The following is a 71334-nucleotide window of genomic DNA, read 5'->3' as shown; positions in this document are numbered from 1 at the left end:
GCACAGAGATAACTCTATGTTGCAATGCTTTGATCATGCCTGGGCATCTTTGCAGCGGCGGCACCGGCTTCTGCTGCCCTGGCATGAGTCCAGGTGAGGAGACAGGGCGCCCGGGGAAGGAGAGGACCTCCGGCACCCAAAAGGCACCCCTCTTGCTTAAAGTGAGTCTTTGGTGGGTGTGAGTCCTCCTGCATAGCTGCTTGGTGATGACTGGCCCTGGGTGCACAACGGGGATCTGGAGTGAGGCTCTGCTTCGGTGGATGGAGGAGAGGCTGGTCCCAGCTGGAGTATCCCCAACCCAAGGCTGCACCATCCTCGTTCCCTGATCCTTCCCAACAACTTATCCGTGCACGATTCCCATCGGCTGTTTCTACTCTCAAACACACGTCCTATCTCCTCCTCCTGCTTCTGCCCGCAACATGTGAATTTTGGGGGTGACACCCTTGGGAAAGGGGTTCAGGATGTGTAGCAATGTTATCCATAACTAAACGATGCCAGCTGGGTGGAGAGCGCTCATTTTTTTACACAGGGTTGGAAAGTGTGGTTAGCTGAAGGGATAATTTCTTTGACCATGAAGAAGGTGAGCTGTGCATGCCCAAGGGGACATGGGACCCATGGGACCACGGGCACAGCTCATACCCTGATGTAGGACCAGGTGATGTGGCTGTAACGGGGAGAAGGAAGAGGGAGGACAGCAGTGAGAAGATCATGTGTTCGTGGTGAGATGATAGGATCCCACAAGACAGATTTAGGGACCTGGGTGGCTGATGCTGCAGGTGTGGTAAACACAGTCCTGCGGTTGGGTTGGTGGCATAAACACTGTCCTTCAGACAACCATCAGCAGGATTAGACCATGGCACTTGGGCTGTTTGGGCAGGGGGCTTTACTGGGGAGAAAAGGAACATGTAGAGGAAGGAGAAGAGTGAGCAAACTGTTGTGTGAAAAGAAATGGATGGGGACAAATTCAATGTGACCTGAAGAAGTCACCAGAAACTTTGGCCGAGGGAGGCTTGTGGTGGGGGGAAGGGGCCGGGAACCCATCACTGTTTGGGGGAGCACTCCAGAGGAGCTGGTGGCCTTGGGGGAAGCAGGACTTTAGCATGCTTCTCTGAAAAAATAAATTGCACCAAGTCCTTACCCTCACTGGCTGTGCTGAGACTCCTGGTGTCCAGACAGCTGCCTGGGTCAAAAAACCAAGTGAGGTCCACGGTCTTCGCTCTTTCCTGCTGCTCCTCGTGCTTGCAACAGAGGTGGGAAACAGCCCCAGTTTCCAGCCCCAGTGTTAATTCATCAGCCCCCAGCGGTTAATTCATTCATCAGCCCTCGAGGCTTTTCCCCTGCTCGACTCCACCTCGACGGCAGCAAGCAGAGCTCAGCTCCCTGTCACCTCCTCCGGCTTCGCCTGTTCCAACCCAATCTGTTTTGCATTGTGCAAGAAAAAAGCTGCACAAAGTTGTTTAAAAACAGGCCCCTCCGGTTATTTCCAGCTACTCCGAAGCTGTTTGAAACCGTACACCAAGACCTCCCGGTGCTGCTTTTTCCCTGTACTCCTATTTTTTTTGTCCTTGCCTCCACCTCGGTGGCCTATTTCTCCAGCCCACCGGTCGGATGAACCGCAGCTGTGCTGCACCCCGGCCATGCACCCGGAGCTGCTGGGAGGAGGCAGCACCCATTGCAGCCCCCAGCTTCCCACCCAGCACCTCCTCAGCCAGGCTGCAGCACAAAAAGCCAAGCCCTGTAGCAACAGTGGCAGCAGGGTGGCAACAGCAGCTGCTGCGTTCAAGAAAAATTAAGAAATTCTCTGCTGAGACAGAGAATTTCCTCCCCTCGCTTGAACGCTTCGGTCAGCTATAATAATAATTATATATTATTAATAATTATTAATATTACATTATTATTGTAAGTCTAAGAATAATGTCACTTTGCCATTGCACCACTACCTGTCACCTCACAGCATCTCGGTCTTGCGGGCATCTCTCATCCCTCTCTCGTGGACCACCTTTGCTGCAGCTGATGGATCCCCGGGAGCTGGTTTTGGGGTGTCTAAGCTAAGAGCTGGCGGTTCCATGAGTGGGGCTCGCTGTGCACTGACTTGCTGCGGTGCCTCAGGGACAGGCTGCTGTCTTCAGGGTCCCCATGGACCTGCGTGTGTGGGCTGGGGTTTAAGATGCTCCACGGACCGCAGCAGGAGCGAGGCATCCAGATGAAAGCTTCACTGTTGGCTTTTTCTTTGCCTTTGAATGGTGGTAGCAGGGTTTTCACCTCCCGCCCTGCCATTTCGTCTGAAAACTCAGCAAAAAAGCCCTAGCCTAGCTGCTTGCTAGCGGCTTGCGGCTCAGTGCTTGGCAAATCTGGGCGCCGGTCCAGCAGTGCCAGGGGACCTGTTTGTCTCTCGAGCAGTCCCAGCATCTCCGAGTGGGGAAATGCTGCGTAATGCGATGTACTGAGGGGTCTCCTTCTTTCACTAAGAAGTAGGAAAGCACTTATAAAAACCATATGTCTGATGTCTTTCCTATAGGCATAAATTCTCCAGATGCTCTGTTTGCTCTCTCTTTCTCATGTCCTTTTATTCTGGAGGTTAAGAAATACTATATTTTTATGTTCTTTGCCATCTATTCCCCCTTCTTCTTGGCCCAGTGCCTAATATCGGTAGCCTGCTCTAATAAATAATGTAGCATCTGTCTGGGCAGTTGTTTGTGGTCTGATCCTACGTGATGGATTGTGTTATTGGAAGGGTTGAGCCTAACCTGCTTTGCTCTCTTTCATGTAGAAGAGCTATGCCGGTGTCCTCTGTGAGAGATGCTCCATTCAGGTATTGATCCCATATCAGAGGTAAAAGCTGGTTGCAGCAACATTTTCCCACTCAATGCATGAGCATCCCGGCTCAGCACGTGGAGAAAGCGTACGGGGCTTAAGGGAATAAAACCTCAGGGATTTAAGTATACGCCTAAGGTTTAACAAGTGCTTAAGTGCATTCCTGAACTGGGGCCTGAGGGAATGACGTTATTATATTACTGGGCCTCTACTGGATTGCCATGGTCCAGTGGGAGCAGCCAGGCAGCCGCGGAGGTTTCCTGGGGCACCGGGCACGTGGCTCTCGTGAATTTCCTTCAGCATTAATTGGGTTGGTTTTGCCTCTCGGGACAAGGAAAGCACAAGGAAACCTGCGCTGCAGATGCTTTCGTGGCTATATCCGTATTGCACACATTGAAATCTTGCTTTATTTCCCAATGTTCCCTCTTTGGTCTGGGGGAAAGGGGACTCCCGCCTGCATCAGAGCAACAAAAAGCATCTTTTTGGGGTTATATATGAGGAGATGCAAAAGCGACCCTATGGCAAACGTGTATTTTCATATAGGTGGGACTCCTTAAATAGGCAGCTTTACGTAGGGGCTGGACCCCACTGAGTGCTGAGACCCCCTCCACTCCCTGCCAAAAGGACCCTGGGGCCAGGTCATAGGATTTAATCCTAAATTTCAGAAACCCTTTCTGCAAATAAATCTTTCTGCTCACTCCAAGAAAGCAGCAAAGTGCCGTACCATGTACGCACGAGCGCACGCCCGTGCACGCACTGGTGCTCGGTGGGGGGAGGAAGACCAGGCTTGGTGGGCTGCAGGAGCAGGGGAAACCCCCCACCGAGCGGGCGCTCACTGCACAGGGCTCCCCAAAAACTCCTTATGCCTCCCCCCTGACATTTGTGCCGCACAGGCACAGCAGTTGCTGTATTAGAGGCTAGCTGAAATGAAAGTTTCAGGAAAAAATAAAGTCAAGATGAAACTCAGTATTCAAGAAATAAAATTGCGTGCAGAACAGGGCCACAGCCAGCAAATAGTTTCCGTGCAAAGGGCGAGAAATCCCCAAATGACCAAAGTGTGTCATTGTGCCTTCTTTTTCATGCTACATGGCTTATATTGATATTTTTCCATAATAAATCAATTTTTAAAAGAACACATTATTAAAATTAAAACTTCTCTTCAAAAATGCTTTAAAATATCTTTGCTTTTGAAATTATCTTTGCTTTCAAAAATTACTTCCATCCTAATTGAAAATGGGGGAAAAGTTGGTTTTCAGAGGTCAAATTACTTGGAAACAGGGTGAAACAACTTTGCTTCAAATTATACCCAAGTGCCTGAGTTGAAACAAAAAAATGGGGTTTTTTTGCATCAAAATGGGTTTTTTTTCACATTAAACCAAGCCCGAGATGGGGGTTGTGGGTTCTTTTCCTGCAGCACCAGAGGAAGAGGAGGAAGAAGAGGCTCAGAGCATCCCAAGAGTTTTTCTGCAGTCGGGGAGTTTTCACCCAGCCACACATGGCTGCTTTCCAGCTCAACAAACTCCAGCAGCTGCAATCTCAACTCAACTCCGACCGCTTTTTAGGTATTTTATCTGCTGTCCTGACACGCATCTTTTATTGCCAGAGCTTTCGTAAAAATGTTTTGAAGCCTGTCCTGCTGAGTGGGTCCCCAGTTGAGCAGTTCAGGGGTTGTGCTCTTTGGCAAAGGGGGACACATGCTCACGCGCCTGCTGAAATCCATGAGGAATGGCAGCCTGTCTTCTGGAAATGCTCCTTCGAAATGGTTTCAGAGTCTTCAGCAAAGGCAGGAGGAGTGGGAGAGTTGCCTTTGAACACATGGACATCCCATGGCAGGTCTATCAAGATCTAAGAGCAAGTGCAAAGCGCATCTTGATTCCCTCCCTCCGTAAGGGAAAGGATGAAAATCAATCATGCCCCCTCCATGGTGAAATGATGGATAGTGTCGAGGAGGCTGTGAGTGACAACTTTTCTTGTGAAAGTTATCTGGCGCATCTCTCCTGCTATTGCAGCTGAGATCAGCCCAACAGCTTGAGCTTTATGTTCGGTGTTGGACCAGCAGCGAGGTCCCCTCAGGACCCACCAGTCTGCGCAGGGACCATCTGCCTTGGGGTCACAGACAATTTTTTAAGTCTCATTTGTTATTACAGGGCTCTTCAATCCTCCCTCAGCAGCCGAGTTTGCTTCAGAATACTTAAGCTTTCCTCTTCCCACCTGGTGAATTATTTTGGTGTTCATAGCCCTATTACTTTCTAGCTTTTGGTGGCCTCTGAGTAAATAGCCACCACCACTGCTTTGCAAGCCCTTTCATGCTCTTGCACATATCATGCTTTCTTCTGCATGCAATATTACCGGGCCTGCCTGGTCTCCAGGTATTTGTGTGCACCAATGCGTATGAAGAGGTCTCCTTGCTTCGAGAAGAAAGTGCAGCAAGAAATACCTGTTTTGGCAACCTCCGAGTCCTTCCCCCAGAGCGCTCCCGAGCTATTTGAAGGGATGCCACATGAGGCGGCACCGGTCTCTTCCCCTGGTTATTGTTGGGACTCGCTGTGGCTTTGTCAAGCAGGAAATATTTCAGAGGCGTATGAAAATCGTTCCTGAACTTCAGTACATGCTTGAAGCTTGCGAATTTTCCTACCGACTACTTTCCTCAGCCACCTCCTCTTGAAATGCCAGCTAATCCTGTCTTCAGGCAAAGCAACCCCCTCCCGCTGCCTTTTGCAATGGGAAGCAGATCCCCGCCTGCCCTCAGACTTCCCTCTACTACCATAACTCCTTTTCTCCCCATTAGAGCTGTTTTCTTTAAATACAGTGAAAAAAGCACTTTATTTTTTGCTCACCCATCCCTAATGCTCAGCTTTCCCCAAATGCCCATTCCTGGGCAGCAAGAGCCTCCTCTGTGCAGGGCACGGTGGCCGGGGGCAAGGGATGGGCTGTATCCTGCCACAGTGCACCAGGTGGTCCTCAAGGCTTGTCTGAGGGCGGTCGATGGCTTTCCTCAGCCGTGTCGTGGGGGAGACTTTCAGAAACTGCCCAAAGACCCCATTTTGTTGAAACGGGTGAGTTCAGAGACAAGGTGCCGGTGGCATCAGGCAGGAGCACACCCGAATGCTCTGCCTGCAAGGTTTTGTAGGTGTCGCTGAGATGAGGACGTGCAATTTGTTGAGCAATTCACATATGGAGGAATTCATCCCTGGGTATTCATATGGAGTAACCCTGCCACGAGATGTGTTTGTGTATGTGACGTGTTTCCGGCTTCTGTAAACCATTTTCAGAGCCATAGAAGAAATGATTTTGGGATGCTTTGCGCGGAAGGCTACTTCTCCATGGTGATAATTTTACGTTCCTGCTGTGCTCGGTGATCCCGGCTTCGAAGTAATTCTGGTTTTGAGATACAGGCCCCCTGTGTTTGTACCTGCGATAGGGTGGGTTGAGTGTCTCCTGATGGTGCCGTCACCAGACGTACAAATCTGGAAGCTGTGTTGCACACCCGGTTGCGGTGCTAACCGAACGCTGCCCTTTGGAGAAGGGCTTAGCTCACACTTAGCCCAGAGGGATTAAGGGAATTAGCTGTTGTGTTGCTTTGTTCGCTGAGAACAGCGTGTTCAGCATTACGCACAGTTCAGAAGAAGATGCAGACCAAGCCTCGAGGAGTTTCCACCCTGCAGCCCTAACTTTGCTTGGTACCAATGACTGCCTGCCGTAATTTGGCTGGCTTGCCCTTCTGGAAGAACACCAGCTTTTTGTGAACAGACCAAGTCTCCAGGTCCCTCAACCTCCTAACCCAAGCAGATCTGGACCAGAGACATCTCTGGATTAGCAAGACAATTCCTCACCTTTGAAGCTCAGTGGTGACTTAAGCACCACATGTCCCAACCCCAACACTTCTGCTCTTGGAGAGCCGGCAGCTGAGGAGCCACCAAAGGTCGGTGTCCTCGGGTCACACTGACGGAGGCTCAGATGTCAAGCCCCTCGGATGGCGTGTTGGCTGTGGTCCAGGCTGGAGGACAGGCTCCAGAAAGAAGCGGTGCGTGGACGGATCCAGCTCCCGTCCCCTTCCAGCTTCTTGGCATTGCTCCAACACCCCTCTGCTTACAAAGAAGGGCCATGTCGTGACTCCACAAGCATCTGCACTGACATCTGCCAAACAAGGTGTTAACTAGCATGACTAAAGGAATCCAGAGCTGGCCCTGGAATTGCCAAATCTCTGTGTTTGACTAGAAACACGTAGTGTTTTTCACTAACGTCATGTGCCCGTGGAAAATATCACCCAAGATTCGATACTTCAATCCCTTCTTGTCCCTCGCTCACCTGCTGTGAGGATTACAGGAGGTCTGGGGCTCAAAAGCAGCCGGTGAAACACCAACAGCATGACCTAAAGTGCAGGTTGTGGGATGCCGGGGCTAAGCTTGCAGACGCAGCACCCTGAGGAGGGGGGAGAAGAAACCAGATGGCCCAAAGTGCAAAGCAGACCCACTGCTGATGTGGTCAGCTGTGCACGGCTGGCTGCCGCGCAACCTCTGCTCATGCTGTGTGTAAATGGACGGGTCTCCTGCGTCCATGCAAGAGCACCCAATTCACTTATGCGTGAGCGCTCAGTGAGTTTGTGCTTTCGCATCCAAAATAATTTATGCCTGAGTGCTCAATTAATTTACACATGAGCACTTGAACAACTTACGCACGAGCGTAAAGAGGTGCTAACAAGTGCAAAAGGGAGGACCTTGGTGGGCAGCAAGCAGCTCCTAGCGCTGAGCTGGGGAGCTGGAGCAGGAGAAATGAAGTTGGTGACTTGGGAGAGCTCTGGGCACACAAAGGGAAAAAGTGTCGCATTTGTAACGGGCATATATTCGAACTGCCGTAATGACCTCGGTTTTGTCTTGCAGGGACAAGGCCTGACGTTTGTAGTAAGTGCAAGGGGTGGGATTTGCAATGGATGTATGTTCAGACCGCTGTGGCTTTCCTGGCTAAGTGTCTTGCAGGACCAACGTCTGAAGTTTGCAATAAGTATTGCATTCAGGTTTTTACAGTATTAACCCCTCCAGCCTGGTCCGTGGGGACAAGGGGTGAAGTCATGAAAAGTACATATATTTGGACTTTGATAATGTTGACCCTGATAATCTAGTCCATGGTGCAAGGGGTGGAGCTCGTAACAGATAAAAGTTCAGGTTGTGATGCTGATAACCCCCGGACTCTGGTTCCCGGGGGCAAGGAGTGAAATTTTAGTGAGAGTATGCACACGTTGTTTCAGTATTAATCCCTCTGTCTGGTCCGCAGGGAGGAAGAGTGAAGCTTGTAATTGATGTATATTAAGATTAGGATGATGTTGAAAGTAAAGTTGATAATGGATTTGTGTTCGAACAGCTTTTAAGGATGAGCTTCAAGGAGAGGAACGAGTTGGGCATGAACTGCAGGGATTACTGCATTCGCCCATGGGCACTAATTAGTTCACACAGGAGCACCCAATAAGTTCATGCATAAGCAACCGATTAGTGCATGCATGAGCACCCTATTAATTCATGCGTGAGCACCCAGTTAGTGCCTGCACAAGCACCCAGATAATCCGTGCCTGGGCAACCAATTAATGCACGCATGAGTGCCTGATTAATTTACGCATGAGTATCCTTTCAGTCCATGCATGAGTACCTAAATGACTCATGTTTGAGCACCTGATTATCTCACACATGGGCATCCAATTAATTCATGCATGTGCACCAAATTAATTTATGCATGAGCACCCAACCGGTTCACGCTTGAGCACCCAAACAGTTCTGTACCCAAAAGGGTGATGAGAAGTTTGTGTTAACTGGCAGTAAAACAAATAAAGTCAAAACTCCCTGGGTCAAGACTGTTTTACTTGCAACGCTACTGAGCCCTGCTCACGCGGCAGCAGTGCAGCATCACGTAGGACCTGTCGCTGGGCCATAGAAGCGGGCTAGAAAGAAGGAGGCAGGGGAAGGTTTTGTCCTGATGGTGACGCTGGGATCATTGCCTGGCTTGCTGTGTAAGGGGGCTCCCGCAGCGCAACGACTGGGGACGGGACCTTCGGGAACATCCCCTTCTTCATGCGTTTTTTTCCCCCTCTAAGCAGCTCCCAAGATGAGTCTGGTAGCACATCCCATGGTCTGAAAGGCTTTACAAGACTGCTCAGCCCAGACTTCTGGGGGAGTATGAACTCCAGCTGCAAGCAAATATTTTCTTTAGACAACAAGCTCTGGGGGTTTTTTGGCTGCCAACTTTTAATTGCTTTGTGGTAGGCACATCAATAAGAGATAACTTGTCATTACCGGCCGCTCAGAAACTGGCTGTTAGGCCAAGATCTGTGTTTTGGCTACTATATTTTTTAACTCGTGGAGACCAGAGCATCTCGACCACGACTGCCTCTGCCCCATGAACATCGTATGGGGGTCGGCTAGTTCACCTCGGGGCTTTCTGCATGGCACGACATGGCACAGGATGCTCCACCAAGGTAGACGTTGGGTCGGATGGCCACTTTCTCGTTCTCCGCAGACACGTGGAGGGTGAAACTGCTGGCTCAGGCAAACAGCAACCCACAGCTAACCATCAACACTGGCCTCTATTTACCTCTTTGGGTGTTACTGCAGATGCTACTTATTTGGTTGTGGGTTTTGTTCTGTATTGCATGACCTAGCAAACGTAAATAATTGACCGAGGCAGGGATGAAATGACAAATAATAACCAGGTAAGCGCAGGCATATTTGCACAAGAAAGAGGCAAAGTAGGTGGTGCCAATATTGGAGGCATTAAATTGAGTTAGGAGCAAACTCTGCGCAAAGCCCCGTTTGTTTCCTTTGCTTCAGTGTAGACCTGATTCCCATTGATCTCGGGTAACTCAGGGAAACCCAGCTGAAGCTTAGCAAAGCGCTTACAGAGCTTTACAGGACCAATTTCAAAGCTCACGCGTGCGAAAACAGGCAGCGCTCAATGCAGACATGGACCCTGGAGGCCGAATCCTGCTTCAGGCTTTGCTGCGTATGCTCCCGGACAGGGAAAACCAGTTTGGTGTGGTTGAACCTGTGAATGTCTCCCTTTGCTGGAGTATCCAGCTCAACACAGCAAAGCAATGGGGCTCAGACAGCGTTCAGGAGGGTGAGGATGTGTGCTTAGGTGCTCCGATGGGTGCTGAGCCACCCCGAGGTGTCCCCTGCCATCTATCCTTGCATGGCCACGGATGGAGCTCCCTTATCCTGGCATAGTTGTTTTGGGGCTGGTGCTCCAGGGGAAGGTCCACTTGTGCCCTCGACCCACCTTGCAGATGATGGCTGTGACGTTGAGGGGTGCAAGGAGGAGGGAGTGAAAGCTGCGCTGCTCATCCGGCTCAAATGATACATCTCGTCTCACGTTCAGGAAAGGATGTGGTATTCCTCTCTCTCACATCTGCTGCCCACTTGGGATGTTGGAAAAAAACACCCTTTTTCTCTCCCCTTTTATAATCTTTGTTGTAGGAGAAAGATTGCAACTTCAAAGCAAAAAGGGATGGGGAAGCCTAACTTTAGGAAATCTTAAAAAATAAATTAAAAAAGCTTTTTCTCTTCCCGAAGCTTAAACTAAAATGTTTTGTTGTGCTTTCTTTTTTGAAGTTAGGCCACTGCTTTGCTGTCCCAGATAGATAGGAGCTGGCCACAAGGACTGAACAATCCTTTGCAGTGACTGCCAGGCTCCGGGATGGAGTGTGGGGAGGCAGCGGGCAGGCGGTTCTGCTTGCAGAGCAAGATTTGCACGAGTGCCCTGGTATCTGCTAAACACCCCTCCTATAGCTGAGGTCAGGGAGAGCTAGAGCAAAAACATTTTCTCTTCTCCAAGCCAGATTTGCAATCGGGTTTGCAACGCTCTGCTCCGGGTTTGCCAAGCACCGTGGCAGTGAGAGCTGGCGAGCCTTTCTCAAAACGAAAGCTCCATGGGGCCGGATGAAGCTGAGAAGGGTCCTAAATTAATAAACGTAATAGTAAAAGAAACCCACACCAGGGCAGTGACTTTAATGGAAATAAGCTGCTCGACTTTGCCCTTGAAAGTTTATGGCGTTTAAAACAATTGTAAACATGTCAGTGTACATGGATACGGTTTCTATAGCAGCACAGCAACAGTTAAGGGCTTGCTCCCAAACATACCCCAAAGGAAACTAAAAATAGTGTGTCTGTTGTATCAAAATCTGTATACATATTCAGGAAGACATACAGAAACTAGGAGTTTGTGAGCCGCCTTTTTTTTTTTTCTTTTCCCCTTTTTTCCACTTTTCTGAAGGGGGACTGGGAGGAGGGTGATGGATTAAGCAGCAGCGTGTGGGGAGGGATGAGCCCGATGCTGGCGGTCCCCTCCCCGGTCCTTCCCAGCCAGGGCCAAGCCGGGAGGATGCCGTGTCCTCTCCTCTCCACCCTGGCATAAACGGACCCGCCAGCCAGGGGTCGAAGAGAAATCCAATTTTCTCCTCTCTGCTCTGTCCTCATCGGCACCAGGTTGCGAGCGATTCCTGCGTGTGCCCGCTGCTCTGCCACCTGCCTCTGCCGCAGTCTGGAAACCAGTATAACTGCTGGTTTTTACTGGCAGCGCCGAAGGGCTCGGGTACACAGTGTGCATCACGTATATCACATACCCCTTCCTTTCCCGCGGCGTGGCAGGGTGCAAAGCGGGGTGCCGTCCTGCCCATCGCTGCAGCGGGGTGGGAAGGGCCATGGCAACGGGGTGCAGGCTCATACGTGTTTGGGAATTGAGGGAGTGTTCGCTTGCTTTGAAACAGCATTTAAACAAGCTGGGGAAGCTGGTTACTCTGCGAAGCAGGACTCTGCTGGGGGCAGAAGTGCCTCCTCGCTTGGCCAGCCTGGCCCAGGGTCCCACGTCCCTTTCTAGGGTGGCTTTTGCCCACCAGCGCGGTCACCAGCAGCATATGCTCCGGCAATTCGAGGGCGCCTTTGAAGCGGAGGGAATTGTGTTCGTGTGGTTTCGCAGCAGGAAAAAGGCAGTGAATGGTCTTTCTGCAAAGGAGAGCGTGTGCTCCCCAAGAGGAGCCTTCAGAAACACTCCTGTGGCTACACGGGAAGGTTTTGCAGTGACAACATCCTTCTTGATAAGAGTGCAAAAGTCCATTGCGTTCCTAAGAGACCGCGTGTTGCGTGTCACAGCAAAAACCAAGGCGCGCAACAGAGAAGCCAGCCAAAATATACAGCAGATACAGCATGTCAGAGCCAGCACTGAGAAATTTAACTTGATGCAAAGCAAGGATTCTCAAGGTAGAGATAAGCACTCAGGACCCCATGGACCACCTCTTTCCCAAAGAACACAGTCTTAACGTTACCTTTTTTCCACGCGCTTTCACGGTCAGGAAAATGCCAATTATAAAGGTTGAATGAAAGGCAGGAATACTGAAGTCCCATCCTTCATAGTGAAACCATCTCACTTCTTCCTTAATTTCTTTTTTTTAAAGCATCAGTCATCTCATGGCAAAGTACAAAAGATACAATGAGAGTTAGGCGTCCAAGTACCCTACGGCAGCGGTGCCATACCCAGTGCATCGTTCATAAACGCAGCATCCCACCAGGCATTCAGGAGAGCCGCAGGCACAGAGAGCGTTATTCATGCCCGATATCTTGACCAGCTCTACTCATGCTAAAATGATGCCGCTTTTACAACGTAAAAGCCTTATGCTTTTTATTTATTCTTAATTATAAACAGGTGCCTTTCTATGTTTTAAACGAGCGTCGCATGCCATAGCAGTTAATGATTGACTGGTTCCTGCTAATAAAATCTGCATGAGTGGATTTATTGTGGGCATTAGTTTGCAAAATAATACCTTCATAAAGAAACATTGCAGAAAAAGGCTTTTGGACTGTGGTCAGTATTGGGGGAAATTGCTTGCTAGCAGGCTGAAATCATCCTCCTCCTCAGCTTTTTGGGGATTATAACTGGGATCCCTCAGATAAGAGTGACAAACGACACTTAGCATTGCTGCAGCATCTTTAACTATAAAGCAACAGCATCTCACCTCTCTATCTGCTTTTATTTTGCAGAGCTCAAATTCCTCTGCTTCGACAAATGGCATCACTGAAAGTTTTGTTCCTGTGTTCCCCGAGCAGCGTACCCGGTAAAATGGGAATCACAAGCCGTAAACAGCACATTAAACCCTAAGGAAGGAAAAACGAAGCAGCTGCATGACAGCACCTAATTGCCTTTGCGATCTGCCTAGGATTTTGTGATTTTTCTACATTTCACCCTGGTTTAAGGCAAGCAAAGAGCGTTGCCAGGAAGGGCAGCTTTTTGCTTTGCCCTTCCAGCTGTCACGCACCCTGCTTTTAGGATGAGACCACCCCCAGTATGACCTGAATTTCTGTTTGTTTGGGGAAAACGGGTGCTGGGGCAAAAATACCCTTTGGCTGGAGCCTGGTTATGGCATCAGCTATGTGTTTATGCAACAGGAGGTGTAGCAATGACACCATTCCCAAGCCAACTGGGAAGACGGTGCCATGGACTGAACTTCTTGACTTTACTTGGTCCTCCTAGCACGTCATTCCCTCTCCCCACTTCCACTCAGTCATTACCCTCAGTGTCAAAGAGAAAAAGCTCTCTCCCCCGCAAGACATCCAGAAAAAGGTCATGCCCATGCTCAGCCAGGGTTAAACTGCAGTTTTGGCTTTGGTCTTGCATTCCCAGCCACCTCTGTGCAGGCTATGCCAGAAGAGAGCCCAGACACGCTGTCTCCCAGATGATTTTACTCATGGGTTATTTAAAGCAGACATTGATAGCTCTGAAGTCGAGGCAGCTGAGCGTGGCCGCCAGTGGCTAATGAAGGTGAATGTCAGGAGTCATCATCAAAGTGATTAGTGTAATTAAACCAAACTGTGAAATGCCAGTGCGAGCAGCAGAAAAGTCTCTCTGATGGGAGGTTTGCTTCACTGGATTGAAAACTAGGTGCTTCTTTTGAATCTCCTGATTTACTACCTATGGGTGTGCTGGTTTTCCTTTGGTTTTCCTTTGCATCAGCCCTCTCGTCCTGACGCAGTCGCTGAGCGCTGCCCGCATCTTGGCAGCTGCTCTTGCTGTGACCATGGACAAGCTGCTTCTTTTTTTTTGGTCTCGCTTCCCCAAGCTGTAAAGCACGGATGAAAATATTTAGCTGCCTACCTGACAAGGCTGATGTGCAGATTAATTAATATTTCTCAAGTGCCTTGAAAATTGCCAAGTATTATTGCTACATAACAACTGTTGCTACGTAGGGAAAATTCCTGCCGCCGGATCCAGGCGCGGACACCGCACCTACATTTCCTGGCCTCGCAGAGGTCAAAGCCCGGCTTTACTAAGAGCACGCAGCCAGAAAAATCCTCCTTTTGGCCTCTCCGACGCTTTGCTCGTGTTGCTTCTGCAGCCTTTGTTATTCCCTTTGGTACGTTGGGCGGTGCAAGACAACACCATCGGATGCATCTGTGTGCCCCATCCCAAAGCAACACAAGTGATGGTTTCTGCCAGCACCAGAGCCCGGGCAGCAGCTGGTCTTGGCATGGCCGGACTGCGTCAGAGCACGGCTTGCTCCTGTCGGGATTTGCCGGGCTGCCGATGCCGGGCGGCCCCAGAGCAAGCCCATCTTCCCTGGGTGATCGGCCGTACCCAGAAACAGTGTCAACGCCCAGCCCTGAAAAACTGCTTGGCTCCCGCCGCGGAGGCAGCGAAGCAAGGGTGGACCTGCCGAGCTCTGCAGGCTGTGATACCACACCTTAGTATCCGAGTGACTCACGAGGCGCTCCGCGAGCAGATGGTTTAATTTCTCTTCCCCTTTTCGCATAACCGGGGTATGAGTTTTTTAAAAATAGCATGTTTCCCCCTTCATTTCCTAGTTTTCCTGCTGGGAAAACCTTGTTTCCCATGGATGTGAACCTTGGCTTGGTGGGCATCACGTTGGTCGCTCCCGCCGAGGAGCATCAGTGTTGCCGGCCTGGAGGAAGCAGGTTGAGCTTGGGTTATGCCAGTGGCTCTCAGATCACCATCGAGCCTCAAAGACAACAGATATATTAATAAGTTGTGTCCCGGGTGGTTTCCTGGTCCTGAGGCCAGCTGGCATGTACTACTGCTGTCAAAGTCTCCTGCAGCCCCAGACAAGGTGGCCCCATCCAAACTGCCTCCTCCGAGTGGTCCCCAGCTCACGCGATTTCCTAACCATGCCTGGGCAACGCTTGGGCTCGTTGGCCGGGTCCAAAACGATGCTGAGGCCCTGGCATGGGTTATTTTATTGTTGCAGATACAGCCAACATGTTTTAGGGGCTGTTTATCACCAAGCCATTAGAGGTCTTTTGGTGATGGGGTCCTGACAAAGACCACCAGCGATGGGTGGAACAATGTCTTATCTTCCTCAGGATCCGATGGAGCCACCAGAGCCTGGGCTGGTGGGCAGGCAGGGCTGAGCGTTTGCTAGGAAGGTGGGATGCTGGCTCCTGTTAGTGAGTCTGTGCTTTCACAGCTCTGATTCATTCTGGGTTGCAGCAAGCTGCCATAACCCAAGCCTGCAGACACCAGTCTGGGATGCGGTGTTCTTCACCTTCTGGATAATGTTCAGAGCAAGGCTTTTTCCTCACCGATATTACAGTGACTCACTTGAGGCGAGCCCATGTAAAACTGAGGGGCTGCAGAAGAGGAGTTTTCCCAGGTGAAAGGACAAGATCACGTCAAAGGAAGTTCAGTGACGGTAAATGCAAATTAAAGTGCAACGGCAGGAAACATTTTGATCTTTTAGATGAAAGCAATGGGATTTGGTATTGGCTACATCAGTTCAGGAATGAAACATGGCTATGAACGGCCAAGTGTTGACTCCAAAATCCAGCAGTGCCCCTAAAAGCAAAAAGAAACCCCAAACTAGTGGTAGGATCCAGAAGCAGACCCCAAGGAAGAAGCAAACACAACAGGTACTGGCTGGTCTACAGAAGAAAGAACAAGAGCTGCTGCTGGCCCTGTCCCACAGGACTCTTCAGTCAAGCGGAGAAAATGAGGGATTTGAAATGTTTGGTATAAAATCCCTGGAGCTCATTGCCCAATGCCTCTACAATCAGTAGGAGCCTTTCAATTCCTCCCCCAAACACATTACCCACACCATCAGTGGTGTTTGGGTAGCGCTGGAGATACCCAGAGGAGACCTGGTGGGTCCGGTCCCAGCCAGGCCACTGTGGGTATTGATGTAGGCATCTCACCAGCCTCAAAATGGGTGGAAGGGTGAAGGTGGCCGTGTCAGGCTGGCCCCAGGGGGGCTTTTAATCAGGTCCTGGCTGCAAATCCCCCTTCAGCAATGAAAAAACAAACCTTGTTTTGACAGACCCTGTGGTGACCTCCTTCTCTTCAACTTTTTCCTTGGACTGCAAGCCTTCAACCAGCCAGAAGACACCATGTTAATCATATTTTTTGAGTGGGAAAGCCGAAGGAAAGAGTATTACTCTGTTACCACGCAGCCAGCTCATGTGGCTTAAATCATAGCTACAAGGGGCCTTCTGGCGTATGAGTTCCCGGTCAGAAAGCACAGGATTTTTTCCATAACATGTGGAGGGGGAAAAAAAAAAAGAAAAAAAAAAAAAAAGAGCTTTGGCTGCCTATATTGAATGCAAACAAAAATATATAGACATCTGTGGTTTTGTGTGTTTTCATGGGATTCAAGGACTCAAAAGCTGCTTTGTTTCTTCAACTAACCTGCGGTTAGACAGCATGGACTTGGACATGGCGTGGCCCAGTCTCTAAGCGGTAAATCAGCAAGGGGAATGGTGGCCCAGTGATGTGCATCTGCCAAAGATCTCTCCCCACGGTGCCACGGATCTGCTGTGTGCTGTGGGTGCTGCTCCTCTCAAAGGAGGGTACGAGAGGGGAGGCTGAACCACCTGGGTGGGAGATAGGTGCTATGGGTGTCCCCACAGCTTGCCAGTCCTTTTAAAATACGGGTAAGATAACATCTCAGAGCAGCCATCATTCATGCTCCTGTGCTGGCTGATAACGTTCTGGGTCAAGCCACTTCATTTTTCTCTGCCACAGTTTCCTCATGTGTAAAAGGGGCTGTGGAGGTCACCGATGAAGTGCACCCATCCTGTGGGCACCAGGAGCATTCGCAAGCTGATGTTTATGTACTGATTTTCTTATTGCATCAACCTCCAGACTGATACACCAGCTCTAATGAGCGACGCGTGGTGTTTTCATTTCGCCTAATTATGCATTTAAATATGCCTTGCTAAAGTAACACCTGCCTCCTCCATTTTGCTGGTTGTGTCGTGGGTTGGGTGAGGGGGAGATGCTACCACGTCCTCCTCTCTAAGAAAATGCGCGGGGCTGATGTCCTTCCAGCCGACAGCTTCGTAGATCTTGCTTTAGAGAAGAACAAAAGAAAAAGAAAGAAAAAAAAAAAAAAAGATTTCAGTTTTGGGAGTGGGTGTCTGGAAAATCTGAGATGCGTGTTTGCATGGTCCACGGGAGGACCGCTGTGAGGTTGAGCAGCAGCCAGCACCTTCTCCCATCTGAGCCACCCGCGAGATGCTCCTGGTGCTGCTGGTGGAGGGCTGACTGTGCCTAGCAGGGTGCAGTTGGTGGGGAAATCAGCGCAAACGCCAAACAAAGTTTCCCTCCAGACCCATGCGTGAGGAAAAGCGATGAAATACACACCAGAGCCCGCGGGGTGCAATCCCGTCCTCAGCGGGGGGACAGCGGGAGGCTTCGTGTGCTGCTTAAGCTCCTCTTTTGCAGTTGTCTACAAAGGGATTTTCTCTGAAAGGACCGCCGGTTTTGCCCCTCATTGTTAATTAATGTACATCAGCGGGATTGACAGGTGTCCATCCGGCTGGCGACTGCGATGAAACCACCCGCAGCATCCTCGCCTAAAGACTGTGCTGGTGCAACGCTCCATCCCTCCCTCCTCTCTGCCGTTATAAAGCGCCCCTTGATTTTACATCTCTGCAAATACGCTTTGAGAGGGTAGATGTTTGCTTTATTAACTTAAAGCAAATTACATTTCTAAGAACCGGTGGAAGAAAATAATTTAATCGGCGCACACGATCGGCCTGATTGATTGCGAATGATTGCACAGCCACCCCTTCGCTCTGCCTAAGCGCAGTGCAGGTGCAAGCGCACATCCCCACCGCTGGGCGTAGGAAAGGAGGGACCGGCTGCCTGGCTCGGGGTGATTCATTTTTTCTACCATGATTTAGTGTTGAGTCCTTAACAGACCAAAGGTTGAGTTTGTAACGAGCCGGAGGAATTAGCACGTTCCTTTCGAAGAACCCAAAATCTGATAATTAGGATGATAGCTGCGCTCTGGGTTACAGCATCATGTCTTATGTTTGACATACTCAATATTGATTTGCTTAACCCTTCCAAAAAGGAATTCAGCATTGACTTGTAATCTCAAATATATTCACGCGACTGAAGTCTGACTAATGACTTAATCACAGCTCGTGGCACCGAGCCACGCGATTACCCACGCAGGCACACACGTTGTGGCACCAGCAGCCGCTCAGCGCCCTGTCATCACGCTCGGTCCCAGCCGCTTCGCTCCCCACTTAAGTTTGTTTGGGTGTAGGTTTGAATCCCTCTGAATCTCATGGGCTGGCTGAGAAAGGTGATGCTCACTTCCATTTCTCAGCCTGGGGAGGTGGCTGGTTTCGAGGGGCGTGAGGACGCCCTGTGGGGACACAGGTTCTCCCCCAAGGAACGAGGGGCGTCTCCGAGGTTTTGGGGAGAACTTGCTGAAGTATCCTGGCAGGTTGAACTTGGCAGCCCAGGTCTAGAAGATGATCTGGGCATTGCCAGGAGATGCACTGGAACCAGAGGGGCAGTTTTGGACCGGCCACATGTTTTTGGGGACACAGGGTGTTTAGCGGCGTGGCCATGAGCCCAGCCAAGCCACTCTGGCTCGGGGTCATTTTATTTAATAATATAAATGGGAGAAGCTGTGGATGAGCTGTTGCTATTGGGGCCATATGCAGTTTAGAGCAGCGTGGAAACCTGGCCAAGAGCCTTTACTGTTTCTTTGTCGCTGCAGAGACCACAGGACCATACGTGCTCTGATGGGAACATTAGAGGGGACCATGTGTCGTTTTATTTTGCATCTGACTCAGAAAGCCTGTTTGACACGAATGCTGGAACAGTATGTGGCTGTCAGAAAACAAAAAATAGTTGTTTAAATATCAAAGATGATTTCAGAGCTCTGCTTTGCTGGGCAGCAGCTCCAAGTTTCAGTGCTGGGAGGGAAAAAATGGTCTGAAAGGAGATGGATCAGAAGAGATGATGCTCTACCTACCCACCCTCCCTTCTCCAACCAATTATCCATGGTGCTGGGTCACCTCAGGCCAGCTTGGCTCCCCAAAAAAGACCAATTCTTTTATGTTTCAGCTCCCTGCTGTCTCACCACGGGGTGGTACAAGCTTACGGGACATGGCGACGTGGTGGGATCACAGGGAAAACCAGCCCCCGGGCTTGCTGCTGGCAGGTAGCTGAGTTATGAAGCCCAGCTTTTAGCACCAGCTTCTCCAGACCTCTGGGCATGTTGCAGAAGACTGTGAGGTTCGAGTGATGGTTGTTCTTTTTCCATAGCAAAGGACATGTGTTAAATATAAGGAAATACCAAAAGCAGCCACCAAACTCAGCTGTTTCCTCTTTTTTTTTTTTTTAAAGCGGGGAAAGAAAAGCTTTCTGAAGACTGTTCCTCCTACGAGAGGAATGCTTTGTAATGCTGATTTGTCTCTTAAGCTTCCTCTGAACTATGTTTGAGAAAGAAATGAACCCCGAGGCAGGATGGAGATCGGGAAGGGAACGGCAAGCGGGGCCAAGCCAGGGAGTTGTATGAAGGATAAACGCTTGCACGGATTTAAGAAGGGACTGGGCCAATTCATGAAACGGAAGTCCATCAAAGGTTATTCATCAGGAAGGTGCTAATTTAGAGTTAAATAAAAGAGGGTCAGCGACGGGATGTGAGCCCTGGTCCTGCTCTGGATGCTGCGGATGCTGTCCCGGGACAGGGCCAGGCTCGGCTCCGGCACCGCTGGTGCCTGGGCAGCAGGGACGAGGCTGCAGGGGGATGCCGGGGTACTGGAAATCCCTCATCGGCATTTCGGCTTCTGTGGGAGGACAGCACGGCCGGCCAAAATCGGGAAAGAGCCTTCGGAGGGTCAAAGTGATAAACCCATCAGCTACTACAGAGGAGCACAGAGGGAGAGAACAGCCCTGAGCATCTCTTGGGAGCCGAACGGGACCCCATTCAACATGGCAAGGGGACCATTTGCTGTGTCAGGACATGAGTGCTATGGGCAAAATAACCCATAGCGAGCTCGTCCTCTCCGCCCAGGCTTTCTTCAGCATCCTTCGTGGGTGCTTCTGCCAGCTGCGCCTAATTCCTATATGGCTTAGTAAAGTGAGCATGGGACTGCAGCGTGAGGTCTCCTGCAATCTAGCCCCAGTACGCCCCAGGCATAATATTCACCTCTCCACGCCTCAGTTTCCCCTAGTAAATTGGATAATAATGAGATCTATTAACACTGTCATGTTACATCACATGTGTGGCAAGTGATTCATTACACGCAAAGCTCCGAGCACGTAAGGCAGCACGCAGGGATCAGGCAGCACCGGGCTCATCTGGCATGATGCCTGTCCATGATTGCGGCGGCTTTCCACTTATCCCTCATTTTCTTCCCCATCCCATCTCCCCCAACTTTTGCCCCCCATCCCAGGGAAGGAAATGCCTGGTCCCTGGGAGGAGACACGTGGCTTCTTCCCAGGTGGGACCCAGCGGGCTTTCGGTGCTGGGGCTCGTGCCAGGAGCTTCTCCACCCACACCCCCGCGCCGCCATCACCCGCCACCCATCTCCCACGTGCCCGCACGCGTGCTCCTTACTCCCCCGTGGTCGGGTCCCGTGGGAAGTGACACCTCCAGCAGCTACGGGGAGATGCGGGGTAACTCCTGCTCCAGGGCGAAGGTACGACTTGCCCCGTAGCGAAGGATTAAGGGATGCTGGTATCAATAGCTCAGCAAAGAGGAGATTAAAGGATGCCTTGATCAGAGGGCTATAAATACCTAGGTTGGAAATAAAGCAGAGATAATGGGCCGCCGAGCGCGGAGAACAAAGTTCCAGCAAATCCAAAGGCAAAGCAATAAACGCTCGGCGGAGAGGTCAGTTTTAACACCGGGCTTTGTTTGCAGCAGTCGCCAAAGGTGGGGATGGATTTACCATCGGAGTTATTTTTATCTCAGGTGTCGATGCTTCTTTGAAAGAAATACCGCTTTTGAGGCAAAAGCTATTTTTGGGATGCCCAGGGTTACGCACCGGAGGTCAGAAGGGATGAGCACCCCGACCCTTTCGTTCTCATAATCTGGGAGCTGCGAGTTATATCTCTTAATCTCTCCTTTAAAAATCCCAGGGCCAATGAATCTCAGGTTAACGACTAGTAGAGCTGTGCTTACACAGCCCGGCACCACTAATTATTTCTAACCCTTTCCAGCAGCTCTCGGTGTGATGGCAAGGAAAGGATCTCCGTTGACTTTGTGTGTCATGCTAGGGCAGGACCATGTCTTCTTCTGAGTGACGGAGCGGTAAAAGCCCCCGTTTCCCTTAAAAATCTTTTTATTTGTTTCTCACGATGTACGAGAAAAGAAAAATAAGTTTGAAGGCCACATCCAGGCTGTGATTTCCCTTAAGCTACGGAAAACATAGAACAAAATCAATTAGTCTTTCTTTCCGTTGCTAGAAGAGTCTTTCAGCTGAAATAGTATTTCAATGTATTTATTTCAAGAATATATCTTGTCCAAACAAACGCTCCTGGAGAAGCACATTATCGGCAGTACTGCCGGAACAGCCTATGATATAGAGCGATCTCCCTGCCTTGCTTGAAATATGTTTTTATATGTTTATGTAAGCACCCACCCACACATAGCAAGACGTATCTGGACAGGATCGGGGCAGCACGCCAGGGGTTATAATACCCAGGATTATTTATTTCACTCTGGCAAAGAAAAGAAGTTAAAAACCCAGAGTCAGGTGTGAGCCCGAGCGGTGCTGGGCTTTCACACCGGGGCAGCGGCCACTCCGTCCAGTTCGTATTCCCTTCTGAGCCCACGTAACAGCTTTTGAGCATCACGCTTGACTCCTGGTGGGTGGGTTCCTTATTCCACCGCGCTTGATGTTGTTATTAAAAAATAGGGAAGCTCTGGTTTGCAGAGATGGGGAGGATTGCTCGTGCAGAAACTTTCCTGTAACAAATATTTCGGAGGGTTTTGTTGTATCTGTAAGGGAACCGCCAGCTGAAACGTCCCTCATTCCAATTCTCCGAGCGATGCGAAGCTCCCAAGCTTTAAACGCGTGTGTGGCTGCGGCTGCTGGCGCTGGATCCCGGCCGGTGGGGATCGCTGCCCCGCCATCCATCCCCAATATATCACCCCAGCGTTGCACCGCGAGGGCCCGAAGGCCAAAACCGAGATCCATAAATGTGCACGAATGTTTGGAAAACCAACTTGTGCTGGAGGAAGAGAGAACCCTCGCTGTGTCCCCGGGAGTGGGCTGCAGCCCCGCTCCGCAGCCCCAGCGGCACCCAGCTCCCAGCATGGCCAAGGCGTGCTCGGGGGGGGAGGGAGGGCTGCGTTTTGGGGTTTGCTTGCTGGAGCCGGGCTCACTGGTGGCAGGAACCTCCCCGCCCCTCCCTCCCACTCATGGTGGCACCCCACCATAGATGCGATACGTGCATATATACATACATTGTGTTATATATACACACATGCATATTTATGTATAAGTGTATGCATGTGCACACATTTGTATATATACACAAATATATGCACTTATATAGACATATATGTATATACATATATATACACATACATATACACACGCATGCATACATATATACATATATACACACATATAAGCATATACGTGTGTATACACATATATACACACACAGACTATATATACATATATACAGACATATATACACATATATACACATATATACACATGTGCATATGCATGTGCATATACATATACATACATATATACAAACATATACACACAAAAATATGCATACATATACATACACACACATATATACACATACATATATACACCCACATATATATGCACATGTATATATATGTATGTGTGTAAATACACATACACACGGCCACACCCCCCGACGCGCACCCCTATAGCTGCATGGGGCAAGGGGGCGGCACTACAAGTCCCGTCATGCCGCGGGGCGGAGGCGGGGCCCCGTCGGGCGCGGCGCCCCGCCCCCGCCGGTGGGGTGCGCGAGCGCGCGGCGGCCGCCGACCCAGAGGGCGGGCGGCGCGGTGAGGCGCGGGGGAGCGGCGGTTGTGAGGGCGGAGGAGCCGGCGTCGATCGGGTTGTTCTCTCCGGCCGCTTCCCGGTCTATCGCTCGCAGCGCCGGCCCGCCGGAGCCCGCGGGGGCGGGGGGGAGCGCTGCGGAGGCTCCTTCCCCTCTCGCCCAGCCGGGACTTGTCGCCCGCCGTGGGGCCGTGAGGAGACGGGGACGGAGACTGAGGCTGCCCCTTCCCCTTCCCCCCGCTCCCGGCCTCCCTCCGCCGCCTCGGGGAGTTGCGACTGCCGGCGTGGGGTGCCTGTTCCGCCTGCTTCTTTCCTCCCTGGGGTGAGTATCGCGGCTGTCGCGACAGAGCCCCATCCGCGCGCCCGTATCGCGAGGGCAGAGGCGGGCTGGGGGCCTGCCCGGGGGCTGCCCGCTTCCTCGGGCTGCTTCTCCCCCTCACCCCCCTTCCCCCGCCGCCCTGCGCGCTTTGTGCTGCGCCTCCGCAGGGCTGCCGTTTTGTTGCTGTTCTTTAAAAATAATTCTCTATTTTTTTTTTTTTCCGGGGGTTTGGGGAGTTTGTTGTCTCTTTTTTTTTTTTTATTCCTCTTTTTTTCCTTTTTTCCCTTCCCACCCACCCGGGGTTGGCCGAGCCCCGCGCTGGGGCTGGATGTGCTTGGGGAAGCTCTTTGTCATGGAGCGGCTGCCGAGCCGCCTGCCCGCGGGGAAAACATCACTTTAAAAAAAAAAAAAAACAAACCAGAAAAAAAAGTCGTTCAGTATTTGGACTCCGAGGTTTTGTTGAATTCGAGGGGTGGGTTTTTTTGGCCGTGGTCGCCTTATATTTTTGGATTTTTTTTTTTTTTCGGGGAGGAAAGAGTCCCCCTGAAGTCCAGGCTCCATTTATCGCAGCCCCCCGTGCCGGAGCGTTGAATGGGAGCAGCACGCAGGCGGGTGAAAACAAAACAAAGGGGGATTTTGTTTTGCTGGTGTTAACCTGCAAAATCTTGGTGGGAAAGCTTGCTTCTTTTTTTTTTTTTTCTTTCTTTTCCCCCTAGCTCTTCCAAATTTGATGTTGTTTTACTCTGGAAGAATGCAGATAGCCGGTAGATAAGTTGTGTCTTTTTAATTTTGAGCTTCTTGGGGGAATTGCAAGGTTTCTCTCCCGTATCCTCAGCCTTGGCTCTTTTGTGAGCAGCCTGCGATCCAGCGCAACTTTCGTTGGGTTTTCCTTTTTTTTTTTTTTTTTCCCCACGTAGTTAAATAATGCGGTTTCAGGAAGAGCTAATGGCAGGGGGACATTTCTGCTTGTAACAGCCATGGAGAAGATTTTTAAAAGGCAGGGGAGAGGAGCAGCGGTTGTGTTTTCAGCTGAATAATTTTTTTGCTTCTTAAAAGGGATAACGATATTTTAAAGCAATTATTATATTTTTATACAGAAAGCTTTTTCCTTTTTTTTTTTTTCCTTTGTTTTTGTTTTAACTAGCCCCTCAAAAACTGCAGCTATTTCATCTCTGCAAAATGCAGCTTCTAGAATACAGGCAAGCAAAAAGCAGTCTAGCTGTAACGCTCGTGTTTCTGGCTTTACCTTTCAAAGGCCACCCATTTGTTTTTGCTGGGGACTCCTCTGCCTTGAAAACGCACTACTTGGCAAGTAAAATTACAAAGCATTTCAGCTAGACAGAGCTGGCGGTTCTGCATCCGAAGGATGATGGGTTTATTTTTTCCATTTTGAACGCGTGTGGGGGGCGGGGGGAGAGCTGGGGGAAAAAAGGCTGTTTCCGGTTTCTGTTCAGCAGCTTTTCATATTTTTTTTACAAAGAAGCAGCCAGATGACCTGTTGATGATACATCTTCTGTCGCTTTTTATGCCGAAAGGCGCCGGTAGGTTAGTGGAGATGAAAGCTTCAGCCGAACAGGCTACCCAGATTTTCATTTGCATGTGTCGTCGTGTGGTCCGTGTGGCTTTATAATGTTTTACGCCGACAATTTCCAAGTGAGTAATGTAGTTCCAAAGTTCAGACGTCTGCATGGGACACTTCCCCCTCTCCTCTCCCTTGCCCTCCTTCCCCCCAAGAAAAAGCTGGGTTGTAGAAAATGGAGCACTTGTAGTTGGAAAATTAGACCCTTTTAGTGCTGGGTAAGATAAGCGTCCTAACTCCTTTTGAAGTCGTATGAATGGCAGGAAGCTTTAGGAATGCATTTTAGTTGTATGTAGGCACCTACTGGGTACCTTAAGCTTAAATGTCTCCTATTTCAAATGAATTAAACTTGTAGGAGCACCTATGTTATGCTGAGTATAGTCTTGTGAAGCATGCCTAATGAATGTTTCCGTTCTTACTCAACACTGAAATGTATTTCTCAATGCAGCAGGTCACTGTGCTAGCGTTCATCTTGGAAATTAAAATTTTGAGTAGCCACTAGTATTTCAGTTAAAGCAGAACTTACATACTAGTTTAAAGTCCGTCTGCTACAACCGTTTTGTATTTTGGTATCAATACTGGTTTCTATTAAGAAACTAGGCATGGGAAACAGGACCCTTTCACTTCAGGATTTATAGCTAGAGACTGTGTGTTTGTAGATGCAAAATAGAGCATCATCTGCTTGGAGCCAGTGGTATTTAAAACTCTTATTCATTTGGAAGGAACTAATTACAAGTATATTTTGATATAAAATGTCTTCTCAGACAGGAACTCTGGAATACAGGAAAGCAGAAAACCCGAAGCTGTTTGTAGATGCTAATCCATGCCCTGAGCTAGAAAAGGAAGAATGAGGGTGTTTCATGAGAAATCAAAGTCACCTTTAAGTGCATACTTGTAGGCAAAATTACACAGTTGATTAAGAATTCCTGCAGGATGCCAGTAATTGGAGGTACTTGTTGCTAGCTGGTCACTGCGCACCTTGCTGGTTAGATCGTAACAGTTTTGACTGTAGGTGGCATCAAGAGGAAAAAGTCCATCTCTTTTTCTTCCCAGATGTTTGTTCCTTAATCTCCAGATTCACAGGCGTGCTGACAAACTGTCAAAGGAAGCGACAGCAAAGAGATGGTGTAGGAAGTAGGTCGAGCACTGCTAAATACTGCTGAGAGAGTTTCAGTGGAAAAAAGTAAGCGTGTTTCCATCTGATCTAGTTTCTGTTTCCTTTCAACCTGCTGGTTAACAGGATGCACCAGCAAATCTCACACTCCTACTGTAGTCCCCTGGTTCTGCTGAAATTAATACTGCATCCCCAGTCGGGCCCAGTTAGTCTACCTGGGTGGAAAGATTCATGGGGAAGAAGGTAAAATAGCAATTTAGTTCTGATCCCATGAGGTGCAAATCATGTCAGCTGGCCAAAGCTGAAGTGTCTCTGTGTCTCCCAGGAGGCCGTGGGCAGCTCGTGGGATGGATTTCCCTCTCCCTGTGCTGCTGTAGGTTCTCCAGTGGGAGGCTGGAGGTGGGCTGGAGCAATATGGTAGCACTGTGGCACGTTCTTTGTGGCCTTAATATTTTGCAGTGGATGTGGCGATTAACAGTCACAAGTGATTGTAAGTGTTTCTTGTTTAAAATGTTTGAATTGATGTATTCAAAAACCTGCCTTCCAGGTTAAAAAGAAGAAAGTTCTTTTGCATGCTAGAAATCAACCTTAAACTACAATAAAAGCAAGCTCTGCCCTGTTGCTGCTTTCTCCTAAAAGCAGTAAAAACAATTGACAATAACTTGATTTGCAGAAAAATCACAGCCTTGCACTATGAATATGTTCTTTTCCAAGTATCCTGTATTTATATTGAAAAAGAGATCTTGCTTCAAGTAGGAAGAGGTGCTTTGATGCTTTGCACGAGTGAGTGCACAGCTTATTGACTACCTAGGTGAGCCCTATTCCATGGACTTCTTTTGCTGACCCTTGTCATGTGATTGGGAGCACCAAATGTTGCTAGCTGCTCAAAATGACCTTTCTGGAATAACCCTGTAGTCATGAATGGATGTCAAATAATTGACTGGAAACTACAGGCTCTACAGGAAAATTCTGTTGTCCTCTGCTGGCACCCTGTGCTGAAGGTAGGTGGTCATCAATAGCAGTCCTGCCCCGGCAGTGTCTCCTGGCTGGCGTACTAGGTGTAAATCTTGTGAAGGTGATATTTCGGGATGTGGGCTCAAGTGTGAACCAGTCAGCAGCTTGTTTGATTCAGGCTGAGCGCAGCACCTGGGTGGAAGCATTTGGTTAAAGATTGATGGTGTCCTCCAGTCTCTGCCATGCAGGAACACAGTTCGGTTCATGAATAGGTAATAAAAGTTAATCTGCTGACCTTGTTTCTTAATCCATGCTGCTGAATTTGATTATAGGGACTTGACTGCCACCCATGGTATGTACTTACATAAATGCTGAACTTCAGGCTCAAATCTCTTGTACTCGAGAGTGGAGTGGACTGAATCTTGCAGTGCATTTCTGGCTGTGGTTTTATGGGATTGGGAGTGTCCTATAATTTTACTGTCCTAACTGAAGGTATATGGCTGTTGTCAGAGTAGAAGCAGTCAAAACCTCTCACTCTGGCCCCATAATTATATCCCTGCTGGGAAGAGGATTCGTTCGATTCACACATTGCAATACTTTCCTTGTTCACCAGTAGAGTATGTTGTAGAAGACTTTGGATATGTGTCATGCTGGCTCAAAATGCTCTTATCTCCCTTGATGTTGGCTATACAGCTATGTCAACCAGATGTTTTTCTGTGCTGACCCTGTTTGTAGCAGATTAATTGTATAAATGTGTTTTTAGAAGAGGGAAAAGAGCTCCTTTTGGGAGAAGTTTTTTAACAGTAGAGAGATATTTGGGCCATAGTGTGGTGATCGGGCTATACTAGATAGGGTGGGCATGTATGTGTTTGTGGGTTGGTGTCTAATTGACAAAAGTCCCAGATGTAGGCAAGCTTTTGCTGATAAAGTGCTTTTGTCAGCCTGTTAGTTTACATATTCAGTATTCAGGGAGATTCATGGCGGTTTTGGCAGAAAAGCTTTTGTCACTAAACGCTGCATTTCCACGTGTGGTTCTGTTAACATTTGCTGTAGTGGCTGAGGCTCTGCGTTGTAGACAAGTCTATGGCATAACACAGAAATGAACAGCAAGGAAGGTAGGAAAAAGCTGAAGTTAAATAGACTTAAACCAGAAGTGATCTACAGAAAGTATTTTTTTATTATTATTAGGATAGTTGATAATATGACACTAGAGAATGCTGTTTGTGGATTGATTGAGGTTTTGAGCGGGTAGGATATATCAAAAATATTTTGTAGATGCTTGCAAGCAAGTTGGTCGAGTAAGATTTTTTGGGGGATAGTTTATTGGAGCTAGGACTTGAGGAGAAGATGGAAAAAAACGCCAACCAAAACCTCAAAAACCAGAAGAACGATAAACAAAACACAAAATCCTGCCTAGCCAAAATTGTGTTTAGGTAGACCACCATCAATGGATTTTTGCTTCCATTGCCAATTGATTCATCTGCCTGGATCTACTTAGCTGCTTGTATTTCAAGTATGCAATGTTTCTGCAACTATATAACATTTTGGGCTTCATTACACACACTTAAAAATACTCCTTCCTGAGCTGGGATATCTATTTTCCTTACTTCATGGGCAAGTTGGAGGATAGAGATCAAATTTGAAAGGTCTGATTTGTTTTCTGTTAAGAAAAGTGTTAAGATTTGCCATTGGCATCGGTGAAGCTCAAGGCCTTCAGAAGTTTTCTGGAGTCACAGTGAGAGCAAACATAGTGATCCGATTCAAGCGTCTCACCCCGGCCTCTCTGCCTCTTCACTGCTCCTGCTTAATCGTCTGACGGTTTGTCTGAACGGCGTAGCGAGCAACTGCAAAGTAGCAGCTGTTGAGTTAGTTTGAGTTAGTTTTCTACCAGCTTGTCCTCTAGGATGGTAACCCCTTAACCTGGGTCAACAACACAAATGTCTTAATTGTCCTTTGGGTCAGGGCAGCCAAACTGGCATCTCTGGGTTCGATCTAGCTTGAAATGTTTCCATCCAGCTGGTCATCTTTGCCCAAAAAGTGATGGGCAACGGCTGGGGCAGCACAGGAAGCACCCAGGTGGAACTGTGGGCTGTAGGTATGGGAACTAGTATGCCTATGTAGCCTGCACATATGGCCCTCTTAACCGTCAAGTCCGTGATGTAAGACAACATTAAACTAGTAGCAAAATCAGTCTTAGGGTTTCATGTGTTTGTAGTTCCTTTACTTGTGTTAAGATCATGCCCCTCTGATGGTTACAGATCTGCCCCAAAGTGCCCACTTTCCCTGCCCTCAGTTCCTTCTGCTTTTAATGGTTGAGCGGTATTAAATAGTAAGGACTTGATTTTAAAATCATACAAACCTGAGTACTTCATCTGTATTGTCTTTGTCCTAAGACAAATTATTCATGTTAAATGATAAAAGTGGTCCCTGAAGAATTCCTGCTAAGAAATCTCAAGGCTCCTTTTATCTTAAGTGTTAATATGTATACTGAGATTTTTGTCTGATGCTACCTTGATATCCTTTCCACTTATCTGAAGCAGTTGTAGTTCAGTACAATATTTTTACAAGAATAAATATTGCCTTAATCGTGGTTTAACACAAGGTTCAACTGAGAAAATAAGTAATAGTTGTTTTGTCATATCATGTAACTGAACTATTTATTTGGTATGAGGTTAGGGGAAAAAAATCCAAAATACATCACACATGGAAGCTTACTATAAAGTAATTTGCTTCCTTTTAAAGAACTTGTTTCTTGTTTTCCTTCTTTAATGCACCTCCTGGGATAAGCTGCTAATTCTAAAAATATGTCAGTTCCGCTATTTCCCACTAATATATTTTTTCTTTGTTTGGCTTTAGTTTGCTTTTTCCCTGAGCCACTTTAAATGCTCCAAGGAATGCTCAACATGGAAGAAAATAAATGCATGTAGGTATTTGAGTTCCTGTATTTAGATTGTTGCTGCATTTCAAGGCTAGCGGAAGATGACTTTGAATTTCTGTTCTACAGTGAAAGAGAGTACAGGGGCCTCAACCCTTAGCTAATGTCTCAGGTAGGGTATCTGCGTCCTCTTGGATCTGGCTCCTTTCTGCTGGGCAAGCGCTCTGTTTTGAATTTAGGAAAGAAAATGTAACATGCTACTAATGATGTTAAAATCTTCTAAAAGAAACTGGGAGAGTTCCTCGTGTATAGGAAACCAGAGTTGCTGACTATTCATGTCTGGGAAACCAGAGTTATGGGCTGTTCAGTTAATACTCTTCCATCTTCATAATCAAACCTTGATGGTAATTTGGTTTCAGATTTAGGAATACCACTTTCAGAACTCCATGAAAAGCTGTATGATGCCCACAAGTGGTGCGAGTGCACTGGCAGCCTGTGCATGGCTTCCTTAAACTAGATGTGCTCTAGTATAATCTGTCTTCTGTGCCTGAGTGGCAGGTGGCCCAGTCTTAGCCCTAGGACACAACCTAGGCTTGAATGGCCCACACAGATGAGGCTGGTAAACTTGGGCTGGAGAGGAGAAGGAATATTGCTTGCTGTACACTTGTTAATGATTTGGTATGTTCAAGTGACTTTATTCTTTTGTCCTCTTTTTCTGCTTTAAAAGAATGAATTAAAGCCACATGTAAAGACTATCTCTATTTTTACCCAGAAAATGTTTCCAGCTTGCTCTCGCATTGGATATAGGTTCTGTTTAATTGGCATTGTAATGTTAAAGTGTTTTTAACATCAGTAGTAATGATTAGAAGTTGAATAGTTAGAGGGGAGAAGATAATAGTCAAACTGTAAAACAAGTCATCGTGGTAACACCTAACTTCAACACCTGCTATTTGTGTGTGTTAGGTGGATATTTGTTTAATGTACCTTCAGCAAAGAGCTGGGAGAGATCCAGCTCCAATTCCCTGAAACTTATGGGGGCAGTCAGTAAAAACGGCTTCTCAACAGGGAAAAGATTTAAATATTTTTCTCAGTTTTTCAGATAGTGCAGAGAACCAGAAGGCCTAAAAGCAGGCTCTCAGGTGTTTCATTTGTTCTTTTTCTCAGGTGATAATGTTTAGGCAAATTTGTGATGATACTGCTGGACACTTTAGGTAAGGACTGCTTTTCTCATCCAATCTGCTGTCCCTGCACCTCTTAGAGTTAAACCATTGTATATGTTTTTTTATATATACATAAAAACTGTATATATAAAAAACAAATACATATATATAACTGTGCACTTCATATCCTGGGATTAGCAGACCAGTTTAAGACAAATTATATTGTAATGCATATTCGTCTGAAGACAGTTGATCACCCCTTTGTGCTCAGATGACTTTCACGGCCAAGTCATCTCCTCTTGATTCCTGTGGTAGGTGGATCCATCATACTGGATCTTTGTTCTTTGATCTTTTTTATTTTTTTTATAAGGTAATTACTATGCTGCTGATAGCCCACATCAATTGCTTTAGCATTCATTTGGTGCTCTGTGTGGTGGATGTGAAATATCATTCCAGTAGAGCTTTCCCTTTTGGTGCAGCGTGAACTTGTTGGCTGTTGGTTAAGGTTTCTGTAAACTACTCAAGGTTGTTGCAGGGTGCTGGAGTGTACCATGGTGAGGGTAGCAGCTGGGTGTTTTCTTCTTTTGTTTTTTAAAAGAAGTGATGCATTATTCTGTTGAGGCAGTCAGCCACCTGCTGAAGTTGAGGAACTCCACTTGATCTTGCAAACAGATAAATGCACGAGTAGCTTTTATTTTTATCAGTTTGTTTTTTTTTCTTGCATGTGTGTGTATTTTTATAGTCAGTGCTGTGGCCAGTGTGTTAGCTTTGTCTGGGGCTTTCTGAGCAGCAGATGTGAACGTAGAGTAGGTCCCTGAACCTCTCACTGCTGGCTGAGAAAGGCCAGGATGCTGTAGTAAAATGTGGGGACTTATAAGCCACTTGCGACTTAGATATAGCAACTGCTTTTGAATTTCTGTGCCAATATATGCACACTATTTAATTTTTTTCTCTCATTTAACTATTCATATTTCACTGTTCTGTGAGATACACATAGTCAGCAAGGGAAACTCCTACCTCTAGAGGGAAAGTGTTACAAGCATTTTTCCTGCAATCTTTCACTTACTGTAACTTTGAGGAGGAGCTTGTTTAAGTTGGCAATGTCTAAACAGGAGCAGAGATAAGAGCCTGATCCAAAAGATGAGGGAAAAGTTAACCTTTACCTTAAACCCAAGAGGGACCAAACGCAGGGAGAGGTGAAGAGCTTATTTATCGTGTCAATAAGCATGTGTAGAAACTGTCTGATGTCTTTCAGTCTCTTAGAGTCCACAATAGCAAGTATTGTAGGCCCACTGCTGTTATTTTATAGCTATTAATGAGGAGTAACAATCAGATTTATCTGGCCCTTTTGTGGTTATATATTTCAAAACCTCAGTCATCAAGAAATAAGTTTTAAGGATCCAGATACAATGCTTGGCTGCTGTGTAGAGTGAGATGGCATGAGGAGTTTCCTGCCTCCTTGCCTTGCTCTGGGCACATGTCAAGCGTAGCATCACCTGTTTTCTCTTGCTCTCCAGTTTCCCAAGGCAGGGATGAGGCTGGGATCCTTCTGGGCCAGCACCTCATACTGGCCTTAAAGACAAGAGGGGTATGTTCCCTCCTGAATCCCTGGGAGATGTGGGGAGGGATGTGTAAGCCCTCCCACGTATAATAACAGAAAATCTAACAAAGCTGGAATTGCACTCCACTCTCCTGTCCAACTAGGGGCTCAGCGTGTGGGAGGTGGCGGGGAGAGGAACCTGTGTGCTGGGATGATGGATGATGTCTCCAAAGCCCCAGATGGGTGTTAGGCTTGTCTCCCTTTTTTTTTTTGTCCTTACTTCAGTAAAGGTAAGGAGGTCACAGGTGTGTTGATGCTTAATTCGCTAATGTTTGGAGGCTGCTACAGAAATGCAAGTTAGTATTCAGTTACTAATCAAATCTTGCTCTGCTCTGAGGCATGTAAACTAATGAAGTACCAACAAATGTGAAGGTGGATGAAAAAATAGTGCAGCGTGAGTCCCCTGAGTTCACACTTCCCATTTCTTTCTTTTGTTTCCACTGTGTCAGATGTTTAGAAGTATGTGTCAGTGTGACCAAGGACCAGGTACAGAACTTGTCTGAGACACAAGCCTGATACTAAGGAGGAAAGCACAGTGATTTGGAAGATGGGGAGGTATAACATCTGTTTGTAACCTTTGTCACAAGTGGAACGGATTATAAACTGACAAATACTGATTCTCTGCCAATGGGCATATGCTCAATTCAGTATTGCACAAAGCACGCCAATTAGATTTAATACAAATGTTCCCGCAGAAAGATCACCTTGATTTAATTTTTTTCAGATGCATAAAGTCGAAATGGTCTGAGGCTCTCTGTTTGTTCTTTAAAGACTAAGTGCTATATTTCTAGCTCTTGGCAGACATTGTCCACAAGTACTTCATGTTCCATTGGGCTTATGCCAAATTTAATGTACTGTGTGTACTGAAAGCATCAAAAACAGACTTAACTTTAATTTTAGATTTTACAGCTACCATTACTGATTTTTCTTAGAGCTGTTCCATCCAATCTGCTATCGTTTTAATTTCTTTTCCCTGCAGGAATTTGGGGAAGGATCTTGACAGTCTTTATTTGTGTGGCTAGGAACTGTTTATGTGAGTGAGAGCTGTAGATCAGACGTCTCTGCAGTGGCCAAACTCTCCATTTATAGAAGCTAAATGAGCACACTGCATTATTTGTGAACTCCTGTCTTTAATACTGACTGGTATGCTGTGACTAAGGATAGTGTTATAATCAGAGTCCATCAACTGTTTTTCAAGAAACTTGAACTTTATAAAAACCTGAGATGGGAAAAAACTGTTACCATCAGCTAAACATACCAAAAACTGTGAACTTTCATTTTGCAGTGCTTGTACGCTGTGTGAATAGAAGTCTGCCCGTAAGACCTTGGACTCTTCAGAAACAAAAAAGGGAAGAGGTAGGGGAGAGAAACAGAGCGCAAGTAGGAGTTACGGTAGGTAGACAAAGAGAGGAAGGAAATAACTGAGGCAGAGAATAGGGTATAGTGCAAAACAGCCAACCAGCATTCATAACGCTACAGTCGTCAGGTCTGCTGATCCCTGCCTGACAGCTGTGTCTGCTGGCCTCATATTTTGGCTGTTCATCTTTTATTTTCAACCCTCAGGGCCAAGTAGCTGTGCATAAACATGGCTTCTGGCCAGGTAGCTCATACCCCTCAGAGTAGAGCAGGATTCCCTTCCATTGTGCTGGTGTGGAAGAGCATGGCACTCAGTGGAGCCTAGTTTTTCCCCCTCTGCCTCTTTTACTCCTACTGAGCCTCCTTTTATTAAATGACAGTCTGTTTTCGTTTCTGCTTTGCAACTTCACCTTCTGCTAGTGTTGCGGGAGTAAAGTTGCTCAGCTCTTTAAAGGCATGCCTCTAAGTGGGGGATAGAGGTGTCTCTTGATACAGAGACACTTAAAATCCCAAGGAGTTCTACTCTCGCTAGTAATAGTCATTATTGTAATTAAAGTATGTGGGAATTCCTGGTTAGTCTTCATTGTAGGCTTAACCGTGGCACTGTTTTTTGTTAGGCCTAACTCTTATGCCAAAGGATTGAGCATGGTTTTAAGTTTAACTTCAGTTGTCCAGTCCTCAGCCGTAGTTTACAGTTCAGACTCTACTCTGTCTTAAGTATAGTGATTAGTCTTCAGAAGCATCACTTCAGCTTTGACAATCTTCACATACTATCCCACAGTCTTCAGAGACTGTATTTTCTGCCCTCCTCCTGTCTTCTCATTGCAACTTAGCCCGTATGTGCTGGAGTCTGTGTTGGGGCCTGTTCAATTTCTGCAGTTTACCTTTGCCAAGCAGTGCTAGAAGATGCTTTCCCAGCATGCAACCAGATGACCAATTTGGAAGCATTATTGGTAGAAGAGTTTTTGCAACTGGACCCTAAGATGTGTTAATGTTAGTATACCCCAAGTTTTATTGTAGCAACTGGTTATAGAAGTAAGTTGCGTTAATGTTAGCAGACAAACTGTGCCTCATTTTTGCCTCCTAAAAGTGTTTTGGTAATTTTTATCTTGGTATCGTTCCTCATAAGAGGAATTGGTGCTACATCATGCTGCAGAACTGAGTAGGCTAAGGGTGTTTGTCCTCCTTTTGTTTCTCGAGTTGTCCCAAGTCCTAGACCCCCAAGCATAGCAAAAACTGTAATAGAAAAATTGTCCTATGGAGAAATGTGCAGGAAGTGACTAAGCCTGATGAAGACAGAATAAAGGGTTGTTGCAAGTCTGCTTTTGTAACTGAAACAGAATTTGAAATTTTTTAGTTTATTGCTGTTCCTGTGCTTGTTTTCAAGCTTAATTTTCAAACATCCTTCGTATAAGCTTAGTATTAACTCAATATGCATGCTAATAAGATTATTGCTGTACTAAGCTGTCTTTTGCTGATGAATGTAGCTTTTGTTACCTAAAGGAACAAAGTAAGTTGAATAAAAGAGCAAGTATAAAGAAAACAAAAATTAGCTCCAAGGTTAAGAATAGAAGTGGTTATGTTCCCCTGTTTTTCAAGATTAAACACAGCTTTTAAGTGCTGCTCAGGAACAAACCCTGTTTCCTGTCATCTCACCATTAATTAGTCCATGCATTTAAAAAACCATAATTTTGCTCTTTTTCTGGAAATGAACAGAAAGTCCACTATAGGAAAGGTGGTCCCAGCTCTCCGTTCCTGTCCTGTGTTCAGATGCACGTGTGGAACCTAGAAAGTCCAGTTGAGGAACAGATTGGGGTGTGAATCTCTGGACGCCATGGTTGTGCAAAAACCTTATGTCATCTAAAGGCAGGGCAGCAGGCAGGGCCGCTGCTTTTGCAGGCAGTGGTATTTTATTGCTGCCTTAAAATGTGCTCCTGCTATATGTTAGTGGTAACAACTAAGCGCAGGCATTCCTGCAGGTCGTGAGAATAGGTGATAAATAATAGTTCTGTGATGGAGTGCTTCTGTCTTTGCATGCGAAGCTCATACCTCTGCACTAGTGGCCAGGTTTGCCAGTGAATAGAATAATTTATTTTGGAAGGGAACTCTGGAGATCATCTGGTCCACCTCCCCCTACTCAAAGTAGTTTGAAGTTAAAGCCAGCTCTTTCATCCCTTTCTTTTGCACAGTCTTGAACAGCATACAGCCAGGGTGTCTGCTGACAATACTTGTCTAATGCTTACCTGCAACTGTCAATCTTCTGTAAATGTAAAACTTAGACTTATCCAGTATAATTCCAGAACATGTTCTTAAATTTCAGTAAATCTTGAGCATGCTGAAACCAACTGACTGGTAACTGAACTCCTTGAATAATTTTGAACAACTGAGTATTTGAGTTGCTCTGCGTTAGGAATACTGATTGGACAGAAGAGTATATGCTGTGTTCAAAGACATGTTATTCGTGCTTTTCTCAAAATGCATTTATTCCAATAGACACTGAACCAACATTGATAAACCTCTATGAAACCATTCTTTACAGTCGCTGTGAGCAACAGGTAGACTTCCTACCTCTGCCTCTCCCAGCTGACAGTTCTCAATTGGTGTTGCTAGCCGTTTGGTGCTAATGTGGATGGGGCTTAACCATATGGTCTCGCTCTCGCTTTCTCTCGCAGTGTTGAAAAATGTTGTCCTGTCTGCACTAGCAGCTAACTGATCTGAACCCATTGTTGACAGCCATCATCATCAACAGGTCATTTTCCCTCTGCGAGCGTGGCTTTTGATTATGTATCGTAAATCCAAGTGGAAGTGCGGTTACAATCTTGCGGTTCTTGGACATGGTGAGTTTACATCTACACAGTTGCTCTAAGGAACAAACTTTTCTACTTGCACCAGAAATTCTTCTCTAGATGAAAAATTTGAAGAGAAAATTCAGTAACTACTTCTAGAATTCCCTTAAAATAGACCTTTTATTTACCTCTTTAAGATTTTGATTGAGATTAGTTGCTAGAAGTACAAGTGTAGAACAACAGAAACTATTAGTATTGTCTTGCTGTTACCATCCATAATGGTATTTGTTCTCTAAACATTGTCTTTTTTTAAAGTAAGTGGAGAGGGAATGCTTTAAGTTGTTCATTGGACAGCATCTCTCTACAGTAACCACCCCCAACTTTTATAAAACTGCAGATGATTATATTAGAGGGATGCCTCCTAAGCTGTACCAAATTGTACTTTCTCATGCCCTAATGTTGGATTTCTACTGAAGGTTGTTTCCAGAGGCTCTGAGCTGATACAATTTTCACTGCCTGCGGAGAGCGATGCCTTCTCCCTCTCATCCCCCTGGCCTGTGCGCGCACACAGCCTCTCTCCCCAGATCCGAGTTGTGCGGCCCTGCGCCCTTCTTTTTTCCAGACCTGCTGACCAGAGTTTTTCTACGAGCTGACTTTTCTCACTAACTCGAGAGAAACAAATCTAATCGCAGGAGTTTTCTAAGAGGTCCAGGGAGCTTTGTCTTAAGTTTTGTCATTAGACTGACTATATACCCTTCTGATGTGGTAGGCTTAAAATTCTTGCATTGCTTTCCATAGCTTTGTCTGTGAATGTATCTGTGGCTTGTTCTGTTGCCTTAGCCCTCTGGTTTGAGGACAACAGCTGCTGCCTCCCCTCGCTATTGCTTGCACCAAAGTAATAATGTGGCGTTGTGAGAACATCAACTTTTCCTTGCTTGGGCCAGCTTTCATACCAAATTAATGCGAGTGAAATTGAGAGTACAACCTCAAATACAATGGGTGTGATTAATAGTGAGAAGACTTTTGGCGTATCAGTTTGAAAATGTTTACAGTCGTCTTTACATCTTGGGGGATTGGCACAAATAGACATGAGATACTAATGATAATAATGTTTTTCATGATCAAAGGTATCAGTACTTCAATGGCTGCTATTTTTGTTTCAACTGCCAAAGTCCTAAAACTGGTTATAAGCAGTCAGTATTGGTAGTTAACAGCCCAAAACATTTTAAGTATAGAAAACTCCACTTCATTATTTATTTCAGGTGAGTCTGACTTCATGCTGCATATTTCTTTTAGTTTCTGATCAGCTGTATATTCCACTGTGCCTCTCTGTTTTCTGTCAAGTTTCTATCATGAGTGAATGTTATTTCCGAATTACTTAACTCTGTCAGTGCATTTCAAGGTGAAGCTCAACAGATAGTACAGTATGGTCTAGAGCTTTAATAGTAGTATAGCTGTTCGAGCTTTGTTTTCCAGAGTCTCATCTGTTAAGTTGTTTCTATCTAATGAAATATAGTGGGTCAGAGAGGACTTACCGTGTTCAAGTACTTGCGTATAAGCCAAAATACTTGCAACAAACTCTTAGCAAGAATGTCATTCCTTAAGAGTTGTGGAACACGGTTGAAGCTGGTGGCTTGAGAAGCTGGAGGCTACCTGGCATTTGAGTGCTTCATCTCTTCAGACAAACAGTACACAACTTAAATACTATAACTGACATTGAGCATTGTCTCTGACGGCACTGTAATTACTCTGAATGTCTGGGGCTTATCCAAAATCAGCGTGGTGAATTAAATTACATGTCCAGCCCAGATCTGCTCTAGTACAGTCTTGCTTAGGTAGGCTGATAGCGATCTTGCTTACGCTGGTTAATGCAGTTGGCTTCAATGCAGTTGAATCCTTACTTGCACCTGCATAGGCTCAGGTATCAGGTTTGGCGAGGTGACCTGGTAGATGAACAAAAACAGAATTTGGACTTTAGTTTCTTTTCCTTGCTAAGTATGCTTTTAATTTTTTTTTTGCATAGTACGCCTAGAAACAAAGCCCTGCTGCTCGATACAATTGATCATCTGTTAAACAGATGAGCAACAAACCTCAGTTTTATTTTTGTGAAACACTGTGAAGGCTTAATATAATAATAAAAAGAGAGAACTCGGTCTGTTGCTACATTATTGTGCCAGGAAATAATCCTTCCTCCCTGACCAGTTCTTTAGCTGTTCCAGCCATGGTATGATGTAGTTTTATTTTTTTAACAATGGCTTTATTTAGATTATCCTTCTAACTAATGGTTTTGGCATGCTTTAAAAACATTTAAGCAAGAGGATCTTGTTGCAGTATTCCAATCTGGACTAAACTTATAGGACGCAAGTTGCTGGGTTATTGTTTTTTTTTTTTTAATTTAATTAGAGATTCTTCATTTGTGCCACAGTAAAAACCATCTTTGGAGCATGTTGAGTTTGCAAGCAGTTATCCAAAAGGCTGAAGTTTTGTCAAAGGATGCAGTCTTCTGTACGCTGGAGCTGTTTTAGATTACTCTGTGCATTTCTGGTCAGAAAGAGATTCTATGTTGCTTCCGATTAACAAGAAAGCTTTTCTTATGATCTTTGATTTCAGTTGGCTGCCACTTCACTGGGAGTTTCAATTGTAATATTTCAATGCCCTTTTGTGTTAGGTCTTCTGCTATCTTTGCTTAATTTTTGTATTCTGGACCTTTATTTTTGCAGGTAAATACAAGTCTTGCTGCTTCAGTGTATACAACTATAGTGGTATTGTTTTGGGAGTGGGGATTGCAGCCTTTCTTTTTCTTTTTATCCAATTTTTATGTTTTAGGTAGACTTCTATATCAAAAGTTAAGGAATAAGCACCATGCTGTAACTTTGAGAAACACAGATATTTAAATCTGTTAATAAAAAACTGGTAACTAACATGTGAGGGTGTTGGGACGGGAATCACATTTATTGTGATTGTACTAACCTTTTCATTTTGCTGAGTGAGGGAGGGTGACCTGAAAAGACAGGTCTGGATATAAAAAGAAGCCCAGTAATTCCTAAACTTGCACTCTTTAATGTTAGGCTCAGTCCTGTTCTTAAAAGAAGGAGCTAGGACAAGTAAAACACACAGTTACTCCCACAGTTGGACTTACGCAAATCCCAATCCAGCAAATACAAGCATGCTTGGTTTTAATACCAGAAGCAATAAAAAATAGCTCTCCATCGCAAAATTAGGAATGTACAGTTATTCCCAGAAGTGGCGCTTTGCTCCACAGGCGCTGAGCTCTAACTCACGGTTCTTGTCGGGCGAGTTTCAGGACTGAAGCTTTGTATCAACAGTTGTGCTCCTGCATTTTGGTTATGATGTTTGTATCCTTCTCTTAAGTAATTTAAAAAAAAAAAATTATTTCTAATATGAGATAGATACTGTAACTTTGTTAGATTTTAAATATAATGAAAATTGTATAGCTGTATATCTAATGTTACTGATACAGGCTCTTTCCCACCATCTTATTAAACTATACTTTCAAAATAAAAAACTTAGGTCACAGATTGGTTTTAAAGTGAAGACTTTTTTTAGAAGATAGATTTTTTGTATTTGCCTGTTTTTATTGTTGTTTTTTAAATTTTTCTGCAATTAAAATGAAGTACCTCCCTTCTAACAAGGAAAAAAAGCCTCAGCTTGGAAGTGGTTACTAAAAGAAAAATGCTTCACCTCAGAAACTAATAAAATTATTGGAGCTGATAAACTCCTCATTATGTTGGTTTGGTAACGTTCTGTAGTGTTGATAGCATTTCAGAGTTGTTTGGTGCTGCTGACCTTGCATCTTTTTGTCCTAGTAGTCACGTTTACAGACAAGGAGTAAGTATTACAAAAGAGAGGCTAGAGGAGGGCGAGCTTGTGACAGTGTTGTATTTATTTGTATAGTTTGGAGTTTATTTTGGGGACATGTAATTCACACACTTCCATCAGTGAAATGCTAAAAGTACAGAATGACTTCAAAGTTTTAGAGAGTTTAAGTACAACAGTGGCTGCGAAGCCAGAGAAAGTCTTTTCTTTCCTTTATGTTTAGAAAATATATATTACTTCTACAGCTGGTGTTGAAGTTGCTGAAGTGAGACTGAGCATGCTTGCAAATTTGTTTTCGAAATTCTAAATAAAATATCTGCCCCTGAGTTGCATTGAGGCAATACATGCTGCTAAAGGCAGCAACTTGCCAATTAGTTGTCTCAGCTGATCAGCCTGACAAACTTGTGGCCTCTGTCCCACTCGCCCAATGCTTCATAAACTTCTTCTGGTTGTTTAGTGTCAAATTGGCTATGCTGACTTTGCCATATTGGTAGTTCTTTAGTTTATTTAGTATGTCTGGTTTATAGTTAATTACTTGAATGGGCTTCCTTAAATGTTTTTTTTTTTTTTTTACTTTGAATTTGGATTGGTCCAGGAGCTTGAATGTGGTCAGACATCTCTGCTGAGTCTGGGTAGTAACTTCTTAACGTGTGCCGACTTGGTTGCCTATGACTGTTCGTACCCTCTGTATTGTGTTCTTCTGCTCCGCAAATGGATGATGTGAGACATCCTTAAGCAGGAGGGTAACTAATGACAAGCAGCAAATTGAATGTGAGCAGGACTTCTACAAACCTTTATGAATGCGTGTGAACGAGGCACCACTGTGCTCAGTATGAGCAGCTGTTAGTAATTTGAAGAAATGTTCATAAACAATGTCAGTCCTCAGAGGGCCGGTCTACCCCTAAAAACTTGCAAAGATTACTTCTGAAGAGCCAGATTTCTTGGAATGAATCAGTCTGCACTGAACGGCTGACTAAAAAAGGGCAAGTGAAACAGCTCCTCCATACTAGATTATTACTGTTAACTTTGCTGTACTAGAAAAACAGGACTTAAGGTTTCTGTGGTGTGCAGAGGTGCACTTGAAGATAGCCAAACAGTAGTCTATTGGTAGCCTGTACGGGTATCTGGAGTGCACACCGTGGGTTAAAGTGGAGGCTTCTCTCAAGCCTTTTCTCAAGATTCAGGAAGGAAGAAGTCTGTATTATATTAACCACTCACTTTGGTTAATAAATAAGAGCACGCTTTAAATCATGTGAAATTGATTTCAAAACTGTGTAAAGTACTACTGCGTTCTGAATTGTCCGGTAGTGTTTAAAAATTACCTAGTCGTGGTGCTGTCAAAACTGTGACTTTTTGTGGCTATATGCTCTTTTCGGTATATTTGCCCAACGGTGTTTCCTATTTCCTGAATGGAAAAATTTTTCTTTGAGAGAAAATGAGTTAATTCTTTACTGCTTAAAGCCTGTACCTGCATACAGGTACAAAGTGCAAAGCCAAGGTAATTGCTAGAAGTGAGTTTGTAAGTGTTAAGATACTTTTGCATTTATCTTTGCATGTCAGAGAAATGCCTGAAATGGGAAAGAAATGTAGATTTTCTTTCATGGATGTGCTAATTCAAATCTAGCCCAATCTGTAACTGCTCAACAGCTGCTCAACTGTTGGATTGGGGCTTCTTCAGGTAACTTTGAAATATGAGCTGGTATCTACAGAGAACCAGAGTCCTAGCCAGGATACAGCTTTAAGCATGTGTTTTTTCAGAAGAAATTATTGAGCTTATTTTGCTTGAGAACATTATGTGGGAAATAAGTAAACTTGCATTGGATGATGAGAAATACACTGAACTGGTGTCCCCAAACCTCAATTTTAGGAATCTTAACCGATTTCCAGGCCAAATCTTGAAGATTTGTAGTCACACAGAATTCCTTTGAGTTTGGTGGACCAAGGAAGAACATAACTTTTTTTTTGTCTTCAGGAGCACTCTCCTCACTGGTAGAATTACTAAGAGTCCAATTGCGGTCTTGCTGATGTAATTTCAGTAGGGTTAGTGATGTGACTTAACATCATTGAAAATGCGAGGGCAGTCCATGAAACTACCAGCTGAACATTTTAACGTTGCCTAGCAATGGGTGCACACTTCGATTATTGCTGGAAAAGTGGTCTGCCACAGTGACCGTCAGTATCCCTGTACTCTACCAATTTAAAATTACTTTTATCTTCATCTGCTAGATTTTTGTCTGATTTTTCTTTCCTCAGTTGACATACTCTGAGAGGACAAAAAGCAATACAGATTGTGGAGGGCATGGCTGTTTTAAAAAACAAACATGCCGTTATCTTGGTGCAAAAATACCTTTTGGTGTTTTTCAAAAACGTATCTTATGACCCACACTTGAAAATATTTTTCCAGAGTTCTTCTGGTTGTAACTGAAGACTATACTAACTTAAAGTTGCCATATTCAGATAGATATCTTCTCTTATCCGAAGGTAACATTTTTCTGTATACATAGCAAATTGAAAACTTGAAACTAGTGACACCTTGAAAACTTCCAACTGTAAGTCAAATGTTAAACATAATGATTTCCTTAGCTCTTAATTAAAATTGGACCATATGGTCAGACCAAAGTCCCTTGGGTCCCTATAGAAGTAGTACAGCTCCATCTCCATGGGTGAGGTATTCTACCCTTGGCTTTTTTTGGTGATAATATATTTGGCACAATAATGCCAGATGTCATATGTGACAAGAACCAAGAGTACCTACCAGCTCTCTCCTTGTACCTGTAAACAAGAAACTGGATTCCTGTCTCAACCGAGGGGTAAAATTTAGGGATGGCATCCCTAGCACTGAATTCTTACTGCTCTTTGGGAATGACCTTTTTGTTGTTAGGTGTTAGTGCCCGCATAGAGGTAAAGGAAAAGTGCAACTGCCTATTTATTTTTATAAGTAGCAGACCTCTTATCCAAATTGGATTAGAAGTGTAGGAAGTAAAAGTATTGTTCCTCTCTAGGTATGCTAAATCAGGCATTGCCCATGGGATTATAAAGGAAAGAAAAAGATATAATTGAATAGCATGGGATTTTCTTCTCTGAGCAGTAACAAACTGGGAACAGGTAGGTGATCTAACATGAGGAGGTGGAGGAGATATTTGAACTTTGTCCTGTTTGAATTGCTGGCTGTAGGAGGAGATTAATGTGGAAACTTAAGTGTGCAAAAAGTTAGTTTTGTGTTTATGTATAAATACAAATTGTATTAGCGTAAAAGCTGGTTCATCTTACTCATTAAGAGACAGCTTTTAATGTATCTGGAGATATTCAGTATACCTCTGTTAGAAACCTTTTGCATATGCAAAGTAATCAATTCTTGTTCTCTTGGATTGTTGCCTAAAGTAACCTTTGTTCGTACCTGAGCTCATACAACACTATTTAAAATATTCCTAAAAAGACACGCTTGAATGTCAGAAATACAGGGAACTGAGGTACCGAACCAGCCATTTATGTATAGGGCTGTAATATATCCTCTCAGACCACTGTAAAAACCTGACACTTGGCTTGCAGAGAGTAGGCAGACCTCTGACAGCTATCCAGAGGTATGTAGGTCATATGCTTTTATATGAAATGCTGGAGGTGATATGTTTAGAAAGGGCCAGTTTTTGTACCTTATATAAAGACTGTCCAAAGTTTGAAGTTAGGGAGGAGGAGTATAGTAAGATGGTACATTTATTAGCACTGATTTACAAAATACTCAGGTATGAACTACAGACTTGGGACATTCACTTTCAGAGGTGAGGAGAGCAGTGTGGAGGTTATCCAGCACTTTTTTTTACTGGAACTGCAGATGAACTATAGTCGAAATGGTGAGTGTCAAGAGCGTAATAACAGTGTAGTGAGGAATTTAGGATAAAGCAGAGGGAAACTCTTATCAGATAAACTTGGCTTTTGCGCTTGTCGTGGTTTAACCCCAGTTGGCAACCAGGCACCACACAGCCTCTCGCTCACCCTCCCTCCGCCCTAGAGGGACAAGGGAGAGAACTGGAAGGGCAAAAGTAAGAAAACTCATGGGTTGAGATAAGAACAGTTTAATAATTGAAATAAAATAATAATAATTATAATAAATTGCAATGAAGAGGAAAACAACAACAACAAAAAAACCAAAACCCAGGAGAAATAAGCGATGCAAATGCTCACCACCCGCTGACTGATGCCCAGCCAGTCCCCGAGCAGCGATCACTGCTCCTCGGCCAACTCCTCCCAGTTTATATACTGAGCATGATGTCACATGGTATGGAATATCCCTTTGGTGAGTTTGAGTCGGCTGTCCTGGCTGTGCTCCCTCCCAGCTTGTTGTGCACCTCCTTGCTGGCAGAGCATGGGAAGCTGAAAAGTCCTTGACTTCATAGAAGCACTGATTAGCAACAACTAAAACATCAGTGTGTTATCACATTATTCTCATGCTAAATCTAAAACACAGCACTATACCAGCTACTAGGAGGAAAATGAACTCTATCCCAGCACTTCACGACCTGAGTGAAAAGGTACTTGCCTTATTTTAAGATACCTATTTGTGTGATATGGGAGTTGAATAGAAACTGTACTGAACAGTTTTTAAAATTTGTCCCTCTTAAGATTTTTTCCCCCCCCCCCTAGAATGTGAGTGTGGGGAGCCAGCCTGTTATAGCTGAATTTTTATAACTGAATACTTTTTCTGTCCTTTTTTTGCTAATCTATGTGAAATGTTTTTCATCACTGAAAGTAAAGCAAAGATGTGTTAATACTTCTAGCGACTGTCTGTCTTAACTTTCTCTGAAGAAGTCCATGTTCAAATGATCTAGCTTTGTGGGAATGAAAACTTTCAGGTAATGCAGGTTCAGCTAGTTCTGCTAGAAGGTACCTTAAATGTTTTGCAAGCAGGAAGACTACGTCTTGGAAATGAATTCAAATTGGGCCTCCCTTTCTTTATTTAGGAGAAACCGTAATACCTGAAGCTCAGCAAATCTGAGTTCTGCTGTTCAAAGACTGCAGAACTACAGCTAAAAACTTCTTTGAGGAAGTGCTTGTGCATAGCCTGGGTTAATTGAACTTGCAGATACTGTATTTGGCTTGCAGAGTTTTCAAGATCCAGAAATGTTCCTAGAGAACTTAAAAAAAAAAAAAAATCTTTCACAATAGCTGTTTCCAGGTACCTGGGAAACTCAAGTTGACTGGCTTGGAAAGAAGCCTGGTGCAACTACATCTGCGTGTTTCTGACTTACAGACAGCTTACATCAGTTTGACCTTTTGGGAAATGAATGTGTCTTCTTCAGAATGATGCCTTACCTATCATCCTTTCAGCCTTTGATTTTTAGGAATCCAGCGTGTCTGATGCTTCAGGCCGTTCTTGATCAGCCAGGTTAAGGACCATCTTAAGAACAGCTCAATTCCCGCATGTCTTACTTGGGCAATGATCGCTGTGAATAGAGTTCTGTAGTGTCAGTGCTGAACTGCTTATTGGGACACATTTCTCTTGTGAAGTTGTTGTAAAACACAGGTTATGCCATGGGTCTCATCCTTTCAAGTGTTTAATCAGCCCAAACAATCTTTGGTGTGGCTACAGCAAGCTCCCTGCAGTAATTTTTGTCAATTGTTTTATTTTAAGCAAATGTTGAATCAAACTGTCATAGGAAGGCTGTGAACAAACACGAAGCTCAAGACTGGTCTGCAAGACTGCTTGTCACCTGCAGTTCTCCAGCATTTGGTACGCCTTTCCTAGTTCCTGAGGGAATGCGCGTCCTCGGAGGCTGTTTCATCCTTAAAGCTCCCTGTCTCTTGCAGTAATAGCTCAATATCTGGGAAGCCAACTCCTGCTTGGAGCAGGAGGTTGGACTAAATGACCTCCTGAATTATCCTGTGATTCTGTGAAGTCCCTTATGAGGAAAGGAGTTGACGCAGCCTCTTGGAAACATAAGCACATAGAAATCAGTCATCCTGCTGTCCTGTAGGTATTTCTTTATTCCTGCCTGAAATTCCTTCAGCTCATAGTAAGGTTAACTATGAAATATGTTCTCGGCGCAAGGATCAGGAATGTTGCGTGCACTTTTCTTAATGGGATCTCTCCCCTATAGGAAGTTGAAAGTGCTGAATTGGTACAGTGCTAAAAGCCACGTGTGCCTACTAAAGCAGAGATCAAACTGAAGACAGAGGGACAATTGTTTTTCAATCTGCAGGATGGGATATGCATTAATGGTAGTATGCTTGTCCTTGGGTAGAGGAAGGCCTGAAGAGCAGGCACACAAAGATCTAAGCGTGGAATAGGACTTCATAAGAAATGCTCATCAGGTTTGTCTGATGGCAAAGGATGACTCGTGTCATGGGAAATGCCTCTCTGCAGCGTGATGATTTGTTGCCTCTCTGTAACTAGGCTACTGCAGCTTCAGCGACGAATTGCTCCACAGTTGCCTAAGGATCACCATGGTTGTTGGATGACAGGCATTTTAGAGTTGGCAAATCCCTTTGAAGGAGAATTTGCTGTGCCTTAAGAACTTGAGAGTCTACTTAGATCTCTTTTACTCAGCTGTCCTGCAAATCTAATTAGCCTCTTTCACCCCTTCCAGAAGTGGTCAGTGTGGAAAAGTTCATGAAGTACCATCTACCCTTCATGTTGCAGCAACTTGAGATGCAGCAAAGCGTTCTCTGAAAGCTGTAGCTGTAACAATGGACCTTTGTTTGCTCGGCCCTTACAAGAATTTTCTTACTTCTTGCCACAAGGCACCACACAGTAGTGCAGGGGATTAGGTCATTTCCTTCCCTCCTCCTCTTCCTGCAGATTATTTGATTAACATTTCTATTGTATACTCTAATTAGCATGTTCTTGGCTTCAGGCTGCTTTTCCCCCCCGTAATCTCCTTAAAACACTGTAGTATGACTTTATTAACTGTATAACATGGGAACTCCTTGCACAGAGATTGCATGTGACATAACACAATGAAAGATTAATGGGGCTGGTAAGTCAGTAATCTTCCCTCCTTTCTTCTTCCCCCGTGCACCTGGGGTTAAACTTCTGGGAACCCCCTAACAGCATTCACACTTTCCAACGCATGAAATATTTGTCTTTTTTGGGTATCGTTGCCTTTGATCAGAGTTCAGCCACTGACTTTGTGGGAAGCAGAGTTAAGGTGGTGTATAGTGCATGTTCAGCCTTCGGTACTGAGTGTACAAATACACTGCCCCTTGGGACCATTACAGATCCTATTCCTCTGCGTTTTTGCTCCCTTTTCTCAGGGTTTCTTCCTTCGGTCACCTTTCCTCTGTACCCTGTGTGCGGCAATTTCAAGCACTTACCCTGTGTGGGGTTTTTATTCCACTCCCTGCCTGATTTTTAAATGTAACTATCAACAGAGACATGTTTAAAATGTCCATCTTGAAATTTAGCAGTAATATACTGGTCAGGTTAAATCGAGGATGAAGAGTTTGCCACTCGGGCTTCTTGGCTGTCTGCATGCTAGGGGATATAGCATTGCCCTTTGCCCGTATCTGCAAGGCTGTCTTTTTAACTGACATAGCTAGAAATGCATTCCTCTTCAAAGCTCATTTTGAATGTCATGTGAAATCACGTAATTATATCAAACTGTACAGCATCTGCTTGTGAGTCAGATAGAAGAACACGACGATACAGCCCTTTATTTCCTTAACAATTTCAAGGAAAGAACCTCCCCTGCAGTTAAGCATCACTTCATGAAATTAGCAGTGATATCTTGGGCTACAGATTTCGTTGTTTCAGTCTGGCATGGTCGGCAGCATCTCCGCTCCAGGGGAAGTCAGATAGCTTGCCTAGCGACAGCATGCTTGAGGCATTTGCCTCCAGTCCTGAAGGCAGAGCATGGTTCTTGTGCGGAGTGGAAATCATTAAACCCTCCTCTTAATAAAAGTGGGGGACGATGCTGACACAAGAACAGATGAGTAGAGCATGGCTGTGAGTAAACATGGGCAGGGAAACAAAGTGTTTCGAACTCTGCAGGCAGAGGTTCAGAGGCAGCCATGTAGCGGTGCAGCTTGGGGCAAAATAAACCCCAAAACACCCTGCTTTAAGATGGGGCACGATTGGCTATGGAAAGGGGATTATGTGGTGCATTGGCCTGATAGCAGGAGACTGCGCTGCGGAATACTGTGGGTCACTAATACGAAGGAAGGTGGGATGTAGAGATAAGAATTGTTATCTGGGTTGGGCGGTAGAAGGCATTTCCACCTGCAGTTGCTGACTCTGTTGCTTCTTATGTGTCTGCAGCATGAAGTAATCCACAGGCTTATTAACCTGGACTGTGATAGTGGCATCCGTAAAATGAGAAAATAAAGGAGCTCTAGAAGCAAATTAGTCCTAAGTTCTGCTTTTCAGACTGAACACTTCTGAAACAGTGCAACTCAAGTGTTACGGCTTGTGTGAGAAACGTAATGCAACCTTGGTCATACCAATGTAACTTATCACTACAGTTAAATACCTGAACACAGAGCACCTTTTGTACTCTTGTTGCCAAATCTGTGTGTTAAGTGATACTAATACAGTCCTGATGGTGTTGGTTTCTTTTTTTTAATTTAAAAAAAAAAAAACAACACAACCAAACCCTTAGCCCTGATTAAAAAAGTATTAAAGCTGCTGACCTTGTATAGGCCAGGACAAAGTATAAAATACTTGAAGGTGATGGGGGAGGTGGGATTGAGTGACTCTTCCACCACAGTGCCATTTTCATGTTCTGCTAGTTACCAATGGAAAAGCCCCTGTTCATGTGCTAGTAGAGTGAGGCCATTGATTTTTGGCAGGGAGGAAGGCTCAACTTTAATCTCAAGATGTGGCTTGATGAGTCTCTGGCTTTACTGATGAGATTGATTCAGAAGGTTCCTATCCCCTCACTTGCATTGGTATAGTGGGTTTACAAAATAAACCCACAAACAGATTAGCAAAATTATTTGGGTTAAAATGGGGTTTGGGTGTTGTGTTTTGGTTTTCCCCTAAGCCCTTTACCAGTTTAGTAATCTGACAGCTGTGGTAATGACCATACAGCCTCAGATCAGTATTTGGTAGCATGTCCTTTTTGGTGGCCAGAAGAAGAGTGGGAACAAGGGAGCACCTGTACATCGATGTTTCTCTAAGCACTTCTCAGTGTTCAGCACTTGTGGCTCAATCACTTCTGTGGAGCAAAGCAGTATCTTTGTGCTTAGTAATCTATGGTAGGAGCGGAGGGGAAAAAAAAAAGTGTCTTTGAGCCTATGTAGAGTTTTATTATCCAGAATATCTTATGGCAAGGTGTTCTGCAGTTGAGTTTTTCAGATAGGTGACAAGATCCTGTAACAGGACAGCCTTACGGTATTACTTGGGGGGAGGTTGACCTGGAGTACAGCTCAAGGAGAGGTATGCATTCACCTTGTTCCCAGCAGTGAAGCTGACTTATGTGGAGTTGCAATTTATGCTGTGTTGTGGCGTTATGAACAAAAAGCTCGTTTGACAGTGCTTAGCTTTGAGTGCTGCTGAGTAATGTGCCTGCCCTTCCCGCCTTCAGTTCTACTGGTACGACTACACGGCCATGCCGTGAGCTGAACTGGGAAACGCATCCAGCTGAGAAACAACTGAGCGGGTAAACCAATTCTTAAAAACGTGGACAGATCAGGGAAACCAGTCCATAAAGTTGTGCTTGCAAAATTGAGGTGGCAAACTGAGGATGGAGCAGCAGAAACCAGAGCAATAGTCACCTGTAGAACTTGGAGATGTCAAATGTTGTCAGCCTGAGTACACGTTGCTTGAGCCAGGGTAACCGTGCACACCTTCTTGGCCCACTACAGCAGTGATGTAAAACTTGATGTAAAGGTTAAGCTACTGCGTCATATCATGCTTGCAGCAACCTTGGAGTATTTGCATGATCAATTTTAAGAGGCGGTAACTTGGAAGCTGTGGTAACTTGATCACCATTTTATGGCTCAGACATTGAAATGATCCCACCCACTGGCATGATGAAGTGATTTCAATGTTAGTGGAATAAGAAATGAGCTCAGAACCTGGTCTGGCATGTGCTGATTTGCCTTTCTAAACGTGCATCCTACAGGAATGAGCTGTTATAGTGTCGTTGGCCATGGGAGCCCAGTATGCGCAGGTGGTGTCTGCAGGTGTGTCGTGTGTCCAATTCTATAGCATTAGTGAAAACGGGGATAGCAATGCCTGAAGAGTTTCTGCTGGTTTAATTCTCACTGTATTAAGAAATCACGTTTTGTGTGGGAGGTGAGGAAAGCTAGCTGGGCTAATAAGTGATGATTAAAAAAAAAAAGAAAAAGAAGAAAGGTATAGCATGCATGGGTACAGTTATGTAAGAGAAGCAGAGAAGGAAATAGATGAGCTTTTCTCCGAGAACCTCATCCACAGAGCTGCCGGGGAATTGGGCTGCAGGATTGTTCTCAACACACCCTCCGCTTCCTTTTTTCCTTTTTGGGGCCAGAGATAGATGAATTTATGGAGTGGCGAGCGGGATGCAGGCTCTGACTCCAGCCAATGGTGCGTGGCACGGTGGTGTTTACCTAGCTTACGCAAGGCAGAGCCAGCCCCTTTTTAGTCAGAAGGCGCTACCCACCGCCTAAGTAAAGGCACACGGAGCAGAGGCACTCAGTCTGGCAGTTGCTGGGGGTTTAAAAAGAGTTGATGGATTTCGGCTGGTTTTAAACAAGATTGAAGGGGTGGTGGTTTTTTTTTTTCTTTTCTCCTGTGCAGAAATACTGAAAGGATAAAGAAAATACTGGTAAGTGCTCTGCATGCCATTGCTTTTCCCTTCTAGTGTGGTGGTGTTTCAGTCTCTTCTAAAAGCCTCCTCAGTTGCAGTGTTTTTTCAGTGAGAAGTTGAAAGATAGTTCAGTGATGTGGTCGAAAGGAAATCTGAGAACAGGCAGTGTGTCTGCGGGCTGCCCTTCCACCTAAAACAGGAAGAGACATTCCAAGTGCATAGTATAAAAAAATGTTTCTTGTTCTTAAGAAGTGTCAGTCTCTTCTCATTTTTAGGGTGCAGAGCAAGATGCCTTGAAACTGTCAGCGTTATCTAATAAAATCATACCAAGGGGAATTTCTCTTAGGGCTGTTAAGTATTTGTGCTGTCTAAACCAAAAAAAGGCTTTAAATGTAATCGTAACTCCTATTTTTGCAAGATAATATAGTATGCTATGTGAAAAGAGTTTAGTGTAATACAAACACCTATTTAGCTGATACTTTGGTACATAAACTGCCTCATCAGGAAGTCGGAGGCTCATAAAAAGCAAAATGGTAATGTTGAGATCTGTAGAACAAGAAGTCATTGTGGTTTTCTGCAAGCACAGGGTCCTCAGCTGTGTATTCTAGTTCAGGTGCATCAGACAGTATGCTGGGCTCAGTCATCAAAGCATAAAAAGCTCCATCTGTTTGCGTAATGGCCCTTTTAAAAATAAAATGCCTTTGTTTTGGTATAAACTCTTAATCTGTGTATGGAAGTTGTGCTTCTGTCACTGACTTGCAATGAAAGTTCCTTATTTTTAAGGTAATACTGTGTAATTTGTCTGAAGGCAGTAAAGAGGATAATTTTAAAGGATCCTGACTGCAAAGTTCTCTGTACCAGAACTGTACTTTTGCCACATTGTACCAGTTTTCTACAAAGTTTTTTGTCTTCCTGCTTCTACTTTAGAAGGCACTCGAATAGGTAGGATATGGATAGGTAGTGCTATGGCTGATGAAGACATAACGTTGTCCTAGCCTCTATTGTATCATTTTATGGCTTCATTCATTACAGCTTAAATAATCTTCATTCGATAATCTGAGTATGAAATCAGAACTACCCCTTTTTAACAAAACATACAGAGTTTGTAGTAACAGCCAAAGTGCAAGTACAGCCAAAAGGTCACGTAGAAAGCTGCAAATTAATCATCTTAAGTAGCTTGTGTGAATAACTTTCACAGGTAGCTCAGCTGATTGAGCTGCAAGTACAACCTGTAGCGTTTGGCCCTTGTGCTGCAGGGGTGGTCAACGGAGGAGCTTTACCTCGTGCGAGGTTGTGCTTCGTCACTGGTGTATCCGAAAGCTGACGTGGAGGACATGGGTGGTGAGGGAGTGTAGACCACATGTACACGTAGCAGTTGAACTGGTGAAGAACTTTTTCTCAGCTAATTAAGGTTATAGATAAAATTGCAGTGACGGCTTTAAAATAGACACCTTGTGCTAAAAGACAAATGTTTTCAGCTTCCCACACGCAGTCTGAATTACATCATTTATAACCTGTAGGAGGCTATCGTGGTTTCCTCAGGGGAGGATCAGCTGTTACTTTTTGTAACTGAAAAAAATGCTGGATTTTTTTTTTTTTCCAGGGGAATATTTTCAGAATTTATTTTTGCCAGTCTGTCAGAGTGGATCGTTAGCGGTTACATAAATCTTCCAGGTTTAATACGCCCGGCCACATTCTCATCCCAGCGACAGCAGTTCGGAATAACAGAACTGAAGTTAGCAGAGGTCTGATTGAAATCAGGCCCCTGTGCTTAGATGGTTTTTTCCATCTTCTGAGCAGGAATGCTATTTTTGAGTACTGTCATAAAGTACAGATTTTCATATAGGCACCTATAATAGAAGTCTTGTTCTAAAACACTTGCCTTGTTCATTGAACAAGGATGCTTGTCCTCATGGTGCTGTTCCTGACTTTCCGAAAATTGCTAAAAAACGCTCAGACTTGCTTCCGAGACTGAAACAGAACTTGAAGCAGGACACTATATGCCAACCCCACTAAAACTGCTGGTTTTTAGACTGGAAAAAGTTAGCTGTAGCCTTGGTGCAAAGCAGTAGGTTTGCTCTTGTGTATCAAGTTAATGCCCATTTGAAAGTGTCTACAGGCGACGTGCCTTTTTATTTTTTCTGTGCTGTGACTCTTCTATGACTTGTTTCCAGGATGACCAGCCCACTAATGGCAGATGTCCGTGGTAAAGATGCTTTCATTCTGTTTATGAGAATGAAAAACCCCTCTACTGAGATTTTACAGATGTTCTCAAGGCACAGCAGCAGATAGTTGTTTGCATTGTTTTATGCTTGGTGTCCTGTGCAGGAGAGACTGCTTGCTCATTTCAGAGCTTGGCCTTGTGGTCTTATTTTCAATGCTTTCATATCATAAAATGCTCTTGTGTGTATAGTGGATGACTAAGCTTATTCAGAGGTTATAAAAGAAAAGGCAAACAGGATAGACTAAGGAAAGAATAAGCCATACAAAAGCAAAAGGCTGACTGATTTTCCATACTCCCAAGGCTTAGTCTTTTTTTTTTTTTTTGGTGCTGAAAAACTCCCTTTTTTAGAAAGGAGAAGATTAATTATCCTTCCTTACAAAGGTGAAGTAGGGTTGCTGATCTAAAGTGACAATGTGATTTGAATACATAACAGCTGCATCGCTATACCTTTCCTGTGCATCTGTAGTGAAGGATGCAAGCTGTAGACAGAATTTGGCTAATCTTGAAAGTGGAATGTAAAACCTGCTGAACTTAAAATTCCAGGTCTGTGTGTGAAGGAAACGTGAGCTTGTTGTTTAAACTGGAAACTGGGAGAAGTGTGAAAACTATGGCTGATAAACGCATACTCTTCTGCATGCTCTTTTACCTAGGTGATCACTTCAGTAAAAACTATTTTAATAAAAGCTTTCAAAAAGATTGCTAGGAAAAAGTTAAAGGAGAATAACTTTTCAGTGGTGATTTAACCATCATGTATAAGAAAGTGATTTCTCAATCTTTCTCAGCTTTGAGAAACATAGTGATGCAAGGAGCTAATTCCTTGTTGCTCACACCAGTGTAGATCAGCAGTAACATCGCTGATATTGTCTGTGAAATCTGGCAACCTGTATTTGATGGGGACTCATAATCAAACAAGACGACAGTCTACTAGGAATTACTTTGGGTTTTTTTACTTCTCTCTCATTACTTTCTGCCTCTTCCTTCTTCCATGCTTGCAAATACCTTCATCTTGAGAGACTAGTATTCTGCACGGATCCTTTGTGTCTCACAGTGACTTTAACTTGGATATTCTGGTCCTTTAAATCTGGAAGTCAAGATTTTGCCTTTGAAGGGATGAGATGTAACGATAGAAGAGAATATGCAGCACTGAATTACTGTGCATGTGTTTAGAGGAGTTTAGTTTCTGATCTCGCAGCCGCAAGATTGCCTAGTGGAAACTGGAGTGCTAAAGAGCTTAAATGTGTAAATGGATGTTGGCAAACTTGGGTCCTACTTGTGTTTTGTCAGGGAACTGCACAATTCTTTGTTTGAAGAGCAGTACGGGGTTTTAAATCCAAATAAAGCTATAGACAATAATATGTAAATCTCAAGAGGATAAGGATAAAACTTTGTTTCATTGGTAATGGAGTTGCTCATAATTTATGTCTAACTGATCAAAAGTGCACCTAAGGTGCATATTTCAGTTGCTTGATAAAATTGTGTTGGGCTTCCTAAAATTAATTGTATTCCTAGAATAATTTAGGTTGGCAGGTTGTCGGTCCAGTCCCCCTACTCAAAGCGGGACTGGCCTGCCTTAGATCAGGTTGTTCTGGGCCACGTGCAGCTGAGGTTTGAATATCTCTGAGGATGGAGATCCCACAGCCTCTCTGGATTATTTTTTTCCGTAATAGCTAATAGGATTTTCTGTGTCGCGGCTTGTTTATTGCCTTTTGTCCCGTCACTGCATACCTGTGAGAAGGGCTGGATTATATTTTGTCCATATCCCCCCCTGATTTAACACAGAATTGCTGACGGAAGAGCTGGATATGAGAATTGCAAGGGTAGTAACTGGAGAACTACAAATAGCAAATTGTATAAAAACAAAAAGTCAGTAGACAGGCTGTCTTGTGCTTTATTTCTAAAAGCCAAAAAGAATCCAAACCTTAGAATATGTAGATACAGAACATAAAGAAGATAATGTTATAAAAATGGAAAAAAAATCCAATTTTTGCATCTGAATCAGCATATTTTTATTTTAATACACTCATTGACAGAGGACTTCTTTTTATACTGTGAAAGTGGTTTTTTTATGCAGTATTTTAGAAAAGGGCTAGTCTGGCACTAGCTACGGTTGCTAGCAGCCTATAATGCTGGCTCTGTGTTTAGAAAATGATGGTAATTTATTACAAAGAGACTTTTATTCTAGTATTTTTAGCTCACAGCCGAGTGTTTAATGAATCTCTGCTTGGGCTCATTGAATTTATGTTCTCCCCTCCCCCTGCCCCATTTTAACCATTAAGATACTGCTATTCTTGCTGCAATTCCAAAAGCTTACTTGGTCTACTAAATAGCGAACTTATTCAGAAGGTGCTATGCCTCAGTGCAAACAAGATCTGAAGACTTTCTGTAGAAGCCACCAAAGACTAGTTGTGTATGAGTCTCGTGATCAGAACAGGCAGCTGAATGATTGAGGATGGCTGGTAAGCTAAAGCTGGTAGTTCAAAACCAACCAAAATTCATTATATCTCTGGGTCCCCCACTGAAAATGGCATGTTCAGTGAAAGTGGACAGACTCTTAAACTCTTCATCTACTCTGAAGCATGGTTTGCTAGGTCTGCTAGAACAGCCTGCCCTCCAGATTCAGAGACTTAAGTGTTTGGATGTGACAGGGGAGAGTACAATGATACGGCTTTGCCTTCTACTTGAATGTAATCGGAAATCTGTGGCTTGCTTTCTGCCATAGCAATCTTTGCCTTCTGCGACTCAAGTGGATATTGAACAAGAAGGCTTTTAAGAAACTGGATTTCCATTCCTAAAACAAATTTAAAATACTTTTTCAGTTTAGATGTCATCTCTTTCCAGTCCCTCAAAACAGTTGCACATGACAGTATTGTGCAAGTTATCTTCCATGAGCTTTCTCCTGGCTCCGGTGGAACCAGTGTTAAGAATAAAAATGTATTATTGTTCATGAGTTCTTCCTGTTCCAGTTTCCTATTTTTCAGACTAAAAGGCGCTAACTGGTACCCATCGTGTTTTTGTGCTAACTGCAAATAGTTGTGCTCACCTTCTACCCAGTCAAGTAATGCCTTCCTGAAGCAGTTTTCTCTGTGTGCAAGTTGCTTTACTCACAAAATCTATTATATTTTATAATACAGGACTGTGCACAGGTAGGGGTTTTCAGGCTTCGGTCTCTTCTCTGTAGCAGAAGCAGAGATCTTGAGGTGAAAATTTGCTGCTACTAGTTCTATGATTTTGGAAGAAAGCAGGATGGGGTGGGATGTTATAATGAACACCTTATTCCTCACCAGCATGGAAGGGTCTTGGAGGAGTTTTGGAACAGTCGGTTGTTCAGAGCTTGCTTCAATGAAGCTTGCTCCACTGGTGGCCGGAGATGCTGTGCAAAGTTAATGGTCATTGCAAAAGCTAACTTGCACGTGTTTTGCTCAAGCAGTCAGTTGCTTAGTTGTATACTGGCACTATAAGGCCAAGTTGTCTTTTTAACATATTTAATTAGCCTTTCCTAACACTTTTAAGAAGTCTCTTGTAGTATTCTAGGAATAAAAACTGGACAGGTTATTCTGCAAGAGAAGGCTCATTATATAGGTTAGTGGATCCTTCCTCTGAACTCAAGAGCATTCCCTCCTGTAAGTTCTTAAATGCTTTATCCAGCTTTAAATGATCCGTAAGCCTGCTCTGTTTCAGGAGTGGAGATGTTATCCCATGGCCTACTAGACTCCTCTCCAGTGGGAGAACACTTGAGTTTTGTTTGCAGACATCAGCTTTCACTTGAACTAATCTTCAGGACCTCATTGGAAGAATATAATTAATCTTTGTTATTTCTGGGAACAAAATGAGTCTTCCTTTTGGGCACAGTGCATCAGGCAGATCATTCTGGGTGAGAAGTAGCATGTATGTTATGCTGTTTTTTTTTTTTTTAGGGGCTCTGAATTTTGTATGTGCTTGAGTTGAAGTTACTGGGTGTTAGTAGCTGTGAAAGTGATGTGTGCAGCTCATAAAGGTTCTGAGACATATTTAAAAAAATTAATTTCAAACATTCAAGCCATGCCTTTGAAAATGCAGGAACGAGCTGCTTTACTAATGGTCGCTCTAGGTTGCTAACTCTTGAACCTTCCTTAAGTCAAATAACAAGTGGGTTTCCATTATATGTGCTGGTCCCAAAATAAACTTGGCTGGATTTCTTTAAATGCAAAACAAAAAATGTGCAAGGGGGAGCTGAGCATTAGATGTTGGACACTTTCCCTTGTATTAAGATGTTCTGGTTAACTTCTTGCATTGCTGAAGTCTGTCACTTGGAACTGTGGGCCCCTTTTATGGTTTCTGCTCAGTTGTCTCCTAAGAGGAGGTTACTGGCCGCCTGTTCAGGTAACTCTTTAAAGTAGAGTCTCCTTTGACTGTTCATGTGTAATTACTTTCAGTGAGACTCAGAAGCTGACTGTGTGACTGGGAGATGTATTTTTTTAGCTTTCCATTAAATTGTTCACTTGAGTGAACAGAAGAGAAGTTACGCCAAACCTTGTCTTGTACTAATGGCAAAAGTTAAAGTTATTTTTAATGCTTGCCTTCCCACCTTCTCTAAGTGAATGGATTAGCTTTTTCAAACGCCATAGCATTGGGTGGATACAATTCACATCTTTTTTTTACCCTGTCATGTTATTTACTTGTCCTATGCTATTTCCCAATGGCCGGTGTTACAGATTTCGTAGCAGTATTTCTTCTGAGTTGTTAAATGCCAATTCAAAGGACAACCATTATGTGTTCTAGCAAAGAAATGTGAAGCATTGCATGTGAAATGCAGTGGCCAAGGTGAAATGAGTTGTATGTGGAGAAGTCTGAATTGCAGGGGAGAGACTGCTGAGGAGATCAATATTCAAGCAGAAAATAGGTTAATCATTTGGGAGGAGACTAAAACATTAGGAGCTGTTTTTAGAAGACAATATATAAGCAACTATAATGCAAGAAAATTTTAAATAAAGCAAAACAAGAAATGCTGAAGTTGATGGTAGAAGTACTTCATAGTTAGTATATATCCTTTTATCTATATACAGATAAATACTTAAGATTTATACTCACTTAAGTAGAAATACTTCAGAAAAGAGATGTGGCTAGAGAACCAAGTTCTTGGTTAAGCACCAAGAGCTAGGTAGTTTGTTATTAATGTCAGTAAACCACCCCTGCAGTGTCTTCAAAGGCACATGGTTTCAGAGAATTGCTGGTGTGGTGCTCCAAGGGGGGTGGTGATGCCAGGAGGCAAGGAAGACCCCAGATGGCCATAGCAACCGTGAAAATTGGGAACACAGTTAATGTTGTGGGGCTCCTTTTATCAAATGGGACAATCTCCGCTTCGATGTGTTACGGCTACTGGCATGATAGGAGTTTAAGATCACGTTTTCATATGATAAGTTTGCTTTAAATTCTTCATTTTAGAATTTTAAAGGGAAAACCTTGGGCCCCACCTACAACAGTACGTATCCTCACCATCCCAGTTAACTTACTGCTACACGTGGGTCAGCAATTCTAGAAATGCTTCTGAGCAAACTATACTGCTTTGCTCTCTCCTGTGCTGCTGTTGCTGTTCCTGTGTGGCATCAGTGTAAGGCACTTTCTGCACCAGCTAATTGATGGGTGCCATGAGGCTTGAAGAAGGATCGCTGCCTAGTGAAAATGCACGCTGCTTCCTATGCAACAAAAATACATTGGTGTAACTGTCGTGTAGATGGGACACAGACACTTCACAACAGTGTTGTGCAGATCAGGTTTATTACAACGCGCTCACGCATCTAGCAGTGGGTCAGGATACCGTTGTGATAATGTTACATGTGTGCTAACCACAAAGACAATCTTCAGTTAACTTATTATTCCAAGCACTATGAAACCCACAGTACCCAGGCTTGAGAGCAAAGGAGAAAAGATTTGGAAAATAATGAGAAATGAAAAGAAAAAAGAAAGGTTTCGGTTTAGCCTCCTGGATGTATTCTGCAGGCATCACAGCGAAAGTTTGGAGGACAGCAGGATGGCTTTGCATGTATTTGTGTGAAGCCCTCCCAAATACGTGGGATAGCATGAAGAAGGCAATGAAGGAGCATACTGAATTTTCAGATAGCTCTGTGAGCTGATTGCAGGTGGGGATCAACATATCTGTGCTGAATAAGAAATTGGTAGATGGAGAAGAGATGTTGAAGGCCAAGCTTCTCTGTGAAGGAGCAAAGACAACCGGGAGAGGGTAGAGATCAGGTCAGTAAAGGGCTTTTGCATCAGCTTCTGAACGAATGTGAGCAGGGTGTCAAGCACTGCCACATCCTTTTCTCTGTTGTTAGGAAAGAAGATGGGGTAGATAAAATCTGCATGATGACCTCTTTTCTGCTAATATTTATGATCTAGGTGAGGTAGAAGAAAATGGAGATACAGCATTGTAGTCGTGATAAAAGTTGATGACAGGATACAAGAAATGTTACGTGGGCCAAAATGTGTATTTGAACAGAAGGCAGAATTTTAACCATCAGTGCTAAAAAAAAAACTTAACAGCTTTTTGAGTTGGTATGAAAACTTACTTGGAAGAACCAGGGGAATGTTCTTGTTTCTGTTAAAGAAAGCGTCAAACAGGCTAGCATCAGCTTTATTCTTTATCGAGCAAGTGCTCTGTTGGGTAGGCTTTCTCTATAGGAAGGTCAGGGATGGGTTGGGTAGGTCAGAGGTGTCTGGAAATGTTACTAATGAGAAGCTGTAAAAAATACTAGTGTGAACTATTCCTCAAAGCAGAAGTGTGACGAAAAATTGCACTTCAAGAGACTGTTCTCATTAAGAATTATGTGGAATTCCCTCAGGAAATCTCCTTCAAACAGCTGTTTCTATCACTTTTGTCTGTGGGTAAACATGAGAGATCACATTGCACACCCCAAACTTACATGATAGACTCACTATCAAATTGTCATACAACTTCCTTCCATCTGCAAATCCAGAAATTTCTTGGAAAGCTCCGAATCAGATACTTTCCGTGAAAACTTCTCCCTCTCTAGCTAATGGACTGGTCTTGTTTTCTTTTTTTTCTTTAAATTTAATCCCTGTCTGGCTCTACTTCTTGGTAGTTGAACCAAACGTACTAAGTGAAGCTATATACTATTTATACTGAAAACTATCATGAAGGAAAACTGTGGATGTTTTATCAAGGCCATACTGGAATTTTCTAAATGCCCTTGTGTCTTTTGTGATCTGGTGGTTCTTCCAGGCAACTCAACCTTAATTGATGTGGTTTTATATGCATTATGTTTTATACGCATTTTTGTTTTTAAAATTATTTCAGGCAAAACCAAAATACGGAAAACACAAAATATTGTACCTACTGTATCAGATAGGTGTGCAGCTTTGTGTAATTGATGGCTTTGAGTCTTTTCTCTTACACTTAATTTTATCTTTGTTTTTACAGGAAATAATGAAAAAAGTGTGCCACAACTCTTGATCAGAGACCTGAAATTTGAGAAGAAGTCATTAGCTAAGCTCATGTTTTCTCCTGATCAAGAAAATCATCCATCAAAAGCACCAGTAAAATATGGTGAATTGATTGTATTAGGGTAAGTATTTGTGTCTTGGTTGGAAGTGAGAATGAAGCTAGAATTTCAGGGTGCACTTAAAAGCAGATAAAATGCAGGTTGCTGTGAGAGGTGGTCCCACAACCTCTCACTTAAACTCCTCCTTTCGCAGAGTATCTAGTGAGCGTGCAACTAAACGGTGAGTTGATCAGCTTTTCTTTGGTAGCGGATCTCATGTAAGGGAGGGAGTGGAGGGAGAACTGCCTTTTTCAGGGGCAGCCAGGCGTTAACACGGTATATTGGAAAATTGCACTGCAGCACGCATACTTTTTTGTGACAGTGTGAGTGTAGCAGTAGGGCTCTAAACAGTTGGGTAGACGTAAGTTTATTTTCAGCTCTTGTGTTCTTCCCAGGTAAGTGTTTCATGACAAAGGCAGCTGATTTGTGAAGGGTTTCCTAGTTGGTTCCAGGTTGTACCTAGACAGATGACTAATGTGATAATGTGGAAGGAGGGGTGCCCTAGGACTTTAAGTAAAGTGAAAGGAGTTTTATAAGAACGTGGTAGCTGACTCTATAATATCCAAATGTAAACAGAAGATTTTAATAAAGCAAGTTTGCTGGCTGGCCTGTTCGTGTTGACATGTTCAAAGTGAGGGTCTGAGGGTTTTCTGGTGGATTAAATCAGTTTCAGAGGACAGTATGTCTATTTCTTACAACGGTTTTTTTTTTGACCAAAATTCTCTAAAATACTAGCTCTTCACCAGGCTTGGTGAGCGTTCAGATTCTTTCATTTACAGTGTGAACACACCACATAGAGATAAAGTTACAGATAGGCCATATAACCTTACTTGTTTTCATGATCAGGACCAGAGTCTCTTTCGCTTGTCAATAGTAGCTTTGAGATTAATCTGAGTAGTGTTCCTTGCCCTACAAGCTTTGTGTGCATACGCTGTAATTCCAGGGGCATGTTTCAATATTGTGTTTATCAATTCTCAGATTTAAATAGATTGGAAATTAATTGATTAATTGGAAATCTGTAATTTTTTTCAATACCGTACTAATTAAGAAGACTTCGTGCTTAGTATGAAAGTTCTTGTGGGTCTGCATCTTGTGAGAAGCTAAGTAATACAGGAAGGTGGACTTTGTTCTTTTTCTGTCTTTTTTGATAGGTACAATGGGTCTCTCCCAAATGGAGATAGAGGAAGAAGAAAAAGTAGGTTTGCTTTATTTAAAAGGCCCAAGGCAAATGGGGTGAAACCTAGCACTGTGCATATTGCCTGTACCCCTCAAGCAGCAAAGGTAAGCTTGATTTGTCTAGATAAGTCTTATTTCTCCTGGTGCTGTCTAAAGAGTTCAGTGAAGTCAGTGCTGTTAGACTGAGATGAAATGACGTAAAAAGCATGAAGTTCTGGCTGCAAAAAGAATGGCTCGTGTTTATCCAAGGTTTTTTGGTACGTGTCAGGGTTAGCAAGAAACCATTCAGCAAAACAAATCTGGTGCCCAGTCCTCGCTGTGTCCAGAAAGAAAAATGTTTATTTTTGAAACATGAATGTTCAGGGCACAGGCTAGTCATGTAAAACACTTTCTGTTTTGTTTTCCTTCCAAACTCACTACAGACATCTGTTCTAGCCTTCCTGTTTTCGCACTCATTCATGCTTTAGGGCTAACTTTGCTTCACGTGAAGCTGACTTTGCCAAAGCTCTGTCTGCACTTGCTATTCCGTCCAATGGGTAGGAGTTCCCCAGGGACGAGGACAGGTGGGTTTTGCAGGGCACGTTTTATACTGCTCGTAATCAAGTTCAGAGTTCCCATTAAGAAGCAATAAAGGAAGGGCTTAGGTCCTGAAGTTGAATTGTATTTCATGTCAAAACTAATATATTATAGCTAAGGTATTACCATGAAATACTTCTGTATTGTGGCGATTCAAGTGTATGTGCAATTATGTTCAATATCAAATGGAGCATTTTTACTAAAACCAACGGAATTTGAGAATGTTAAGTGGTTGTTTAGAGATCTCCAGTGTCGAGATCAGGCCCTTAAATACAGTAGTGTTAAGTGTTTGACTCCCTAAATACCTTGACACTTAAGAATATTGATTCCTAAATTCAGGGAATGGTATAAAGTATTCTGAAATCAAAAGCATTTTGCTAACCAAAGTTCTTGTAATAGAATTACATCTATAGGAGATCTGTGAAAAGAACATTTATTTTTGCTAATTCTTTAGGGTCCTCAAGTAAGTGCTATTTAGAAGCACTTTTAAAATAGTGTTCAGTTCCTAGTGGGTAGTTGCAGAATGAAAATCTGGACTAACAAACTGAAACAAACTGCTACAACTTCTGCAACCTGTGCTGAGTTTCTCCATTTTAACTGTTTACCACCACTACTTGTTAGGTTTTTTGTCTATATATCTTACTAATCATCACTGATTTTAGTATGAACTCGGATCCCGTTTTTAGAATGAAGTCCCTAAGTTTTTGTCCTCACTTTGCTGTTGGCAAAGTTCAGGCCGAGAAGGCCGTGAAGGTGTTAGGTTCAGTTTTAGCCTTTGCACTCAGTTGTTTTGTTCTTTTGTGTTAAGGCCAGTATTGCTTTAACACGAAGCATGACTAATAATATGTCTTGGTTACGTGTATTTTGTTGCAGCGTGCGGTGAAGAGACCAGTTTGGTCTGTTGCTGAATCAATCCTGCAGCTTTTTTTAATGGCCAGGATTGGTTTTTGTGAAGTTTAACTACAGGTGTGTCACTAACAACCATCTGTGTTAATGCATTAATTGAGCAGAACAAGAGCCTGGTTATATATATTGTCTGCTTTGCTGCTGTATTCAGTAGAGTTATTGTTCACTGGTTCAATAATATTTGGCATTTTTTCCATAGGCAATAAGTAATAAGGACCAACACAGCATATCTTACACTTTGTCTCGGGCCCAGACAGTAGTAGTTGAATATACACATGACAGCAACACAGATATGTTCCAGGTATGTGAAGTAAATACGATATATAAATGTATTCTCACTTTTGGTAGTTTCTAACAAGATATCCCCTCAACAGGCTTTTTCCCTCAGACCCAAAAGTTCGCATGTGTCACTTTCTGCACTATTCGGAGATGTTTAATTCTGTTCATTCCCAAGGCCATCACATGAACAAGGCTGTATATCTGTGCATCTCTTTTAGGCTTGGTCAGAGGTGAAAGTTCTTTTTTTGTGACTAATGCACAGGATTATGGTTTTGCCTTTGATTGCTGGTCTGCAAGTCACGTAACCTGTCGCCCTAGTCCCTCCTTGCAAAATGAAGAATAAAGCGCACAGTTCTCTTTAAGCACTTGGAACTTTGCTTCTAGCATTTACAAAGGCATTTGGGATCAGCCAGTTGGAGACGGGGTAGAAGAAATACAATGGGAAACTACAGAGAAGGTTTTGACACAGCTAATGTGAAAAATACCCCTGACTCCTTTAAGCAAACGGAGAAATAAGTCTAAAGTGCTGGGAAATATGGAGAGAGGAGGCCCAGTTCTGATGTGCTGGCGGTTCAGAGCAACTTTGCTGCAGTTCCTGTATGTATGAGAAGGAACCACAAACACATTTGCAGCTGTGGTGTGCGCTTATATCTTATAATAGTTTCCTGTTTTTCTCAAAAGGAAGGGTTTTGTTTTGGGGGTTTTTTTGTGCGCTTTTGTTCCTTCTGATTCCTGGACTGATCTTACGTTGATTTTTTTTGTTGTCGCTAATTTATGGCAAGGAGTTTTGCTGTCACAGCATTTAGCTGTGACGCCACTGCGGGCTCTAAGGAGGCAGGAGGTGTTGGTAAGTGGTGGAGGAAGCTGCTGTGCAACTGCAAATACCTACAACAGAGCAAAAGGGCTGTAACGCACTAACTGCAGCATAAGCTATTGTTTGTGTAAGTGTTCTTTCTTCAGGCATGCTGTGGCATGTATGCTGCTCTAAAATTGCCAGTGGCAATCCATGTGTACTGATGGGTTATCCTGCTTAAGAAGCAATAGAAAAATACATTCTGACAAAGCAGTTTCAGTCTCATGAAAGCTCTCCAGCCTTCACCAAAAAGCACTTCAGGCTTTTGGGTCTCCTGCCCAGCAGTTAATCAGTCTTAATATAACCAGCTATTTTATAACAGGCTGTTGAGAGCTCTGGAAGTGAGTGAGAGATAGTACTGTGTAAGTGGGTTTTAAACCTGGCTATGTGAATGTTTGGGAGAGGGATATAACATCTCTTTATGCTTTATAAGGAAAAGGACAAGATGAGTTGACTGGAAAAGCAGTGAAACCCATGCAATTCTATCAAACCTGGTAGAGTTGTGTGGGACTGCAAAACTCATTCTTCCATGCAACCAGAAAAGAAGGTGCAGCTATTAGGAAAATCTGGTTGTAGTCTGATGTTGTATTCCCGTTGTGTTCTGTGCATATTAACGTAACCCCTCCCCGCCACAACGTCTTGTACCTGGTCTTTCCTGACAGATTTGCTGCTTCTCAGTGCCCCACCAGAGTTGGAGAGTCAGCTCACATAATCTAATTTTCCTACATCTACACCTCCACCTACTCTGGCATTATTCAGAATATTCTGGGCACGCAAAGTGACTGAACACCACTTTTCTTCCACCTAACTGCAGTTTCCTAGCTGTTTTGGCGCTGCTGCAGCAGGTCCGGCTGACCTGAGTGTAACCTTTCTGATTAGAAGGCCTTCAATGGGAAGTCATCTCAGAATTGATTTAATTACATCATTTTATTTCCCCTTCTTTCAGTTGGCTATACTCAGCCTTCAGAATAACTTTGATCACATGGAGGTGGAATAACTCATCAATTCAGATTAGGCTTTAGAAACCTAAATTTAGATTGGTGGTGGGGAATGCTTCAAACTGGAATGTCATGATTTTTTTCTTGATCACTTTTAAATGCTTTGAGTTTGAATATGCCTAGACCCAAAGGAAAATTTCTAAACAGGTTTTTTTTTTTTAAATCCCTTTCCAGATTGGTCGGTCAACGGAGAGTCCTATAGACTTTGTCGTGACAGATACAGTTCCTGGAAGTCAGAGTAATTCAGATACACAGTCTGTGCAGAGCACTATATCAAGGTTTGCCTGCAGAATCATATGTGAACGTAACCCTCCTTTTACAGCAAGAATATATGCTGCAGGGTTTGACTCCTCAAAAAACATCTTTCTTGGGGTAAGGGAACTCTTTCTTTTTTCCTCTGAGTTCAATGCAGGCTTATTTTTAAACTAATTCATAGCTCCACTTCAGCCAAATTAAAAGTTTTCATTGATGTAATTTCTCTTAGGAGAAAGCTGCAAAGTGGAAGACATCAGATGGGCAAATGGATGGACTAACCACAAACGGAGTTCTTGTTATGCATCCCCGTAATGGATTTACAGAAGACTCCAAGCCAGGAGTGTGGAGAGAGATATCTGTGTGTGGGAATGTGTTCAGCCTCCGTGAAACCAGATCAGCTCAGCAGAGGGGAAAAATGGTAAGAGTAGTGACCGATTTTTTTATGCAGCCTGTTTAAAATGGGTACAACCATAAATGGTACAGCTCGGGCATAAACAGAGGCTGGAATTTGCCTCATTCAGTGTAGATGTCACCTCTGTGATTAGTTACACTGACTTCTTACATGTCTGTGTTCATACATGAAGGTGTCTTGCTCAACCTGAATAACTGACATATATCTGCAAACTAGTACTTAATTGCGGATCTAGACTGCTCTCCTAAATTGAGTTGCCAGTCTACTATGCTCTTCTGCAAACTGTTGTAGTTATGCGCCCATTTTAAAGAGTATTTTCCTGATTCTCCCTCTTGAGTTTATGCTTTTAAGGTTTTCCCACTTTTCCTTTTTTACAGAATAATAAAGAATAATTATAGTTTTATTGACACATCCCTATATACCTGGATATCCATTTCCACCTTGGCATTCTGAGTTTTCCTCTTCCTCTTGTTTCCAAAGCATTGGCAACATTTCCAGGAGGTGCTTTTAGTATGACTTGGGATCTGTTTGCAAAAAGAAATGCTACATGAGCACTTATTTAAGTGATGCATTTAGCTAGGAATGCTGACAGCTGACTTTTTCTGGGGGAGAGGAAAGCCATGTGTAAAGGTTTGTTTGAAGAAAACAGTCTAAAATGTGACGGAGGACTAAACAAGACTTGTCAAGAAGTCTGTTTTGGTTGGTGGTTTTTGGTTTTTTGTTGTTTTTTTTTTTAAAAGAGGGGAGGGAGAAGCTGACACTGGGCTCTCTATGTAGGTATCTTGTACAGCACAGTCAGGAGCTGCTTGCAGGTTTTTGTTTGGATCCTTCAGGCAGATGTGTGTTATGAGTGCTTTGTTACTCTTCAGGTAACCTTCGGTGACACCTCTCTTTCTCTTTGCCCATCACAAGGTTGAGAACGAAACGAACCAACTCCAGGATGGCTCTCTGATTGACCTGTGTGGAGCAACGCTGCTGTGGCGCACTGCGGAAGGGCTTTCACGCACTCCCACTGTCAAGCACCTGGAGGCACTAAGACAGGAAATAAATGCGGCGAGGCCCCAGTGTCCCGTGGGGTTTAACACCTTGGCGTTTCCCAGCATGAAGAGAAAAGATGTTGTCGACGAAAAGCAGCCGTGGGTGTATCTGAACTGTGGCCACGTCCACGGCTATCACAACTGGGGAAACAAAGAGGAGAGAGACGGCAAGGATCGGGAGTGTCCCATGTGCCGCTCTGTCGGCCCCTACGTGCCTCTGTGGCTTGGATGTGAAGCGGGATTTTATGTGGACGCAGGACCTCCAACTCACGCGTTCAGCCCGTGTGGACACGTGTGCTCAGAAAAGACAACTGCATATTGGTCCCAAATTCCTCTTCCTCATGGTACTCACACTTTTCACGCAGCCTGTCCGTTCTGCGCGCATCAGCTGGCTGGTGAGCAAGGTTACATCAGACTCATTTTCCAAGGGCCTCTTGACTAACACGTGTGTTACCGAGGACTGCAGTAAACTGATAAGCTAAGCGATTCTGATTTTTAAACCAACTGTTTTTCGTATTCTCTGGGCTTTGCTGGTTTGCATTAAGATGAAGAATTTTCGGTTTTTTTTGTTCCAACAACTAAATCCCTCTCTATTGAGAAAAGTCTGGAAATGGAAGAAACGGGGGGAGAAGGGGGAGAACTCCTGCATTTTTTAGTTAATAACTACTTCTGAAGAGGTGAAGGAAGTGTTGTAGAGTGAACTTCGATGCCTTCCGCTTAATGGTTTTGAATCACGTGCCCACAGTGTTGGAAAGTTGTTTCATTCTTTTTGTATATGGAGGGTAAATAGTTCAAAGAACATTAGTTTACAGCTTGGATGCAAACGTTGTAAAATATAACGTGTATATTAACTCTTTTCTATTTATCTTTATTATTGAAAATACGTAGAATGTTTAGAGAGTAGCATGGTCATAGTGTGTTCATCCAGCAATTGGATGTGTAGAGTAGTTCTGGATGGAGAAGGACGTGAGATGGAAATGGTAGAAAAATCTTTTTTAATCTAAAATACTGAGTTCTTAGAATAGTTAAAATGCTTTTTAAACAAAGCTAATGCAAATTATGATGGCATAAAGGTGTGCTTTAACCATGTTGAAAGGTAGCTAAGAAGGACTTCCTAAAATGTCTTTTTGGTAGGACTGTACTTAAGATCTGGTTATGAGGAGAATATTTACCAGACTCTTTGAATATGCAACTTAGTCTAGATTAAGGATTTTTTCTCCCTTCATGCTAACACATCTCTTTATTTAGCATTAGTGACACTTGTGAGGGTTTTTTCCAATGTTAAAACATTAACAAACCTGAAAGACGAGGCTCGTTTTGTTCCTTGCTGTTTGGGGCGGGGGGTGAGGGGAGAGGCGGATGTGTCCGTGCAACATGTGTGGGGAGCAGGGAGCAATACGTGAATTGGCCGAGGTCACACCTTGTGGCAGGCTTGTCAGTCGGATGTTCTGCCTTTCTCCTGGCACGTTGCAAACTGGCACGTTGGGCGCGTGGCAGCCGCGGGCTTCACGGGCTTGCCTTTACCCTGCTGTGAGGAGCTGGGTGCAAATACTCAGACACGGAACAAAGTTGAAGCCCGGTACCCAAGGGATGCCTGCCTGCGTCCTAGCATCCTTCTGCCACTCGACACAATTGGCAACCTGTTAGGGGAGAGCTTCAGCTGGGACCGGGCTGGACTCGTAGAGCTCGGTGTGGGATGCTTGTGTGAGGTCTGCTCACGCTGCGGTGGGCTCTGGTTAGAAGTCCCTCTCCGCTCTCCCCTCCCTACCCCTCCTTTCCCTCTGTACCCACCAGAAAAGGCCAGTGCACTACATCCAGCTTTGCTGCTAACCCACTGTGCTTCATGGCAAATACACACCCTGACCTTTTTAGGATTGAGTTGAGCTTTTTTGGCCAGCTTCATACTTTTTTTTTTTTTCCAAAATACGTACTGTATAATTGACAGTAGCAAATTTCTGTACTTTATAGCATAGCTTTAATTTTTCCTTTTGAAGCTGTTCTAAAATTTTCTTGGTTTAAAGAGAGACCTATGTTGCTTAGATGTCATGAATTATTTACTTTGACTGTCAATTGTTTCTCCATTTTTAAAAAGAAATTATATATATTGTTTGGTTCACTCAGGAAATGCATGTGTCAGGAAACCTGTATTATAAGTTCAGTTAGCTGTCATGTACAAGTAACTGCTGTTACTCCCTTTCCATAGAAATATAACTGATTTTGACATTTTCCAGATTATATGCATTAAGTAATGAAACTTATGCAGCAAGAAATCCCTGTATTGTAGTTGTTCTAATCATTTTATTCAAACTATAGTATACTGTAGTTTAATTTTTATTTGCAAATTAATTTATTCAAACTATGTGAGTAAACACTTTTCAAAAATAGAAATTCTGGGATTGTCTGTTGCTTTGTTTCCAAGAGATGGGAAAGGTGGCTGGAGATGGCCCTTCTGCTGTCACGTAAGGTGTTTGTTCTGCACGTGTGGATTAAGATCACAAACAAGAAGCAACTGTAAAGAGTTTGCATGTTATCACAGTCGTGGATTTGAATGGCTCCTTTCAGATGTGACCTTTCAAGGTGTTTTATATTTAACCCTGCATTAACAAAGGTGAGATACTTGTTCAAAAGACATAGTTAAATGATCTCTTCCCTAAGTAAGTTACAAATAACAAAATGTAAGCAAAAACTTTTAACGAAGTGGCTGGGCTCTTGTATAATGTCAAGAGCTTTTGATTTCATCTTCCACAAAATCGGATTGACGCTGCCTCTCTGGTCCTAATCTTGTTGATTACCGGGATATGAAAAATCAGAAAAGGACACGATGAAAGCTACAAAGCACTATGAGTAATATAAAGATGCATTGTGAAAACAGATTGAGAATTGGATGGTAGCAGACACACGGAAAGCAGTGTACTCACCCGTGTTGGAGGCACAGCTGGATGCTGTGGTGCAATAGTGTAGTTGGTACACGCACATCTGACTGTAGAGGGGACTAAGAGAGGTTCATGCCCGACACATAACCATCGTTAAGCTTCTCCCCCATTAAGATGATACTTTATGCTTTCATTATACTTCTCTACCCGTGCTGCCTCCCTCCCTGCAAAGAAATGCCACACAAGAAGGTGTAGTCTTAGCGGAACCAGCTGTTTCTCTGGGTAGCATTATGCTGAGATAACCCTGCAGAGTCTGCCCCGTGCTCTCTGCCTGTTGTGTACTTTTCTTGACCCAAGCTGGGCTTGTTAATCCCATTTTTTAAATGGGCAGAACATGGGCATTCAAACGCCTGAGACACGGAAATCCCACTGTCGAAAGCAGGATAGCGGCGGTTGAGTAGTTTGAGGAACAATTTCCATAAAACATGCAAGCTAAATAAAAGCAGTAGCTTTGACTGCGGTTCCCTATTTGAGTTCCCCCCTGGGCTTCTGTTCTTTAATAAACAGTTTAAACAGAAGGTCTTGTGCTCTGTAAACTGTAAAATGAATGTCAGATTAAAAGTAAAATGATCCCTTTGACTCAACCAGCTGACTGAAGCGCTCTGAACTGTAAGGCCTTTGCTTCAGAAGAAATTTGGGAGCTGGGAGAAGTGCAAGAAGTTGCACTCTGCTGGCTTTGAGATGATTACGGCTCTGCTTACGTGCAGCCTAAATCAGCCCCTTGTACCTGCAAAAACC

The 71334-nt window shown here is 44.1% G+C and overlaps 1 protein-coding gene across 3 annotated transcripts; it reads left to right on the top strand.

Annotated features, from left to right (window-relative positions):
* Positions 1–23087: 23087 nt before the first annotated feature.
* PELI1 (pellino E3 ubiquitin protein ligase 1) lies at positions 23088–70051 on the top strand. 3 transcript variants are annotated; one of them, XM_075147615.1, is made up of 8 exons: positions 23088–23427; positions 36735–36899; positions 61051–61195; positions 62323–62452; positions 64029–64130; positions 66134–66331; positions 66444–66632; positions 67539–70051. In XM_075147615.1, exons 2-8 carry the CDS (start codon positions 36845–36847, stop codon positions 68103–68105), a joined length of 1386 nt encoding a protein of 461 aa, XP_075003716.1. In that variant the 5' UTR covers positions 23088–23427; positions 36735–36844; the 3' UTR covers positions 68106–70051. The 3 variants fall into 3 exon arrangements, with proteins under 3 accessions (XP_075003716.1, XP_075003718.1, XP_075003717.1); XM_075147617.1 differs by lacking the exon at positions 36735–36899; XM_075147616.1 differs by lacking the exon at positions 64029–64130.
* Positions 70052–71334: the final 1283 nt, after the last annotated feature.

Source organism: Calonectris borealis, chromosome 3, assembly GCF_964195595.1.
Source record: "Calonectris borealis chromosome 3, bCalBor7.hap1.2, whole genome shotgun sequence".
In the NCBI taxonomy this organism is placed as follows: domain Eukaryota; kingdom Metazoa; phylum Chordata; class Aves; order Procellariiformes; family Procellariidae; genus Calonectris; species Calonectris borealis.
This window is presented reverse-complemented; position numbering and strand designations above follow the sequence as displayed.

What these genes read in the sequence shown, in the direction of transcription:
- PELI1 (XM_075147615.1), top strand. Translation starts at nt 36,845, where the DNA reads ATGTATCGTAAATCCAAGTGGAAGTGCGGTTACAATCTTGCGGTTCTT. An exon ending in GTACCCCTCAAGCAGCAAAG is followed by an intron (nt 62,453 to 64,028) that starts GTAAGCTTGATT and finishes TTTTTTCCATAG; the next exon opens with GCAATAAGTAATAAGGACCA. An exon ending in CAAAAAACATCTTTCTTGGG is followed by an intron (nt 66,332 to 66,443) that starts GTAAGGGAACTC and finishes AATTTCTCTTAG; the next exon opens with GAGAAAGCTGCAAAGTGGAA.